The sequence below is a fragment of the Triticum dicoccoides genome, chromosome 5B (genome assembly GCF_002162155.2).
Source record: "Triticum dicoccoides isolate Atlit2015 ecotype Zavitan chromosome 5B, WEW_v2.0, whole genome shotgun sequence".
NCBI classification, from domain to species: domain Eukaryota; kingdom Viridiplantae; phylum Streptophyta; class Magnoliopsida; order Poales; family Poaceae; genus Triticum; species Triticum dicoccoides.
In genome coordinates this window covers 157,737,055-157,809,143 of record NC_041389.1, presented here as the reverse complement: position 1 = coordinate 157,809,143, position 72,089 = coordinate 157,737,055, and the positions used below count along the sequence as shown (strand labels likewise).

Sequence of the window (72,089 nt, the reverse complement as noted above, 5' to 3'; positions counted from 1 at the left end):
ACAACTCGGTGGGTCTGAGATGAATTCGGCACAAACCTAACCCTAAATTTTCAATCCAAGTATAATCTACAGAGTAGTTTCGCTGGATAGGAAGATTTCAAACGTGGCAAGATTCATGGCAATGCAATGTGCTAGGAATCGAAGTGTAGAATAGCACAAAGTTCAAATCCATACCCTAATGCGGTGATGGATTTGCTACGACAGCAATGGTGGAGTTGAATCCCGTTGATGGTGGTAGAGACCAGCAGCAGGAGCTCGCTGGCGACGAGGAGGGCGATCCGGATACCCGAAGAGGCAAAGCAGTCTGTGCACGGGCGAAGGGTGTCGGAAATTTTTCCAAATTTTGGCCCGGGGGTATATATAGCCTGACCCTGTCGGCGTGACCGAGTTGAACAACTCGGTGGCACCGAGATGCATAACTGCAAGCAGTTACTGCAACTCGGTGTGACCAAAAAGTTCAAATCAGTTGCACCAAGATTGAAAACCTAGATCAACTTAGTGATCTCGGTATGACTGAAAAGGTTGAATCGGTCAGACCGAAACATAGAAAGTGGTTCTGGAAGTTTAAGTCTATGACGAATCGGGGACTCCGAGTGCTCCTCACACAGAGTGGTTCGAATCTAACTTGATCAAACTTTGTGATGTAGCATGAATAGAGTTTGAGACAAGAAAAACATAGATAGCTAGAGAAGATTCTTAGTCATTCTTGTCCATCCACTTGGCAAAATAAAGAGAAACCAGACAATCAAAACTACAAGTGGATGTCCTCGAATGAGTAAAATATGCAACCAACATGCTCACACAATAAAATGGCAAATGAAATATGTGACAAAGCATGCACACACAATTCTAGCATCTATCAAGCAATTGGCGATGACTAGGTCATCTATATATGAGTATATTGACTTAGGAGTCAAATGAGAACATTTGATCATAGGTCATACTCATCGTTTAAGCACAAGCGGGGTTACCACTTTTACATAAAGCATTGTTGTGTTCACACCATTAGAGTTGCTTTAGCTCAATTCTTAGAGTAAAGCTCCCACTAGATGTGAGATCCCCCCTAAGAGGGATGAACTAACCTTGGGTTTTGTCGATGATGACTTCATGTAGGTGTTGAAGATGTGGAAGCTCAATGTTGATGTAGATCATTTGGAGCAATCCTTTGGAGTGAGTTGCACTTTCAATATCTACACGGGTTAGTCCCACAAGGAACAAACAAGGATATCCATAGACATAGAGTGATGCACACACTAGATGATGTCCATGAAAGCATTAGGTTACCTTGTCCCTTGTCATACCAACAAGAGGGTTTGTGACTCCTTGAACTAGTGCAAGATGTGGAAGTTGATTGCACTTGTCCTCGCCAAAATGATAAGAGTGAAATATGTTGGCGGAGTCACCCTCAAGAACTCTCTAGTTCTTCTTCTTCGGGATCCACATCATCTTGATGGGAATCCTTGGAGTTGTAGTTGTACTTGATGAAGTAGAACTTGATGTAGTCTTGGAAACCCACTTGACCAAGGCCTTAGGAGCTTCTTCAATGCATCAATCTCCTCTTGAAGCTTGTCCTTGCCTTTTTCCTTGTGGTCTTGTGGTGGAAGATCATCTTGAGCTTGTGTCCCTTTGAAAGAAGTAGGATCATACTTCTCTTGTTGATGAACAAACTTTGTCTTGGGGTATTGATCTTCTTCCCACTCAACTTCATTGGCATTGAACTTTCGTTCAAAACCAACACCTTGGTTCTTCCGGTGCCTTCCTTGCTCGCGTACAATTTCCTCGAATTGCTTACTCCCGGCAAGGCTCTTGTAAACACCTTTCTCTATAATTCCCTCCAATAAGCTATTTTCTTGCTCAAGTGTAACTTGGCTAAGAGAATCATTAGTGGAATCAAGAGAACTACTAGAAGCAACAACATTGGATTTAGCATGATTATTGTTACTACTAGAGGAAGAATCTTTCTTGTTCTTGTTACTAGACTTGACTTGAGGCATGTAAGTAGATAAGAGTAAACGCTTGGCAATGTAAGAACTTTTCTTGTGAAGATCATCATTGATTGCCTTTAAGAACTCATGCTCTTGCTCAGGTTGAGCTTTTCAAAGCGTAACTTCTCATGGGTCCTTAAAAGTTCTCGATGATCTCCTAAGATAGTTTCATGAGCTAACTTAAGAGTGTTTAGTTCTTTGTTAGGAGCTCAATCTTCGCCTTATCATTGTCATTCGTTTTATCTTGATTATCATGATTAATTGATGTTTCATCATAGTATTCATCACTAGAGTTGTCAACAAGTAAATCATCATCACCTAACAAGTCATCTTCATCACTATTGAAATCAACATACTCGGGGTGTGATACCTTTGGGCCTTTAGCCATGAAGAATCTTCCAAGTCCTTCATTTGGTGAATCAAATATGTCGTAGGAGTTGGTAGACACAAGTGCTAGACCGGTAACACCTTAATCTTGAGTATATTCGGAGTCGGAGTGATAGCTTCTCTCGGAGTGATTGTCGGGGTCGGAGCCGGATACCCATTCACCAACATGAGCTTGATGTCTCCGTTTTGTGTAGCTCCTTGATGACTTGTCCTTCCTTTCCGAATCCTTGCTTCTCCGGGATGTTCTTCGTTCATAACGATCATATCTACTCCTTCTTTCTGTTGATGGTTATTCTTCTCTTCTACTTCTTCTTTTTGGAGAGTCTTCTCTTCTTTTGTAGGGTGTCGTACACTCATTGGAATAGTGTCCGGGTCTTCCACAATTGTAGCAATTAGGCTCTCGACTAGAAGATCTATTGTCATTGTAGGACCTTAACTTGGAACTACTTTCCTTGCTTCTACTCTTGTAGAACTTGTTGAAGTTCTTCACCATTAGGGTCAATTCTTCATTGAAGATTTGTTTCTCACTTGATGATGTGGGAGCTTCACATGAGGCTTTGTAAGCACCACTTGACTTGTTATGGAGCTCCTCCTTATCCTTGAGTGACATCTGATGAGCAACAATTCTTCCAATGACTTCCGTTGGCTTGAGATCTTTGTAATTGGGCATCATTTGGATCAATGTGCACACGGTATCATATTTTCCGTCCAAAGCTCTTAGGATCTTCTTGATGATGAATTTGTCGGTCATCTCTTCACTTCCTAAGCCGGCAATCTCATTTGTGATCAGAGCTAGCCTAGAGTACATTTCAGCGACACCTTCACCATCCTTCATTTTGAACTTGTCAAGTTGACTTTGCAGCACATCCAATTTGGATTCCTTAACGGAGTCGGTACCTTCATGCATATCAATCAAAGTATCCCAAATTTCCTTTGCATTCTCAAGATGGCCGATTTTGTTGAATTCTTTGGGGCATAATCCGTTGAAGAGGACATCACAAGCTTGAGCATTGTATTGCAACATCTTCAACTCTTCCGCGGTAGCTTCACGGTTCGGTTCTCTCCCATCAAAGAATTCACCTTGCAAGACAATACACACAATAGCCCAAACGGCGGGGTTATGTCCAAGAATATGCATTTTCATCTTATGCTTCCAACTAGCAAAATTAGTACCATCAAAGTAAGGACCTCTATGGTGGTAATTTCCCTCGCTAGACGCCATACTCTCCTAGGTTGTGAAACCAAGGCTATGACCACCAAAGGCTATGGAGATCAAAGCAAATGGAGACCAAAGCTCTGATACCACTTGTAGGATCGGAAGTATGTCTAGAGGGGGGATTAGACTACTTGACCAAATAAAAATCTAGCCTTTTTCCAATTTTAGTTCTTGGCAGATTTTAGCAACTTAGCACAATTCAAGCAATCTTAACACAATTCAAGCAAGCATGTAAAGAGTATATGAGCAGCGGAAAGTAAAGCATGCAACTTGCAAGAATGTAAAGGGAAGGGTTTGGAGAGTGCAAACGCAATAGGAGACGTGGATGTTTTTGTCATGGTTTCGGTAGGTGGTGCTATCGTACATCCACGTTGATGGAGACTTCAACCCACGAAGGGTAACGGCTGCACGAGTCCACGGAGGGCTCCACCCACGAAGGGTCCATGAAGAAGCAACCATTTCTATCCCACCGTGGCCATTGCCCACGAAGTACTTGCCTCACTAGGGTATATCTTCACGAAGTAGGTGATCTCCTTGCCCTTACAAACTCCTTGGTTCAACTCCACAATCTTGTCGGAGGCTCCCAAGTGACACCTAGCCAATCTAGGAGACACCACTCTCCAAGAAGTAACAAATGGTGTGTTGATGATGAACTCCTTGCTCTTTTGCTTCAAATGATAGTCTCCCCAACACTCAACTCTCTCTCACAGGATTTGGATTTGGTGGAAAGAAGGTTTGAGTGGAAAGCAACTTGGGGAAGGCTAGAGATCAAGATTCATATGGTAGGAATGGAATATCTTGGCCTCAACACAAGTGTAGGTGGTTCTCTCTCAGAAAATGTAGGTTGGAAGTATAGGCATGTTCGGATGGCTCTCTCCACGAATGAAGAGTGGGTGGAGGGATATATATATAGCCTCCACACGAAATCTAACCGTTACACACAACTTTCCAGTCTCGGTGGGACCGAATCGTCAAACTCGGTCAGACCGATTTAGCAAATAATGTGACCGTTAGGGTTTTCGGTGGGACTGACATGCAACTCGGTGGGACCGATATGGTTATGGTTAGGGCATAACATAATCTCGGTGAGACCGATTACACAAACTCGGTGAGACCAATTGTGGTAATGGACACATAGAGAGTTGGTCAGGCAAACTCGGTGGGACCGATTCGCTCATCTTGGTTAGACCGAAATATTACGAAAGGGAAACAGAGAGTTTGCATTGCAATCTCGGTGCGACCGATCGCTCATCTCGGTTGGACCGAAACGTTACAAAGGGAAACAGAGAGATTACAATCCCATCTCTGTGAGACCGAGATCCCTATCGGTGAGACCGATTTGCCTAGGGTTTGTGGCAATGGCTATGACATCTGCACTCGGTGGCACCGGATAGAAAGAACCGGTGGGGCTGAGTTTGAATTTTTGTTTGGGTCATATGTGGATGTGAGAAAGTAGTTGAGGGCTTTTGAGCATATCACTAAGCATTTTGAGCAAGAAAGCCATTAAGCAACACCTCATCCCTTCTTGATAGTATTGGCTTTTCCTATAGACTCAATGTGATCTTGGATCACTAAAATAGAAAATATAGAGTCTTGAGCTTTGAGCTTGAGCCAATCCTTTTGTTCTTAGCATTTTGAGGGATCCACTTTTCTCATCCATGCCATGCCAATCATTGAGGTTTCCTGAAATATTTATCTTGAAATGGCATTAGCTCAATGAGCTATATGTTGTTAGGAATTACCAAAACCACCCAGGGATAGTTGCACTTTCACATATATAATTTTACAACCCATTTTGGTGCACCGAAGCACGTGCATGTAATTTAATTTTGAATTGTGCACCTGAAATGCCTAGAAAACCAAGTTAATGTATAAAAATGTCCAAACGAACCCTGAATAATTCCAATTTTTTTGATGAGTAGTTCTATGTTCACTGAAGATAAAAGTTCTAGCAATTCAAACACCAGCCTTTGCAGCTCTGACCCCATTATGTAATTCAAATCAAGACAAAAAATCAAGTAGATCACACACAGTTTATTATAACCAACCGTGTGAGATGCAACACAAAATAACTTGGAGCACCGTCGGAGTACAGTATGCATTGGGCTTACGGGAGAAGGTGCGTCGGCTACAGTGCACAACCGACATGTCAAGCACACTAGCTTTCTCCCCCAATATCATTGAGTGTTCAATCGTTGTCGATGAAACATGGGGACGTTGTCGGTGGAAACGACACCTATGGGATCATGGGAATCCCTACTACAGTTGCGGGGCACAGGGTCGTGAGAAGAGCGGGATCAGCAATCAGCACAAGCACACGGGTCGTTTACCTAGGTTCGGGCCGCGAGGATGCGTAATACCCTAGTCCTGCTTTGGTGTGTATATCGGTGTTCTTGGAGTTCTTGATCTAGCTATGATGAGTGTAACTTGTCCCAGGGTCCGAATCCTTCTCCTGGATGCCTCGGGCCTCCTTTTATAGTCAAGGGGATCGCCACAGTGGCACACAGGAGGTGGCATCGGTGTACGGTGCCTAAGCTTATCGCTTAGCCACTACGGGACAAGACACATTTAATGCGCCTCTTAGGTGTCCCCCTCACTTTACCGCCGCCTCGCCCTGTTTCGACACACGCCCGGGCCAGCGAGGCGGTCAGCTCCATGTAGGCTGGCAGGCTGCTGAGGTGGCGCGATGGTAGGGACTTCACGAATATTTGCATGCCACCACGTAGGCACGCGCTGATTTGGCATGGAAGCGTCACGTTGACACGCAGGTGCCTGCCTAGCTGGTGGGCTGGCAGCTGCATGGGAGTGGCGATGGAACCTTGGTGGGTGTGGGCCTGGCTGTGGCTCCGCGGATGTCCTTGGCAAGGGCCTTGCCGGAGCCCCGACAATGGCCTTGTCGTGGCACCGTGGTCGTCCCCGGCAAGGATCTTGCCAGAGGTCTCGTGGATGCCCTCGACAAGGGTTTTGCCGGGGCTAGTCGTCTTCTGATCCTCATCCAACTCTGTGTGCTTCTTGCTTCACAAAGATCTGCATGCCATCATCAAGTTGCCTCCCGAGCCTTGGTTCCAATGTGGGTTTCGGAAACCTTGGGCTTCAGGGTGGCGCGTTCCGTTGGGGTTGGGCAAACTGCCCAGGCAAGGTCCTTGCCGGGGCCGTGGAGGCTGCCCCGGCAAAGGTCTTGCCAGGGGAACCCACCTCGCTCTCTTGCTCTTCGTGTCTTTGTCTCGGCGTTGCTTTGATCGTCTTGTGGCTTTGATTCCCTGCCCCTGCCCTGCTTAAGTGTGGCCACAGGCGCGGCTCTAGCTGCCCGTGCACAGGTAAAGGGGTACAAAGCAGTGCCCTTACTTCTGTACACCGACAGGAGGCCCCAGGTCTGGGCCACACATAAGTGAAACACGTTGTTGGGCCAAGCCCAAAACAGTGCGCGGGCTGGCGGGGTTGATTTTATTGAGGTGATTTTTCCGCCCGCTGTGCTTCCCCTTGATCCATGTTGAACGCGTGACGTGGGGATCGGGCGTGGGGGTGATCGAAGCATGCTTGCGTCATCTTGCGGTGAACGGTAAAGAGGCGGCTTGCGTGTCTCTTCGAGACCGCAGGGCCGCTGCTCATTTACTCTCCCCGCCTGGGAATCGTCGTTCCACGCGTTACACTATGCATGCCCCTTGCGCCACGTACACCGCGTGCACGGCGTAGGGCAGGTGACAGGCGCGCGGAATATGGGAAGACGTGCCCGCGTGGGTCGATACCCACGTGCCTTCAATTGGGCGGGGAGGGCGGTCGATGGCCTTGCCCGCTGTCATCTTAATGAGCTGGGTTGGCTGAGAGAGGCGGCCGAGCCCTGACCCCTCCCCTTTATAAGGAGGGGAGCGGGAGGGATGGCACCCTTCAGTCTTTCGCCATCAGCCTCCTCCCATCTTTGCTTCTTCCTCCCCTCTGCCATGGCGAGAGGGCGTGCTGATGCTTCGATGGTGGCGGCGAGGGTTTCCGCTCGACAACGCGCCCCTCCTCCCTAAGAGCCTGTGGCCGCGGAGCCGGCCGTGAGGGGAAGAGGGAGGGGGCGAGGCCAAGGTCGCCATGGTGCTCGGGGAAGAGGAGGACGGGGCAGCGCATCGGCCTCGCCTCTGCCGGCGGTCCCTCCTCTAATGGAGGGCCACGTCGGGGACCAGCCCCACGAGTTCTTCATCAGGCTGCACCAGCCGGCGCGTCATCGTCTTCGTCTTCCTACTCCATTTGCTCGGGAGATGGAGCTTGACCCGTCGCAGGCGCTAAGGCTGCACATGAGGGGCTGCAGGAACATCGGCACATGGGCCGATGTTGATTTCCCAGCCCCTCATGTCATTTACCTTAGCCGCGGATGGAAAACCTTTGCTCGCATCCACAACTTGACGGCGGGGATCATCCTCTACTTCAAACTAATGGAGAATGGCCTCCTCTCCGTCAAGGTCTTTAGCGACTTCGGGACTCGCCTGAAGTGTTGCGTGGAGAGCTCCTCCAATGATGAAGATTCTTCCTCGAGCGAGAGCGACGAGGAGCACAACGACAGTGGTGACGAGGGTAGCAGGCAGGAGGATGACGGGTCCGACTAGGCGTCGGACCCGCCGTCCTCGGGCGGTGCCGGCAGAAACAGCATCTGCATCGGGCCCCTTGTCCCGGTGGAGCCGGCTCCTTGAACTTCTCGGGGTTGCCTCCTTGGGCGGCTGGCGTGGAAAGGCCGGAGAAGGCGAAGAAGGCGGGTGGCGGGCCGTCAAGTCGGAGTACGATGGTGCCGACACCTTCGTAGCGTATTGACGGACCGCTGCCTCATCTTCCAGCTCTCCTCCTGGCACCATTATCACCAGCCCTCCCCTAGGCGGCCGCCGGCATGTTCTCTTGGCGCCTTCTGCTGCTCGTACCATGCCTAGGCACTCCTCTTGCCCTCTTGCCTTCTTGTTCCGTTTCCTGAGGAGAGGGACAAGAAAGGGATTACGGGCACCTTATCTTTTTTTAGCTTGTAAGCCTACGAGCCTTAGTTAGATTTAAAACTTGTAATCCCCTTGCTCATGTTTACATTCCGTATGAACTGTACCTGTATGGAACATATTAATGAAAAAGGGTGCTTCCCAGGTCTTGTGTGCATGAGCAAAGCCCATACCAAGGAACGAATCCTTGTCATTTTTAACATGAACATCGTTGCCCGGCAGCAGGCCTTGCCGCTCCCCTACTCCATTCGACCACACTCACCCTTTGGCGGAGGTAGGGGCGAAGTAGGGGTGGGCCCTACGCTTGCTTCCTTGCCGCCGCGGCTACAACCAAATTCCAAACCAGGAAGAGGTTCTCAGGTGGAGGAAATGAAGGGAGCACGGCAGCCTTGGAATAAAACGAGGCCTCATACGTCCCAATTTTATACGGAAATGCATAACAGGGGGTAAGAAAACTCATTTGAATCCGCAGCCCCCGGCAACCCTAGCTTGCCATTGGTGGACCTTCGTGTCTTCAGCCCTCGGCAAGCTTGGCTTGCTGGGGCCGGAGAGCCGGCTTGTTCTCTTTCTCCCATACAGCTCGGCAGAAATATTCGTGTACCCTGCGGACCAAAGAGGACGGAAAGGAATAGAGAGATGCAAACTCGACCTCTATGCTAGGGGTTAGTCGCTGCTAAGCACTATCAACCCTAACCGAGGGAGAGACTCAACCTAGCATGCATGCTATGACTTAGGGCGCCAGCGCTTCGTTTATTTATGCTTAGGTTCTGCGCCTGGCTTTGTACAAAGGGTTACATGCCTTGCCGGCAAGGCTTGTACAAAAGATGGCTTGCCGGGGGGGGCGGCGGCCGTGCCTTATGGGTAAAACTTAGGAAGATGCTCGATGTTCCAGGAGTTGCTCACTGGAATGGCATCTTCAGTCTCCAGGCAGACTGCGCCGGGCCTGGTTACTCGTATTACCCGAGAAGGGCCTTCCCACTTCGGCGTCAACTTGTTGGAATTCTTGGCCGACTGAACGCGCCAAAGAACAAGGTCGCCTTCCTCAAAGCTTCGGCCATGAACCTTGCGGCTATGGTAGCGGCGCAAGGCTTGCTGGTAGCATGCTGCTCTCACAGCCTCCCAAAGACGATCTTCCTCGAGGAGCGTCGCGTCATCTTGCCGCAATCGCTCTTGCTCAAGCTCATCATAAGCGAGCACTCGAGGTGACCCATATATGAGTTCCATGGGGAGAACTGATTCTGCCCCGTATACCAGGGCAAAGGTTGTCTGCCGGTGGCTTAATTTGGCGTTGTTCTGATCGACCAAAGAACTGCCAGCAACTCAAAAATTCAGCGCCTTCCGCTCTTGTGCAGCCTATCAAAATTCTTCATCCTCAGGCCACGCAACAATTTAGCATTTGCTCTCTCCGCTTGGCCGTTGCTTTGTGGGTGTGCCACGGAAGCAAACCAGACCTTGCTGCCGAGGTCTCCAATGTATTGCATGAAGGTGTGGCTTGTGAACTTTATGATGTTGTTAGTGATGACTCTGTTCAGCACACCAAAGCGGCAAACTAGCCCCTTAAAGAATTTGACGACTGATTGTGCGGTCACCTTCCTCGCTGCTTCCACCTCTGGCCACTTTGTGAACTTGTAGATTGCAACGTAGAAGTACTCAAAGCCCCCGACGGCGCAGGGTAAAGGGCCCAGTATGTCGAGCCCCCAGACCAAGAATGGCCAGGAGAGAGGGATTGTCTGCAAGGCTTGAGCTGGCTGATGAAGCTTCTTTGAATGGAACTGGCACGCTTCACACTTGGTTACTAGTGTTGTCACATCCTGGAGGGCAGTGGGCCAGAAGAAACATTGCCGGCAAGGGCCCTCGACCCTATGTGGGAGCCACATATGCCTCCATGTATCTCTGCCAACAGCTCCAGTCCTTCCTCGCGGGGGATGCACTTCAATTTCACTATATTTGGTCTTTTTCTGTACAGAACATTGTCAACGAACTGGTACAGGGCAGACCGGCGGGCTACTTTCTCTGCTTCTTCCTGCTCCTCAGGAAGCTCCCCTGTTTGGAGAAATCGGACGGTATGTTGTGCCCATGCTGGAGCCTGTGGCTCGATGGCAAGGACCAAAGGCATTTCCTCTGCCGCGGGAAAGGTCTCCTCCATGGCAAGGGCTTGGCGCCCCGCCGGAGTCAGTTGTCCCATGGCAGGCTTGGCGTCCACGGCAACATCTTCGCCGGTGGCTCCAGGGAGCTTGGTGGGTAAGTACTTGCCGGGGCCTGACTTCCTATGCTTGTTATGCTCTGTTGATGGTTCAACGGATGGTTGAGTTAACCGAAGCACAAAAGTACCTGGTTCCACAGGTAGCTTGAGGGCGGCGCGCTTCGACAGGTAGTCGGCAATGTTGTTCTCCATTCGGGGGACATGCTCTGCCTGTATACCGTCAAAACACTCCTCCAGTTTCCTCATTCCATCTACGTAAGCTTCCATCAACGGGCTTTAATAATCCGTGTTGATCTACCGGACGACAAGCTGTGAATCGCCTCTGACGATGAGCTTTTTGACCCCGAGGTCTGCCGCGATCCTGAGACCGGCAAGCAATCCCTCGTACTCAGCAGTGTTGTTCGTCGACATCTCCCAGGGAAAGTGCATCTTGATCATGTACTTGAGGTGCTCTCTGATGGGTCCGATGAGCAGCACACCAGCACCGGCGCCTTGTAGCGAAAAAGCCCCGTCAAAGTACATAATCCAGTTACGACTCGTATCCTTGCCGGGGAGAGTGGTCTCCTAGATCTCTTAGTCAGGCGTCGAGGTCCATTCGGCAATGAACTCCGCCTAGACTCCGCTCTGAATCATCAAGGTGCTTTCGAACTTCAAAACAAAACTAGACAGCTCCAGGGCCCATTCCATAATCCTCCCCGTTGCATCTGGGTTATGCAGTATCCGTTGCAGCGGGAGGCGGGTGACAATGGTGATCTCGTGTGCTTGGAAGTAATGACGCAGCTTCCTCGAGGCCATAAGGAGGCCGAAGAGCAATTTCTGCACACCGAAGTACCTTGACCTAGCCCCCTGCAAGAGGGAGCTGACGAAGTAAACCGAGTGTTGCACCATCTTCTTCTTTTTCACCACTTCACCGGGTTGCATGGGTCCTGTCGCACTGGTGCCAGATCTTGCCGAGGGCCCAGCCTTGCCGGGACCAGGCCCTGCCGGGGAGAGTTCTGGCTCGCCATCTGTCAAGTCTGCCGTTGCCACTGCCACTTCGTCGTCCTCCCTCTGCGCCGCCAGTGCGGCGCTAACCACTTGAATCGTTGCCACTAGATACAGCAACAACGGTTCTTGTGGTTTGGGCGCAACCAACACTGGGGTGGAGGAGAGGTATTTCTTCAAATCCTGCAGCGCTGCCTCGGCCTCCGGGGTCCACTCCATTGGGCCCACCTTCTTCAAGATCTTGAAAAAGGGAAGGGCACGCTCAGTGGACTTGGAGATAAATCTGTTCATGGCGGCGACGCAGCCGGTGAGCCGGCGCACATCCTTGATCCGCTTAGGTGCCTCAATCTGCTCGATGGCCTTGATATTGTTCGGGTTCGCCTCAATCCCATGCTGCGACACAAAGAACCCGAGAAGCTTGCCGGACGGGACACCGAAGACACACTTCTCAGGGTTCAGCTTGAGGTTGATCTTGCGCAGGTTTGCAAACGTTTCCTCCAGATCTTGCACAAGTGTTGCCTTGTCCTTGGTTTTGACCACTATGTCATCCATATAAACTTCCATATTTCTATGTAGCTGAGGCTCAAGACCAATTTGGACTGCTCTTGCAAAGGTCGAGCCAGCATTCTTCAACCCGAAAGGCATCCGTAAAAAGCAATACGTACCACATGGGGTGATGAATGTTGTCTTCTCCTCATCTTCTCTTGTCATGAAAATTTGGTGGTAGCCTGAGTAGGCGTCAATGAATGATAACAGGTCGCACTCGGCGCGGATTCAACAATCTGGTCGATGCGCAGCAACGGGAAAGGATCTTTCGGACAAGCCTTATTGATATATGTGTAATCAATACACAGCCTCCACTTCCCGTTTGCCTTGCGCACCACCACTGGATTGGCCAACCACGTCGGGTGGAGTACTCCTCTTACCAAGCCTGCCGCCTCTAGCTTCCTGACCTCTTCTGTGATGAACTCCTGCCTCTCTAGAGCTTGCTTCCTGACCTTCTGCTTGACGGGCCGCGCATGAGGACAGACAACAAGATGGTGCTCAATCACTTCCCTGGGAACGCCGGGAATGTCAGATGCTTGCCACACAAAAACATCAACATTTGCCCATAGGAAAGTGACGAGCTCACATTCCTATTTGTTGTCAAGGGTGGAGCTTATGGTGAAAATTCCTCCCATGTCGTCCTCTTTGACAGACACCTTCCTGATCTCTGGTGGTGCAGCTCTGGATTTCTTGCTCTTGCCAGTGGAGCTCTCTGGCACGTCGTCGACGGGAGCACAACACTCTGGAGAGGTGCGCTTGCCGGAGTGTGTGCGAGAGGCCTTGCCGGTGGGATCACGGGAAACCCTACTACGGTTGCGGGGCGCGGGGTCGTGATAAGAGCAGGAGCAGCAATCGGCACAAGCACACGGGTCGTTTACCCAGGTTCAAGCCGCGAGGATGCATAATACCCTAGTCCTGCTTTGGTGTGTACATCAGTGTTCCTGGAGTTCTTGAGCTAGCTATGATGAGTGTAACTTGTCCCAGGGTCCGAATCCTTCTTCGGGATGCCTCGGGACTCCTTTTATAGTCAAGGGGATCGCCATGGTGGCACACAGGAGGTGGCATCGGTGTACAGTGGCTAAGCTTATCGCTTAGCCATTACGGGACAAGAGGCATTTAATGCGCCTCTTAGGTGTCCCCCTCACTTTACCGCCGCCTCGCCCTATTTCGACACGCGCCTGGGCCAGCGAGGCGGTCAGCACCATGTAGGCTGGCAGGCTACTGAGGTGGCGCGGTGGCAGGGCCTTCACGAAGATTTGCATGGCACCACGTAGGCACACGCTGAGTTGGCCTGGAAGCCTCATGTTGACACGCAGGTGCGTGCCAAGCTGGTGGGCTGGCAACTTCATGGGAGTGGCGGTGGAACCTTTGCGGGTGTAGGCCTGGTTGTGGCTCCGCGGATGTCCTTGGCAAGGGCCTTGCCGGGGCGCCGGCAAGGGCCTTGTTGCGGCACCGTGGTCATCCCCGGCAAGGATCTTGCCGGAGGTCTCGTGGATGCCCTCGACAAGGGTTTTGCCGAGGCTCGTCATCTTCTGATCCTCATCCAACTCTGTGTGCTTCTTGTCTTCACAAAGATCTGCATGCCATCATGGAGGTGCCTCCTGAGCCTTGGTTCCAATGTGGTTGTCGGAAACCTTGGGCTCGAGGGTGGCGCGTTCTGTTGGGCTTGGGCAAACTGCCCCGGCAAGGTCCTTGCCGGGGCCGTGGAGGCTGCCCCGGCAAAGGTCTTGCTAGGGGAACCCACCTCGCTCTCTTGCTTTTCGTGTCTCTTTCTCGATGTTGCTTTGACCATCTTGTGGCTTTGATTCCCTGCCCTTGCCCCGCTTAAGTGTGGCCGTAGGCGTGGCTCTGACTACCCGTGCACAGGTAAAGGGGTACAAAGTAGTGCCCTTACTTCTGTACACTAACAGACGTGGACCCGCCTCGTGAGGGCAACTTCGGCGGCCCACTATGGCGAGAGCACGGACGCAACCGCCTGGCGCATGCTAACAAGCTTCGTGAGCTCGGCCGCAATCTGCGACCGAGCAGCCAAGGCAGCCCAAACGGCCGCTGTTGCTTCCTAGGTGGCGGTAGCAACATCTGCCTCGCGGATAGCAACTTGCGAGAGTGGCAAAACAGCTGTTCGTTCCGCAGCGGTGGCCTTAGCTCTGATGGAGGCCGCACAGGACTATGTCGAGGCCACCCACGCCCAGCTCATGGCAGTCACCGCACAAATCGAACGAAGCTTCTCCGACAATGGTCGGCAACCCACGGCCGAAGATTTGGCAATCGCAGAGAGCGTTCGAGCAGCCATCCATTCCTGCGCGACATACCTTGCCACGACGGACCCCGCCCAATCCCAGATCGCGGCCGCCCATGCCCAGCTCGTGGCGGCCTATTCCAAAGATATGGCGGATGCGGATGGCGAGATGCTTGTCGAGTATGGTGCGATGGATGCCATGGAGCCCCTTCCCCAGGAGATCGTCGGGCGCAAGCTGGACATGGAGGAGGAGGCGGAGATTGACGAGCACCAGTCGTAGTAGTACTTTTTGTTTTGTTTAATTAAGAGCGCCAGTCTTTAATTTGTCAGAGTAATGTTTAGGTCAACTATCTCTGTTTAATTGCTGAAATTGCTCAATTAAGAAGTGAGGGTGTGCTATAGTCTCCTTTGTGTACCCAAATTACGAAATGACGTGGATGACCACTATAATAGGGAAGTTCAAACCAAAAAAATTCACGTTCAAACTCATCACACACGGGTTAAGCTATATGAATCGTTTGTGATGTTCACATATCATACACCATGCTGAATAAGGGACCGTGTCTGATGACACTTTGCGTGCTAGTTTTTTCGCTGAACTGATTAAAAAATTTTGGCTTCCGCGGAAATATCTACCTCCCCGCCCCCTCCCCCTTACCAAAAGCCACATTTTCCCTGTTTATGCCTTCCTTTCCAAGTTGAAACCTTAACTCCTTGCTTGTAGCGCCGCCTCCTTGCCGGCGACCCTCCTTCATGCTGCTCGGCCTCGTCTATCCAGGCAGTTAATCCACACCCGACCCCGTCCTCCTCCTTCCACATCCGACATGCCCCGACCGCCGACGTGATAGCTTCCACCCAAATCACCGACCCCTCCACCAAATAAGCGCCGCCCTAAGCCATGGTGCATGCAGTATAGCCAGGAGCTCAAGGAGCATTTGGCAGTGGAGAAGCAAATCATGGCCGCACGCGTGGATGAGGTCACGATGGCTGCCATTCGTGTCGACACCCAGATCTTGGAGGAGCACCTCACCGTCGAGGCCACCATCAACTCCTAGCGCGCCGACTGTTGGAAATATGCCCTAGAGGCAATAATAAAAGATTATTATTATATTTCCTTGTTCATGATAATTGTCTTTATTCATGCTATAATTGTATTATCCGGAAATCGTAATACACATGTGAATACATAGACCATAATATGTCCCTAGTAAGCCTCTAGTTGACTAGCTCGTTGATCAACAGATAGTCATGGTTTCCTGACTATGGACATGAGATGTCGTTGATAACGGGATCACATCATTAGGAGAATGATGTGATGGACAAGACCCAATCCTAAGCATAACACAAGATCGTGTAGTTCGTTTTGCTAGAGCTTTTCCAATGTCAAGTATCTTTTCCTTAGACCATGAGCTCGTGTAACTCTCGGATACCGTAGGAGTGCTTTGGGTCTACCAAACGTCACAACGTAACTGGGTGACTATAAAGGTGCACTACAGGTATCTCCAAAAGTGTCTGTTGAGTTGACACGGATCGAGACTGGGATTTGTCACTCCGTATGACGGAGAGGTATCTCTGAGCCCACTCGGTAATGCATCATCATAATGAGCTCAAAGTGACCAAGTGTTTGGTCACGAGATCATGCATTACGGTACGAGTAAAGTGACTTGTCGGTAACGAGACTGAACGAGGTATTGGGATACCGATGATCGAGTCTCGGGCAAGTAACGTACCGATTGACAAAGGGAATTGTATACGGGGTTGATTGAATCCTCAACATCGTGGTTCATCCGATGAAATCATCGTGGAACATGTGGGAGCCAACATGGGTATCCAGATCCCGCTGTTGGGTATTGGCCGGAGAGCTGTCTCAGTCATGTTTGCATGATTCTCGAAGCCGTAGGGTCTACACACTTAAGGTTCGGTGACGCTAGGGTTATTAGGAAGACTTGTATGTGATTACCGAATGTTGTTCGGAGTCCCATATGAGATCCCGGACGTCGCGAGGAGTTCCGGAATAGTCCGGAGGTGAAGATTTATATATAGGAAGTGCTGTTTCGGCCATCGGGAAAGTTTCGGGGTCACCCAGTATTGTACCGGGACCACCGGAAGGGTCCCGGGGGTCCACCGGGTGGGGCCACCTATCCCGGAGGGCCCCGTGGGCTGAAGTGGGAGGGGAACCAGCCCCTAGTGGGCTGGTGCGCCCCCCCTTGGGCCCCCCCTGCGCCTAGGGTTGGAAACCCTGGGGTGGGGGGCGCACCACTTGCCTTGGGGGGCACTCCACCCCCCTGGCCGCCGCCCCTTGGGAGTTTCCCATCTCCAGGGACGGCGCCCCCTTGGGGGCCTATATAAAGGAGGGGGGAGGGAGGGCAGCTGCACCCTGAATCTTGGCGCCTCCCTCCCCCTGCTACACCTCTTCCTCCTCCCGCAGTTGCTTGGTGAAGCCCTGCCGGAGTACTGCATCCCCACCACCACCACGCCGTCGTGCTTCTGCTGGAGCCTTCTTCCTCAACCTCTCCTTCCCCCTTTCTGGATCAAGAAGGAGGAGACGTCATCCGCTCCATACGTGTGTTGGACGCGGAGGTGCTGTCCGTTCAGCACTTGGTCATCGGTGATTTGGATCACGGCGAGTACGACTCCATCATCCCCGTTCTCTTGAACGCTTCCGCTCACGATCTACAAGGGTATGTAGATGCACTCCTATCACTCGTTGCTTAGATGAACTCATAGATGGATCTTGGTGAAACCGTAGGAAAAATTTTAATTTTCTGCAACGTTCCCCAACAGTGGCATCATGAGCTAGGTCTATGTGTAGTTCTCTATTGCACGAGTAGAACACAATTTTGTCGTGGGCGTAGATGTTGTCAACTTTCTTGCCGCTACTAGTCTTATTTTGCTTCAGCGGTATTGTCGGATGAAGCGGCCCGGACCGACCTTACACGTACGCTTACGTGAGACAGGTTCCACCGACTGACATGCACTAGTTGCATAAGGTGGCTAGCGGGTGTCTGTCTCTCCCACTTTAGTTGGAGCGGATTCGACAAAAAAGGTCCTTATGAAGGGTAAATAGAAGTTGACAAATCACGTTGTGGCTTTTTCGTAGGTAAGAAAACGTTCTTGCTAGAACCCTATTGCAGCCACGTGAAAGATGCAACAGCAATTAGAGGACGTCTAGCTTGTTTTTGCAGCAATTGCCTTGTGATATGATATGGCCAAAAGTTGTGATGAATGATGAATGATATATTGTGATGTATGAGATCATGTTCTTGTAATAGGAATCACGACTTGCATGTCGATGAGTATGACAACCGGCAGGAGCCATAGGAGTTGTCTTTATTTTTTGTATGACATGCGTGTCATTAAAGAACGCCATGTAAATTACCTTACTTTATTGCTAAACGCGTTAGCCATAGAAGTAGAAGTAGTCGTTGGCGTGACAACTTCATGAAGACACGATGATGGAGATCATGGCGTCATGCCGGTGACGAAGATGATCATGGAGCCCCGAAGATGGAGATCAAAGGAGCTATATGATATTGGCCATATCATGTCACTATTATATAATTGCATGTGATGTTTATTATGTTTATGCATCTTGTTTACTTAGAACGACGGTAGTAAATAAGATGATCCCTTATAACAATTTCAAGAAAGTGTTCTCCCCTAACTGTGCGCCGTTGCTAAAGTTCGTCGTTTTGAAGCACCACGTGATGATCGGGTGTGATAGATTCTTACGTTCACATACAACGGGTGTAAGACAGTTTTACACATGCAAAAACACTTAGGGTTAACTTGACGAGCCTAGCATGTACAGACATGGCCTCGGAACACAGAGACCGAAAGGTCGAACATGAGTCGTATGGAAGATACGATCAACATGGAGATGTTCACCGATGATGACTAGTCCGTCTCACATGATGATCGGACACGGCCTAGTCGACTCAGATCGTGTAACACTTAGATGACCGGAGGGATGTCTAATCTGAGTGGGAGTTCATTGAAATAATTTGATTAGATGAACTTAATTATCATGAACTTAGTCTAAAACCTTTGCAAATATGTCTTGTAGATCAAATGGCCAATGCTCATGTCAACATGAACTTCAACGCGTTCCTAGAGAAAACCAAGCTGAAAGATGATGGCAGCAACTATACGGACTGGGTCCGGAACCTGAGGATCATCCTCATAGCTGCCAAGAAAGCATATGTCCTAGATGGACCGCTAGGTGAAGCACCCATCCCACAGAACCAAGACGTTATGAACGCTTGGCAGTCACGTGCTGATGATTACTCCCTCGTTCAGTGCGGCATGCTTTACAGCCTAGAACCGGGGCTCCAAAAGCGTTTTGAGCAACACGGAGCATATGAGATGTTCGAGGAGCTGAAAATGGTTTTCCAAGCTCATGCCCGGGTCGAGAGATATGAAGTCTCCGACAAGTTCTATAGTTGTAAGATGGAGGAAAATAGTTCTGTCAGTGAGCACATACTCAAAATGTCTGGGTTGCACAACCACCTGTCCCAGCTGGACATTAACCTCCCGGACGAGGCGGTCATTGACAGAATCCTTCAGTCGCTCCCACCGAGCTACAAGAGCTTTGTGATGAACTACAATATGCAGGGGATGGTGAAAACTATTGCTGAAGTATTTTCAATGCTGAAGTCGGCATAGGTAGAAATCAAGAAAGAACATCAAGTGTTGATGGTCAATAAAACCACCAAGTTCAAGAAGGGCAAGGGTAAGAAGAACTTCAAGAAGGACGGCAAGGATGTTGCCGCGCCCGGTAAACCAGTTGCCCGGAAGAAGTCAAAGAATGGACCCAAGCCTGAGACTGAGTGCTTTTATTGCAAGGGGAAGGGTCACTGGAAGCGGAACTGCCCCAAATACTTAGCAGACAAGAAGGCCGGCAACACTAAAGGTATATTTGATATACATGTAATTGATGTGTACCTTACCAGTACTCGTAGTAACTCTTGGGTATTTGATACCGGTGCCGTTGCTCATATTTGTAACTCACAGCAGGAGCTGCGGAATAAGCGGAGACTGGCGAAGGACGAGGTGACGATGCGCGTCGGGAATGGTTCCAAGGTCGATGTGATCACCGTCGGCACGCTACCTCTGCATTTACCTACGGGATTAGTTTTAAACCTTAATAATTGTTATTTAGTGCCAAGTTTGAGCATGAACATTGTATCTGGATCTCGTTTGATACGAGATGGCTACTCATTTAAATCCGAGAATAATGGTTGTTCTATTTATATGAGAGATATGTTTTATGGTCATGCCCCGATGGTCAATGGTTTATTCTTAATGAATCTCGAGCGTAATGTTACACATATTCATAGTGTGAATACCAAAAGATGTAAAGTTGATAACGATAGTCCCACATACTTGTGGCACTGCCGCCTTGGTCACATTGGTGTCAAGCGCATGAAGAAGCTCCATGCTGATGGACTTTTAGAGTCTCTAGATTATGAATCGTTTGACACATGCGAACCATGCCTCATGGGCAAAATGACCAAGACTCCATTCTCCGGAACAATGGAGCGAGCAACCAACTTATTGGAAATCATACATACCGATGTGTGCGGTCCAATGAGCGTTGAGGCTCGCGGAGGATATCGTTATGTTCTCACTCTCACTGATGACATGAGTAGATATGGATATGTCTACTTATTGAAACATAAGTCTGAGACCTTTGAAAAGTTCAAGGAATTTCAGAATGAGGTAGAGAATCAACATGACCGAAAGATAAAGTTCCTACGATCAGATCGTGGAGGAGAATATTTAAGTCACGAATTTGGTACGCACTTAAGGAAATGTGGAATCGTTTCACAACTCACGCCGCCTGGAACACCTCAGCGTAACGGTGTGTCCGAACGTCGTAATCACACTCTATTGGATATGGTGCGGTCTATGATGTCTCTTACCGATTTACCGCTATCATTTTGGGGATTCGCTCTAGAGACAACTACATTCACTTTAAATAGGGCACCATCTAAATCCGTTGAGACGACACCATATGAATTATAGTTTGGGAAGAAACCTAAGCTGTCGTTTCTAAAAGTTTGGGGATGCGATGCTTATGTCAAGAAACTTCAACCTGAAAAGCTCGAACCCAAGTCGGAAAAATGCGTCTTCATAGGATACCCTAAGGAAACCATTGGGTATACCTTCTACTTAAGATCCTAGGGCAAGATCTTTGTTGCCAAGAACGGATCCTTTCTGGAAAAAGAGTTTCTCTTGAAAGAAGTAAGTGGGAGGAAAGTAGAACTCGATGAAGTACTACCTCTTGAACAGGAAAATAGTGCAACTCAGGAAAATGTTCCTGTGATGCCTACACCAACTAGAGAGGAAAATAATGATGATGATCAAGGTACTTCGGATCAAGTTGCTACTGAACTTCGTAGGTCCACAAGGACACGTTCCGCACCAGAGTGGTACGGCAACCCTGTCTTGGAAATCATGTTGTTAGACAACAGTGAACCTTCAAACTATGAAGAAGTGATGGCGGGCCCAGATTCCAACAAATGGCTTGAAGCCATGCGATCCGAGATAGAATCCATGTATGAAAACAAAGTATGGACTTTGACAGACTTGCCCGATGATCGGCGAGCGATAGAAAACAAATGGATCTTTAAGAAAAAGACAAACGCGGATGGTAATGTTACCATCTATAAAGCTCGACTTGTCGCTAAGGGTTATCGGCAAGTTCAAGGGGTTGACTACGATGAGACATTCTCTCCCGTAGCGAAGCTGAAGTCCGTCTGAATCATGTTAGCAATTGTCGTATACTATGATTATGAGATATGGCAGATGGATGTCAAAACGGCATTCCTTAATGGACATCTTAAGGAAGAACTGTATATGATGCAGCCGGAAGGTTTTGTCGATCCTAAGAATGCTAACAAAGTATGCAAGCTCCAGCAATCCATTTATGGGCTGGTGCAAGCATCTCAGAGTTGGAACATTCGCTTTGATGAGATGATCAAAGCGTTTGGGTTTATGCAGACTTATGGAGAAGCCTGCGTTTACAAGAAAGTGAGTGGGAGCTCTGTAGCATTTCTCATATTATATGTATATGACATACTTTTGATGGGAAATGATATAGAACTATTGGACAGCATTAAGGCCTACTTGAATAACTGTTTTTTCAATGAAGGACCTTGGAGAAGCTGCTTACATATTAGGCATCAAGATCTATAGGGATAGATCGAGACGCCTCATAGGTCTTTCACAAAGCACATACCTTGATAAGATTCTGAACAAGTTCAAAATGGATCAGTCCAAGAAAGGGTTCTTGCCTGTATTGCAAGGTGTGAGATTGAGCTCGGCTCAATGCCCGACCACGGCAAAAGATAAAGAAGAGATGAGTGTCATCCCCTATGCTTCAGCCATAGGATCTATTATGTATGCCATGCTGTGTACCAGACCTGATGTAAACCTTGCCGTAAGTTTGGTAGGAAGGTACCAAAGTAATCCCGGCAAGGAACACTAGACAGCGGTCAAGAATATCCTGAAGTACCTGAAAAGGACAAATGACATGTTTCTCGTTTATGGAGGTGACGAAGAGCTCGTCGTAAAGGGTTACATCGACGCTAGCTTCGACAGATCTGGATGACTTTAAGTCTCAAACCGGATACGTGTATATGTTGAATGGTGGAGCAGTAAGCTGGTGCAGCTATAAGCAGAGCGTCGTGGCGGGATCTACATGTGAAGCGGAGTACATGGCAGCCTCGGAGGCAGCGCATGAAGCAATTTGGGTGAAGGAGTTCATCACCGACCTAGGAGTCATACCCAATGCGTCGGGGCCGATCAAACTCTTCTGTGACAACACTGGAGCTATTGCCCTTGCCAAGGAGCCCAGGTTTCACAAGAAGACCAGGCACATCAAGCGTCGTTTCAACTCCATCCGTGAAAATGTTCAAGATGGAGACATAGATATTTGCAAAGTACATACGGATCTGAATGTCGCAGATCCGTTGACTAAACCTCTTTCGCGAGCAAAACATGATCAACACCAGAATTATATGGGTGTTCGATTCATCACATTGTAACAAGATTATTGACTCTAGTGCAAGTGGGAGACTGTTGGAAATATGCCCTAGAGGCAATAATAAAAGATTATTATTATATTTACTTGTTCATGATAATTGTCTTTATTCATGCTATAACTGTATTATCCGAAAATCGTAATACACGTGTGAATACATAGACCATAATATGTCCCTAGTAAGCCTCTAGTTGACTAGCTCGTTGATCAACAGATAGTCATGGTTTCCTGACTATGGACATGAGATGTCGTTGATAACGGGATCACATCATTAGGAGAATGATGTGATGGACAAGACCCAATCCTAAGCATAGCACAAGATCGTGTAGTTCGTTTTGCTAGAGCTTTTCCAGTGTCAAGTATCTTTTCCTTAGACCATGAGATCGTGTAACTCCCAGATACCGTAGGAGTGCTTTGGGTGTACCAAACGTCACAACATAACTGGGTGACTATAAAGGTGCACTATAGGTATCTCCGAAAGTGCCTGTTGGGTTGACACAGATCGAGACTGGGATTTGTCACTCCGTATGACGGAGAGGTATCTCTGGGCCCACTCGGTAATGCATCATCATAATGAGCTCAAAGTGACCAAGTGTTTGGTCATGGGATCATGCATTACGGTACGAGTAAAGTGACTTGCCGGTAACGAGACTGAACGAGGTATTGGGATACCGACGATCGAGTCTCGGGCAAGTAACGTACCGATTGACAAAGGGAATTGTATACGGGGTTGATTGAATCCTCGACATCGTGGTTCATCCGATGAAATCATCGTGGAACATGTGGGAGCCAACATGGGTATCCAGATCCCGCTGTTGGTTATTGGCCGGAGAGCTGTCTCGGTCATGTCTGCATGATTCCCGAACCCGTAGGGTCTACACACTTAAGGTTCGGTGATGCTAGGGTTATTAGGAAGACTTGTATGTGATTACCGAATGTTGTTCGGAGTCCCGGATGAGATCCCGGACATCACGAGGAGTTCCGGAATAGTCCGGAGGTGAAGATTTATATATAGGAAGTGTTGTTTCGGCCATCGGGAAAGTTTCGGGGTCACCCAGTATTGTACCGGGACCACCGGAAGGGTCCCGGGGGTCCACCGGGTGGGGCCACCTATCCCGGAGGGCCCCGTGGGCTGAAGTGGGAGGGGAACCATCCCCTAGTGGGCTGGTGCTCCCCTCCTTGGCCCCCCCTGGGCCTAGGGTTGGAAACCCTAGGGTGGGGCGCACCACTTGCCTTGGGGGGCACTCCACCCCCCTGGCCGCTGCCCCTTGGGAGTTTCCCATCTCCAGGGCCAGCGCCCCCCTTGGGGGCCTATATAAAGGAGGGGGGAGGGAGGGCAGCTGCACCCTGAATCTTGGCGCCTCCCTCCTCCTGCTACACCTCTTCCTCCTCCTGCGGTTGCTTGGCAAAGCCCTGCCGGAGTACTGCATCCCCACCACCGCCACGCCGTCGTGCTGCTGCTGGAGCCTTCTTCCTCAACCTCTCCTTCCCCCTTGCTGGATCAAGAAGGAGGAGACGTCATCCGCTCCGTACGTGTGTTGGACGCGGAGGTGCTGTCCGTTCAGCACTTGGTCATCGGTGATTTGGATCACGGCGAGTACGACTCCATCATGCCCATTCTCTTGAACGCTTCCGCTCACAATCTACAAGGGTATGTAGATGCACTCCTATCACTCGTTGCTTAGATGAACTCATAGATGGATCTTGGTGAAACCGTAGGAAAATTTTTAATTTTCTACAACGTTCCCCAACACCGACGCTGCGACGCGGTTGGCTGCTTTAAACGACAGTTCGTGGCATTTTCTTGAGGCCACCCTTGGTGCCTTCGACAATGACTACGAGGTGTTTTCTCAGCGTGCGCGTGCTTACCTCAACTCGAGAGCCAGCAGGTTGGTGCCCGGAGCGGCTTAGGCAACTCACCACTACGATGAGGGCACCCACGATGTGGAGGCCTCACCCTCTTCCATGCCCAAGGAGCCAATCATCATTGATATCTCCAACGATGAGCAGTAGCTTGTCTTATAAGCTCACTATAAGGACCCATGTTCGGTTTAATAGCTACGTCGGTTAAGAATGCTCGGTTTACCCATTGCATGTGCTGCTCCTGCCTTTCCTTAATAAATTTTAGTGAATTGTGCTATCTACTTTTACAATGCAATCTGTTGCTCTAGTGTATATGTTCTATATGTCATGCAATGTGGTGCTCACTTATTAACTATTTGGTTAATTAGTTGTCATGTTCAGTTAACTGTTTGGTTTAATTCTGCAAATGTGATGTTCAATTCTTCAGGGTGCAATTTTGTATTGTCTTCCATGTGAGAGATATAAATTGAATTTATCTTTACAAAATACATGAGAAACAAATACAATTGCTGTATTTCCAAGTTGTCAAGCATGCTTGGTTTGGTTAATTGTCTGATCTTCTAGTATGTTATTGTGCAATGTGGTGCTCAGTTAACATTTAGTTCATTTGTTGTGGTGTTTAGTTAACTGTTTGGTTTAATTCTGCAATGCGATGTTCAATTTTTGTGGGTGCATTCTGTTATTGTATACCATGTGAGAAATAAATCAAATTTGGTTGTACTAAATACATGAGAAACAAATGCAATTGCTATATTTCTAAGTTGTTAAGCATGCTTGGTTTGGTTAACTGTCTGATTTTCTATTAGGAGTATGTTATATTGTGCAATGTGATGCTCAGTTAATGTTTGGTTCATTTGTTCTGGTGTTTAGTTAACTGCTTGGTTCAATTCTGCAATGCGATGTCCACTTGTCGTGGGTAGAATTTTGTATTGTTGTGCATGTGAGGAATAAATCAAATTTGGTGCACTTAATACATGAGAAACATATACAATTGCGATATTTCCTAGTTCTTAATCATTCTTGGTTTGGATAAATGGGTTTTCCATGTGGCTTGAATTAATTTGATGAATCTGCAATGTGCTTATTTTTCATCAACATATTTTACTAATAGCATGTAAACCCTCACTTAACGTGGTCACTAACTACCTTATATGTGTTGCAGGGAAACAATGGGAAGCACTAAGGTTTACAATCGAGGTTTGCACATGCATGGTCCTTTGTCTAATAGCACATTACTGTGCAATTGCAGGAACCATTCTAATATTTAGGTTTTTAACAATTTGGTCTGGCACATGTAGGTCCTCCTGTTAGAGGTTTTGACCCACTATTCGACCCTTTTTGCATATGGGGAAATGAGTTGTCCATGAATATCAATCAAGTCAAGAAACTCTGATAGATTGTTAGGATAAAGAAATTAGCGAAAAACAACAACAATGTCTTTGTCTGCACAATGAAGAAGACATCAGTTCACTACAGGATGGTACAAACTATTATACCTTGCCTTTTTTATTCCTTTGCCCCATTTCCAATATAAAGAAGATGTTTATACGCATCCTTGTTTTCAAGCCTTTCCAAAGCAGATCACTGATGATTACCTCTCAAACCACCTGTATGGTCAGGAGGCAAGGAAGGTTTTCATACAACACCCATGGTTCAATATGAAGTGTTCCTGAAGAGGACGAAGGATGGACGGTCAATCATCCACAGGCACTAGCCTAAAATTGCAAAGACCCTCAATATGAATGAAGGCTCAATATTTGCCTTCCTCTTCAACAGTTTTCCAAATGAGATGCATCTTTCTATGTACCGTCTATGATGCCAATTTTGCAAGGTTCTAGATTTTGCATGTGAAACTTGGCGCTGGTGCGGTTGTGTAAAGGGGTAGCTGAGTGCTGAAGCTACATCATGTTGTACTCTGATGTATTTCAATTATGAAATCATGCTTCCTTAATATGGAAATGAAATATATTATGTACTTAATATGAATGTCAATTAGATTAATAAATGGATCATAATAATAGGGCAATGAGCCTGCTAATGGCCAATTAGCAGGGCCAATTAGCCTGCTAATTGGATTTTTCTATTGCAAATGGTTATTCAGAAAACACCGTGGGTGATGACCTCAGGCAACGCACACAGTTTCTAGGAATAACCATCTTGGATCAATGAACAATCACACACGACATTCTCTTCAAAACTGTTTGCGTTAGGCCATCTTGCACAAACGTTTACCACATAAAAACCGTGTGTGATGGACAACCTTTGCCACACAGTTTCTTCTATGCACCGTGTGTGATTCACTCAATAACGCAAATGATAAAATTGTTAATATCATGTGCAATGGCAATGCTATCACAAACGATTTAACGGGGAAAATTGTGTGTGATGTACCTGCGAACGGAAACGTTTTCCTTGGAGCGACTGTGTGGGATGTATGTATGAACGGAAACGTTTAGGGGGGACTGACTGTGTGGGATATACTTATGACCGGAAACGATTTCGCCTGTATAATTGTATTTTTTAGCACTACTATATGTTTAACCGTATTTGATCGCTCGTCGATCGCACACGACCTCATTTTGCCGAGCGTGTGTGCTAGGAGGGCATATCCTCGACGATTTCTGGGTTGTGTGGGAAGGACCCCCCTATCGCCCACACTCACTTGGCGACGGTTCCAAATGCCGTCGCGGAATGAGGTTAAAACCATTTGTATAGTGACGGTATCCTGGACCAGGGGGTACTCACCACGTCATCTCCCGACCAGTGGGTCGGGCCGAGGACCCCTATGATGATTCACTAACGGGCCACTTCGGGCAGCCCATGCCGAATACAAGGAGAATTCCACGAGACTTGGTGCACAAGACAAGGACTCCTCTAAACCCTAGGCCTACGGTGGATATATAAACCGAGGCCAGGCTAGTCAATAGACAATCTCTTATTCATTACTACAATGTCGTGGTAGATACCTGTACTATGTAATATCCTCATATCAATACAATCAAAAGCAGGACATAGGGTATTATCTCCTTGAGAGAGCCCGAACCTGGGTAAAATCATGTGTCCATGTTACCATCGCTCTAAGACGCCGAGCTTAGGACCCCTCCTACGAGATTCGCCGGTTTTGACACCGACATTGGTGCTTTCATTGAGAGCCTGCTTAGCAAATCTTCGCGGATCGATGGATGATTAGGTGATATTTTTCAGTTGAATTCGTACTAAATAAATCTTCTTTGTAAATTGTATCTACTTCCCTACGCTTTGCTAGTTGCAGATTGCTTTTGCTTCAAGGGCAGCCGACGATCCGCACTGTGCACACTCCGGCGAAGGCGGTCCGAGGAGTTTATTAGATAATACTGGCAACCATCACGTACACATGCATAAAGTCGAAACTGGACGCTGCCCCAGCCTTTTTTTATTTCACATGGGATCAAGAGAATCAATCTCCACATCAGTTGAATATTGATTCATCTGCATACACGCGGCTCAAGAAAAGATCCTTTTTCTCGTCGGATGATTATCCTGGAGGAAACAACATATCAGAGGGATCTCCTACTTCCACTTCACGTGATTAGGAAAGTGAATTGATATGTCTAACTAGTAGTACTACTATTCCAAGTACACGCACGCTTTTCAAGGCTTAATCAATGAATAATGCATCTTTCTTGACCACGTGAAGACTGAATCTAATGTATTTGATTTTTGCTCTTTTACATCAATTGGAGTACCAACTTATCATGGAGGCTCTTCGGTTCACCGCAACCACGCATGATAATCACAGAGATATTCTACCGACGCTTGTACGTGTTGTCGGTCTGGCCAGCCTCTTGCAGTGACCTAGGCCAGGCTGACCTGTGTCGACATCGCCATGCCACAACACCGTTACGCCATCAAGTAGACCTCGACACTCATGCCATATTTACCAGATTATTCACTTTTGCATAAATTAACTATGCACCCCCTTTTTTCCAAAAAAAATCTGGCTTGCACTCTTTTATATCTGCACAGGTACTCGACTTCGTCGAACCACACCCTTACCTCTGCGGGTCCATGTCGTTGTCTCGCTAGCATGGACGAAACCGCGTTGTCAGTTCGGTGAGCCGCCCTATGCTGTCATGTCCACATCATCACTTCTTCAAGCTGACTTATACCGCGCCGACCTGCTCCATCATGTCGGCCAGGCCAAGAACACTTCAGCACAAGCAGCGGTCATCCAGGGAATTCTTTCCTTTTTTCTTTATGCTCTTTTCTTTTTAAATTTGGTGCATATGGTCGCTATCGTCCACTAGTGGTTTTCTCTATCGTATGCATATATGGAAGTACTAACCCGAAAGTGCTAGTTTTTGCAGCATGGTTTTTAATGTGTAACAAACAGTGCAAACTAGCATTTCACCAATGCCCACATGTGTCTCTTGGATTGCTACAACAAATAAACCAGGTGCTATTAATCCTAGTAATTTTTGCTTGCATGTGTTTATTTTTCCAAAGGAATTATTACTATGGGTTGCTCCATCATCTGTACACAGGTCTGTCAAATGATGGCCGCGTTAACGATGGTTGCGTGATCGTTCGGTCAGTTTCCCGCCCGCAGTTCGGCAAATGTCGCACCGGGGAATCGGACCGCCCTGCGAATTCAGGCTTTGTCATGCTGACACCCCGCATTGAAATTGGCTTCGACGCCAGGCCACATCTCTTAAAAAAATATTTTGCGTAAATTTATTTTACAAGGATTATTTATATATTTATATTATTATGTTTGGGACTGCACTATTTTACATGTGTAGGTAATCGACTTTGATTGCGTCACGCGATCACTTCGGCAAGCCGACGTCGTCGTCCTAATCGGTATAAATCTGCTCGCGTGATCACCTTGTTGGTCGAATTGCCATACCGACATGTTCAGTTGCCTTGGGGACTTCAACATCGCTGAAAGGCTCTACATCATTGGGTGTTCGGCACACGACTCCTATTTCTTTTATTACTCACTTTGCATAAATTATTAGTTATGCAATGAATTTTTTTAATTTATTGTTATTACTATTATCTCTGGTTTGCACTATGTTCTGTGCACAGGTAAATGATCCGGGTCGGGCAGTGTTGTCACCTCGACGTACCGACATACCACATCACCTCGGCTGGACCGGGGGCTTCGTCATCACTTCATTAACCCACGCCGGGGATTTCGGTGTCACACTGCCGACCTGCATTGGCCGTGCTATGTCGCCACTTTGGAGTGTCGAGATCTTTGCTTCGCCACCTCGGGACCGGCTTGGGGGTTGGGACCTCGCCCCCCCGTAAAATCGGCGCACGTCACACTGAACACATTAACCAGCAAAGTCGCTTTCATGCTCAAAACTTTCAGTTTTGAATTTTGTTCGGTTCGACCAATTATTATAGTTTTTTGACAAAAAAGTTGTTTGTGAAAAACTTTTCTTTGTCAAAATGTTGTTTGTTATAAACAAATTCAAATACCCCGTTTACTTGGGGGCTTCCTTTATGAAACTTTTCTCTTTGCATGTGATTATTATTTTACAACTTCTTTCCTTGTTCGTGTATTATGCCAAAATACGTATCATGTTGACTTAAGTGTTCCGCAAAGCTGGGTTGCTTGGCTCCTATGGTTACCCCTACGTTCCCGATTTTTCGGCTAGGGAGTAAAGGGAGCGCCTCTGCGATTGTTATGACCGGGTCATCCGAACTCGTACCTTAGACGGTTGAAGCCGAAAGCTAGCACTCTTATTGTTTTCAACTATGGTCGGCACACGACGAAACTCAATTTTCTTTAAAGATGCTTCTTACATTACATAAGTAATATAGCACAAGATCCATGCGCACGCTTTATCTGTTACAGCCTCATGGCCTGATTGCCTAGTTATCCAAAACACCGCCGATATTCTCGGTAGGTGAAGTAGATAACACTTTTCAGCCCTTAGCCGAAGAGGGAGAAGCCGACGGTCGGTTAAGACGCATTGAAAGTTTGGGCGAACGCAAATATTATATAAGTACTTCGGTACATACAATCATTATACATAAAATTCTTTTACCCAAGTCACTTGGGGGCCCTTAAATTAATATGAGTCGTTTTATAATAGATGTTTTCTTCTTAGTCGCTGCAAAGTCTTTTTCTACCACTCCTTTCTCAACTCAGGTGTATGATCAATAGCCGGTAGCCTGGTTTCTCTCTAAAGCCGCTTGTGTTTAGTTGCCTAAAATGGCCTAAGAAACACTCCGCCTTCGAGATAGGGAGGTTGAAGCTGAAGGCTGACCCACTTGAAGTCCGGAGATCGGATGTGTCATGTCAAAACACGACGAAAGTGCAATTTTAATACCAATTTCGTATTGGCACCAAAATAGGTTATTCAATCTAGACTGGGACATTCTATTGGTTGAGGTGTTCGGTGTGAAACTCTTTCCTAAAACTACATTTCGGCATCTTTCCTGCTGAACTCCATCTCGGTATTGTCAAAACATACAAGACAGATGAACTAGTTCTCGAGGAGGTGCGATCCTAGGGTCGGCCATGTTGCCCAACCCAAATTTCTGAGGGCTACTGCATTGACAATCCAATGCAGACAATTTAAGTGCAATATAGTTTCCGATGAGATTATGATCCTCTGGCTGGTCAGTTGCACCCAACCTAAGTCTCGAGGACTGTGCACATCGCTTTTTGTGTCCCAAAGTATTCTCCCGAGCTAGGAGTTGATCCGCAGGCCAATTTTGTGAATCAACCTGAGTCTCAGGGGCTACTTGGATTAGCGGTCTTATGTCATCCTTCAGGTGCATCTCGGGTTTTAGACCGACACACACCTTGAGAGCTACTGGCTACATATCTCGGCAGGGAATAAATTGCACCAATCAAAAATATTCACAAAAAATCAGCCTACATTCATGGTGGTGCACCACCTCGGAAGTAGTCCGGCATAAAGCGCGAGCGCCAGTGGCTGGCTCCATAGAGGGCATTTCCGGCATTAAGCTCGGCTGAATTCGTTCATTCTTTTAAAGACATGGGTAGTTTATGACACCTCGGACGCTAACCATTGTTAGAGCTCGAATGCAGTCTGGCGTTGAAGCTTGGAAGCGGCCTGGCATAAAGCTCGGATTCGAATGGCTCGTTCCATAGAAGACTACTCCGACATTTAAGCTCGGGTGAACTCATTCAAATTTTCAGAGGCCAAGGTAATCTATGATCCGTCAGATGCCGACCATTGTCGAAGCTCGACTGTGAAAAGACGCCTCGGATTTAGTTCAGTGTTGGAGCTCGGACGCAAGAGGATACCTTGAATGCCGAAGAGTGTTGGAGCTCGGCTGTGAAAATACGCCTCGGATTTAGTTTGACATTAGAGCTCGGACACAAGAGGACGCCGTCGCACGGGAAACACTTCAAACCCCTGGTGTGGCGTAAAAAACTTACAAGGCATTGATAAAGGCTGATCACTTTTTTTTACGGGGCTGATAACTTAAAGGGGCTCCTCGGAAGCCCGACATGTAAACTCTTCGGATTCAGCTCGGTGATCATCAAGATCGGACATGGGAAGATTCGTTGAACCAATTTTCAAGACCGACGACCGAAGACAAAGAATTATTCAGAAGAACCGAGGAGCGTCTTCAACTTGAAGACCGGTTCAGGGGGCTACTAACGGTGTCCTGGACTAGGGGTTAGTCACCATGTCGTCTGCCGACCAGTGGGTCGATTGGGCGGAAGCCCCCCATGATGATTCACTAATGGGCCACTTCGGGCAACCCATGCCGAATACAAGGAGAATTCCACAAGACTTTGTGCACAAGACAAGGACTCCTCTAAACCCTAGGCCTACGGTGCATATATAAACCGAGGCCAGGCTAGTCAATAGACAATCTCATATTCATTACTACAATGTCATGGTAGATACCTGTACTATGTACTATCCTCATATCAATACAATCAAAAGCAGGATGTAGGGTATTATCTCCTTGAGAGAGCCAGAACCTGGGTAAAATCATGTGTCCATGTTACCATCGCTCCAAGACGCCTAGCTTAGGACCCTTACTACGAGATTCGCCAGTTTTGACACCGACATATAGCACCTCGCTGTACCAGTGATACTACTACTTTGTAATATTCTAATCTTCACTCTTCTAATGCTGCAAGATGATTCAAGATGCTAGTCTTTGATAGGCTAGGCTTTCCCTTCTCTTCTAGCATTTCTGTAGTTCAGTCCAAAGATATAGCCCCATTCCTTTGATACTGGTGCATACTTAGTATAGTTCTGATGTAAGTCTTGCGAGTACTTTGGATTAGTACTCATGGTTTCTTTGCTAATTTTTTACCCTATACCCGAGTGTTGTGATCAGATGTCGGAGTCCAGGAGCCAGATGCCACCACTGAGGACTACTACTACCCCAAGGGTGCCTACTACTACGTGACAACCGCCGACGACCAAGAGTAGTTAGGAGGCTCCCAGGTAGGAGGCCTTCCCTTTTCGATCGTTGTTGCTTCCGTACTAGCCTTCTTAAGGCAAACATGTTTAACTTATGTCTGTACTCAGATATTGTTGCTTCCGCCATTTCGTTGGTATTCGAGCTGATGTATTCGAGCCCTCGACTCTCCTAGCTTGTAATATAAAGCTTGTATGACTTAATTTGTGTTCAGAGTTGTGTTATAATATCTTTCCGTGAGTCCCTGATCTTGATCATACACATTTGCGTGTATGATTAGTGTAAGATTGAATCGGGGGCGTCACAAGAAGTGTATTGTGGTATTTAACAATAATGAGGCTAGCCAATTCGCATGGAGAAGGCTCCCCCGATCGGTTCCTTCGATGGCCGTTAGATCGTGGTCAACTCGGTCCTCTGGTTTGTTTTGTCCGTTCGATCTTCACCTTACAGTAATTTCCTTTTTACCCCACGGTTCTTTTGTTTGTCCAATGACTGGTGGGTTCGTCTCGCAAGTGCATTGGCTGGGTGAGGTGCGCCCATGTGCGATTGGGATTTTTCCAGTCTGCTCCTCGCGTGCGACGTGCGTCCTAGGACCGCCCAATTCCCGAGCCCGCACCCCTCCTTCCTCCTCTCTCCCTTGTCAGCCGCCACAGCAAGAACCGTAGCCCCCTTCCATAGATCCCCATTGCCGCCGCCCCTCCCGCATCTGTTCTCTCCTTCCTCTCTCCGTTGTAAGCCGCCGCTACAACTCCTCCCTTCCCCGTCTTTGTCCGTGCAGCCGACCAACTTAGCTCCGCCCGAAGATCGCTGCCTCCCCAGTTCATCATCCCTCCCTTGCTGCTCTGCTTTCACCAGGGATGGACGAATCCATGCACCCCCTCGCCTAGAACCGCTAGGTGAAGAACATGGACGAGCGTGAGGGTCGGAGGCAGCCACCAGGCGACGGATCTGGCGCGGGGTTACGGGTTTCAAGACCCTCGTGGTTGACATCCTCTTCGCTTCTTCCTCGTGCTGCTGCATCCCCTCGGTTCTTCCCCTGTATAATGTGATGCAGGTGCTCCTCGCCTCCCCATCTCATTTTCTCTCCACTCTCTCTCTTTCCACATATACTCTTGGTTTTAGATCTTTCTCGGCCATGGTACTGCAAGTTATGTTTTCTCATTATCAGTTGATTCAGTTTACTATTTTTACGACTGCAGATTACTTGTGATTTTCGGCATAATCAACTTGTCAAGGAGTGGTGTCAATGGAAGCCGTGACAGTCATTCTGGTGACATATGCACATCAGGTTCTAGAATTAAGTTGTCCTACTAGGAAATTTTCTACAAAAGGTTACATTTCTTTTAAACATAATACACTTATTGTGTCGCTTACCTACTTCCAAAGAGAGTTTATATCAGAGGAAATGTTCATTGTTTCTACTCTGTTTATATTTCAGGTTTGCATGTTCAGTCAATGGGAAATTGGTAGCAACTTTCCTGCACTTTTTGGATGCATAGCTTTGATAGTTTTGCTTGCGGTGCCTAAATTACAGCCTGCCAATGGCGTGGAGTTTAGGTAGCTAGCCCATGCATTGGGAAGAGTTTGGGCGGGTCGCGGTTGATATCGGACCTGTAAATGAAGAAATTTTCATTGCAATGGGCATAATTAATGTTGTGGTGGGGCTTAGTTGCACGCTCGTTGGTCTGCCCAGGGCGAAGGAGTTCACCGTGGTGGACACGCCACTCCTGGAGCGGCTCTTCTTGTTCCTGCCGCCTAATGGTGTGGTGGGGCTTAGGATCGCTTGTGCTCCCAACCTGCGGGTGCTCGCCTACTAGACACAAGAGCTTGCATGCTACAGATTGGTGTCAGCATCATTGGGGCACATCTCTTCGGTCTACATCTCTCTTGCAACTTGAAATTATTCCATTGACATTGATCCAACCACCATGTTCTTCTTTGTGATTAGAAAACTATCAATGACTTGTGATAATAATGTTGCTTTAGCTGTATCTCATTGCAGTCTCTAAAAATTATTCCAGTAATCCCTCTTCTTCTCTTCTCTTCCAGTAACTATCAATACCTAGTGGTGAGTTCAGCGGTTGCCGCCTCCTCTTCTCTTCGAATCCAGTAATCCCTCTCGTGAGTGCATCAGGGGATGTCGTGCCCTCGACTACGGTGAAGCACCAGGTCCACTTGAGCTCCTCCTTCAACCTGCGTGTGTGATTTCTTCTTTTTCCATGAATGCACACATTTGAAGCTTTTTTTGGTTCCCTCATCTAGATTTCTTCTGAAGTGTGCAGATTGTTATTCCATATCAGGGAGGAGAATATTCGTTTTAGGACTCATTAGGCCCATAATATTTAGCTTGTAATTTCTATGATTCATCCATATGTCTAATTCTAACCTTACAGATCAACCTATCTCTCCACCCTTCTAAATCTGGCGCTGCTACATTTCAAAATCTCGTATGTATGAGATTTATTCTTTTAGGTATATTTCTACTTGAAAGAAGTTCACATTTATTTTCTTATTAGATGAGCCTGCTTCCGTTTGCTGGCTATACGTAGGTTGCAGAAATGAGAATACTTATGATATCACATGAATGAGATGTTGATGCCCTGTATGCTCCAAAATTGTATCATTAATCCCACACAATGGTTAGAAACCCAGTCGTTGACTCACAATAGACAAGACCATATTTCACATTTTGTGTAGTCCAACAAATAATACAGATGGACCCTGGTGATGGTTTTCCATATACTGTGATAGTAGTTTCCTGCATTGATTATTTATTGAGCCACCCTTCCGTTTTCAACTCGAATCGGTGCAATAGTTAAATAGATGTATTCTTGTCATTTAGCCCCAAAATTCAGTTCAGTTTGGATCTACATCTTTTGCCGACCCCTTTTCTTGGTACTGATTGACCTTTTTGTGTTAATATTTTTATTTGACTGCATTTTTTTCTTTAGTCCTTCCTCTTAGTGTATAATCCTGATTGTGCAGGTTTCTTTCCTGGCAGCGAATTTATGATTCAGACCATTCCATAACAAAATGCATATATGGCCTCACAGTCGGAGTTTAGCTTCAGACTGTCATCAAGTTTGTGTCAAATTTATTGTTCCATTTTTGGAACAGTGTACTTTCATGAGTATTTTTCTAACGAGTACATATAATACTTTCACAGATCATCTTACAAAATGTAAGTATAGAGGAATTAATATATAGAGGTTATGACCATCATGTAGAGTGATCTCTGAAGATGGATTGCAGATAAGTAGATTAACAATTTAGTACTGACCCTATTTCTGTTGATACTTTATTTTACTAGATCTTTCGTATTAACCATAAGCATAAAGGATATCATGTTGGGTTGCATTGCCATGTAAGGAATGGATATCCTAAACCTGAGAAAGTACCAACGCAGATTATAGTTTCTTAGGAATATCATCGTGTAGTTACAGCAAAGATGGCAAGCTGTAGCACCTTCTATAGTTCAGTTTACTATTAGGGATATCATTCAATCTTTGAACTATGTATTACTGTTATAAATTTGGCTAGGGAATCTGTCTCATTTTAATATTTCAATGAAGTGGTTGGGATGGAGAGGGTTTTTTACTTGACTACTTTCTGACTATATACCTTTCTGTTTTGTGCAAGTACAAAGTATTAGTAATTTTGGTCTGTCCAATTTTTGCAGGGATAATTGTGTGAGTCTGGTCCAAACTTTAAGACAATCACTTAATACATTTATGGGATCACCAACTTCTGGCGTTTGTTGAGACTAGCTAGGTGGGACCATGAATTCCAAGAAGATTGTGGTAATTATCCTACTTTGTTTGCAAGATTGGTTTCTAAAAATATCATGGTAGTTATAATTTCAGATTGCTGCTGATTTGACTGAATATGTTTTGATGGTTTTTAAGCTTTCATTCTTTACTGTGTGTAAAAGTAACTAATTCATTCCTAATTGAATCTTTCAATGGTTGATGGGAACACTACAGATCTTGCTTCTCTGCTTTTTAATGTTTCATATGTTTTCATGTACAAACCGAGGCGTGCGGGCACCATGTGTTTCTATCCCAGGTGCTAAAATCTTATGTGCCAAGGGCATTGTGATGGCGCGATGCATATCTCATGCAAGTGCTAGACATCCCATAGCCCCAAAGAGGAGGGCTCCAAGGTACTTTTGATTGAATGACTTGATTTGTTTCTCCTATGTTGTGCTAGAGGATTAACTAAAACTATGGCTCTGCTATGTATCAGGTTGGACAGCAAGCTTCACTGGATGAAAGCATTTCCCTTCTAAAACAGAGTGTTGCTGACATGAATGCACAAGTTAGTCTTGATACTAAGATGGTCATGGAATTGCTTGATCTATGCTAGGTCAACATGTTAGCCAACCACTTAAAAATAATCAATTGCATTTCTTCCTCTGAAATGTGAAACCTGATGAGTGATGACGCATCAGCAATTTAGCAATAGAAGATGTCAGTGAACACGAGTGCCCAGTCAAAAGCAATGAAACGCTAGATACTTTAGAGTGTAATTTTATATAAGAATAAATAAATGACACTCAAGTAATTAAGCAATTGTTGTTGAGGTATTGTCTCACCCTTTATCTGCTCTCTTTTAAACTGTGGAATGCTATGGGTTGGAGCTACAGGGGAGGAGGGAGGTAAGCGTGGATGCAAAGAATATTACTTACTTACGAAGCCTTTGATCCCAAACAAGTTGGGGTAGGCTAGATATGAAACCCTTTCACGAGGACTTCCCAGGAGGTCACCCATCCTAGTACTACTCTCGCCCAAATGGGTTTCATACCCAAAAGACTGGCTAGTTTTTACGTTGGCTCGCCAAGCCTATCACAACCCTTAGATATGAAACCCTTTCACGAGGACTTCCCAGGAGGTCACCCATCCTAGTACTACTCTCGCTCAAATCGGTTCCATACCTATGGGACTGGCTAGTTTTTACGTTGGCTCGCCAAGCCTATCACAACCCTCCTCCTTTACCCGGGCTTGGGACCGGCTATGCCTAGAAGACATAGGCGGAGTTGGATGCAAAGAATATTGTTCGGATAAAAAATTGGGTGCAAACTGAGTACTGATGGTGAGACTTATTCATTTGTTTATCCTTTTGCCCTTTTAATCAAGAACAATGTTCAGAGCTTGCATGGTTGCTGAAATTTAATTCTGTGAAATAGAAATATTAATACCATGCAATGATCAGTGCAGAGTAGGATAGTTATTGAGTTCTTCCTCAGTTTTCATTGACAAAAGGATTGAACTGTGTGATTTGTTCTAAACTTCTAATACAAAGTAAAGATGGTGTGCATGGGAGGAGCTTGAAGTGGCATTCCCATCTAGGGATGGCTGATGGCAAGGCAAGTTTCTCTCAATCCTTCTCCCCCCTTCACTCTTGAAGTCTATCAGAATAGATTCACCTTTGTTCTGATTTTTCTTTATATGTCCCAGGTGCTAAAATCTTTTGTGCCAAGGGCATTGTGATGGCACGATCCATGTCTCCCGCGAGTGCTCAGCATCCCGAAGCCCCAAAGAGGAGGGCTTCAAGGTCCTTTTGATTGAATGACTTGATTTGTTTCTCCTATGTTGTGCTGGAGGCTAACTAAAACTATGGCTCTGCTATGTATCAGGCTGGACAACAAGCTTCACTAGACGAAAGCATTTCCCTTCTAAAACAGAGTGCTACTGACATCAATGCACAAGTTAGTCTTGATACTAAGATTGTCATGGAATTGCTTGATCTATGCTAGGTCAATATGTCAGCCAACCACTTACAAATAATCAATTGCATTTCTTCCTCTGAACTGTGAAACCGACGAGTGATGACGCATCAGCAATTTAGCAATAGAAGATGTCAGTGAACACGAGTACTCAGTTAAGAGCAATGAAGCCTAGATACTTTAGAGTGTAATTTTATATAAGAATAACTAAATGACACTTAACTCGTTGAGCAATTGTTGTTGAGGTATTGTCTCACCCTTTATCTGCTCTGTTTTAAACTGTGGAATGCTATGGGCTGGAGCTACAGGGGAAGAGGGAGGTAAGCGTGGATGCAATGAATATTGTTCGGATAAAATATTGTCTTCAGCCATCTGTATCGCTCTGGTTTTCCTGTAGTGTGGAGTTTCAACTCTCGATGTGGTCTGCGTGTTATTGATTCAGCTGCCTCACCATTGCAGGAAATTATTGTGTGCTTTCGATTGGGATGCTGAACCAGATGAAAAATGCCACTTCAGCTTTGAGTGCAGTCATAGGTTTGAATTGTAAATTGTAGCTGCTTAAAACTTTGGTATAAAATAAAGCCCTTACTAGTAGATGAGGCACGTTATTAGCAATGTTTCACGTTTTCTTACTTGCAATACTATGCTTGCCTGTTCAGGTCTTCCAAGACCTAAATCATCAGAAATCTAGCACATACAACACCTTTTTTTAAAATTAGGTTACCCTGATATAAGCCTCCGTTCAATTTTCTTATACAGAGGGGTTAGAAATAGTAACCTTGCTTGCTCAAAACTAAATCTACTGATAAATGGATTTTTTTTCAAACCACACATGGTGTTTAGTGGGTCTCATGGATGGATTGGGTTGTGGCAGTAGTTCTTGCGTGTAGTATCTATTTTGACAAAGCGATCGATCAGGGCGCATTGGAGGTAGAAGAAGAGAAAATGTTTGGGGCTTCTGTGGTGTTGAACATTCAGTGTTTATGTGCTTTGTACATGCACGGCCAGTTCAGTAACTAGATGGCCTTTTCTACTGTACTGGTGCTGCTACTTTTCACATGCTAGCTTATTTGAAAAGCCTCAACAGTGTGTGCCACATGTAAACAGTCCATGTTGAAAGAATAGAAGCAGAAGTGTGGAGATAATGTAATTGGTCAGTTAGGAAATTCAGTCTCAATGAGCTCAACTAATGACATGTGTGAGTTGAGCCTGAGGTCATTTTCAAAGTAACAGCAGTATTTTACTTTCCTTTTCATGTCAGTGGTCGATGGTACTTACATGTTGTATCAGGTTATCAAAGGACTGCAATCATGTACATTTTATAAACAAATAAAACACTTTTATGAAGCATATAGTAGACAAATAGTGGTACTGATAAATGGATTTTTATGTCAGAGCACAAATGGTGTTTAGTGGGTCTCTGCGTCATTTTGCGCAATGGGAGATTACTCAAAAACACACATATTTTCAACATTGCATGATCTTCAATGAGATTCTATAATACCAAATTAAAATCTATAGGTACATTCATTGTAGACAACAAACCTCCATTATTTCCTTATTAAAGAGGATTGATTTTATTTGCAAAAAGAAGGGTTAAATTTGTTACCTTGTCCACAACTAAAATAACTAAAGGTTTTTTTTTTCCAATGTGAATATGAATTTAATGGTTCTCTGTGTCATTTGGCGCAACAGAAATAACTAAAAGGATTTATTTGCATACGTATACATGCATATATGTTTTAGGAGAGAATTACAACACATGATCTACGATGCCTAAAAAAAGATACGAGAAAAGTAAAAATCGCCACATAAAGAGGAGAAATGCAAGATCTGGATAAATGAGAACTAAATCCATGCATGCAGAGAAATTTGAAATTGAAGGAAAGGAGAAATTTCATCAGTTGAGTACACCTCTCCAGGAATGTCGCTTACTGACAGGCCACACATAGCTTTGTTCGTGGACTGGGCTAGGTAGCATATGGGCATTTCAAATACCTATGCCTTCATATGCAGAACACAAAGAGGTTTTTTCATGCACATGAAAAATAAAAGTTTGGTACAAACATCGCTAAAAAAATACTCCCTCCGTTCCATTATTTAAGGTGTATTATTTTTGGCACGGTGACCAAGGCACGTAATTATAGATGTGTTAGGACTAAATTACCCTTGGCAAATTTATTAATTAGTGTCAAGTAAATCAATTAGTCCTGGAAAGTAAGAGATATATGCAATCGACATAGAGATAGTTTCCTTCTTTTGCTACAAAGAGAGATACAAACAATTAGGAGAGAGATACTTTCCTTTTCCTGGAGGGCTAACAGGGGAATTATGAGGAATTCGAAGAAATGCATCTTACATTCTGGAATTTTATCCAAAAACAAATACACCTTACATAAAGGAATGGAGGAAGTACATCCTTAACTGGCTATACATTGTATACAAATATGTTTTTTAATCAGATTTCTCATCTTGATAATCATATTTTCTACTAATAAAAAGCTTCCTTAGCTAGTCTACACATGTCATACACTTTTTCTTCAAACTCGGAGTACACAACATGCTATATTCAATATAGCATGGTTTAACACATGTAAACATGTTTAAAAAATAGCATGATTTAGTTGAAGGTTCTTGTAGCATGAAACTATTTTCATTGACAGCATGTCTTCAGCAGGTCTCTGCGTCATTTGGCACAACGGGTCAACTAGTATAATTGAAGAATAAGTTCTTCATTCCAGTCGCATGCGTCAGTGCAAAAGTTGAGTAGACGAGCATCATGAAGAACAACCAAAATAGGCCGAAAGCAGGGAATTGACTCCATATTGATACGTCTCCAACGTGTTTATAATTTATGAAGTATTCATGCCATGTTTACAACAATTCCATGTGGTTTTGGTATGATTTGAATGGAACTAACCTAGACTGACACTATTTTCAGCAGAACTATTGTGGTGTTATTTTTGTGCGGAAATAAAAGTTCTCGGAATGAGTTAAAACTTTTTGATGATTTTTTGGAACGAAAGAGAACCAAGAAGCTTCGGGGGAACACCGGAAGACCCACAGGGGCCCCACAAGCCACCTGGGCGGGCCCTGGTGCTTCGTGGGCTCACTATGGCACCTCTTTGTGTGAGACTGACGCAAAAAATTCCTATATATTCAGAAACCCCCAAAAGTCAACGTAAATGAGAAGTTCCACCGCTGCAAGCCTTTGTACCTTCAAAACACCATCTGGAGCCCTCTTCCGGCACCCTACCAGAGGGGGAAATCATCATCGGAGGCCATCTTCATAATCCTAGTGGTCTCCATGACGAGGAGGGAGTAGTTCACCCTCGAGGGTATGTACAAGTAGCTATATGTTAAATCTCTCTCTCGTGTTCTTGATTTGGCACGATCTTGATGTACCGCTAGCTTTGTTAATATAGTTGGATCATATGGCGTTTCTCCCTCTCTATCTTGTTGTGATGAATTGAGTATTTTACCTTTGAGGTTTCAATATTATCAAATTGAATACTTTTATGAATTTGAGAACACTTGATGTATGTCTTGCATATGAATACCCTTGGTGACAATCGGGTACTATATTGATTCACTTGATGTATGTTTTGGCACATAACTCATGGATTCCCGAGGTGACATTGGGGTAATATATGCATGGGGGTTGATGCCCATTTTTGTCCTACTTTCTCTGGTCGAAATCTTGGGGCACTCTTTGAAGTTCTTTGTGTTGGATTGAATATTATGAATCTGAAGTTGTTTGATGCATATCAAATAATCAACTCACGGATACTTGTGGTGACATTAGAGTATCTAGGTGACATCAGAGTTGTTTGATGTGTATCATATGGTGTTATTTTAGTATGAACTCTAGGGTTGTTTGTGACACTTATAGGAATGGCTCAATAGATTGATCAAAAAAGATAACTTTGAGGTTGTTTCGTACCCTACAAACAATTTCATCTTATGTTCGGAACTTTGGAGTGATTCTTTGACTCACGTTGAGGGATTCTTATATGATTCAATTATGTTAGCACTGTTGAGAGATTGCACTACTAAAAGTACGAACCCTAGACCTTCTTTTCAAGCATTGCAATACCGTTTGTGCTTCATTTTATCACTTGCTACCTTGCTGTCTTTACATTTTCATATTACAAAAACCTATATCCTATCCATACACTTGTATCACCATCTCTTCGCCGAACTATATAGTGCACCTATACAGTTTACTAACTGGGTGTATTGGGGACCTAAGAGATTTCTTGTATTTGGTTGTAAGGTTGTTTGAGAGATACCATCTTCATCCTACGCCTCCCACGGATTGATAAACCTTAGGTCATCCACTTAAGAGAAAATTGCTACAGTCCTACAAAACTCTATGCTTGGAGCCCCAACAAGAATCTACAATAATAAGTTGTGTAGTAGACATCAAGCTCTTTTCTGGCGCCATTGCCAGTGAGGTGAGTGGTATATCTTTAGATCTTCCAATCGTATCTGTTATTTTATTGTTATTATTAATTTGATTTATAAAATAAAACTACAAAAAAATGGAAGTGAGGTTACCTCATATTATTCGTCTTCATCATCTATTTCTTGAAAATGATGGAGCAGACAAATTGTGCTCAATTGATAGAAGAAGAATTCAATAAAATGTTTGACATAAAATATTTCAATGATAAGCATGATTGCAATGTTGTTTGTATGAATTCTTTGAATATCCATGATACTAATGATATGCAAGGTCGTAAGCTTGGGGATGCTATGTTTGATGAAGATGATATTTTTATTCCCCCAAGTTTTGATGTGAAATTTATTATGATGATAGCTTGCCTCCTCTTTATGATGATTATATTGATGAAACAGGGTTCCTAAGAGTGTCAACTCTAGGAAGTAATGATCCCACTATTTTGGAGGGTGTTGAATCTTATTATAATAATTATGAAAGTGGATTTGGAGAGGTCATGACTTTATTTAATGATGATTCCACTATTTCGGAGGTTTCAATTGATTATGACAACAAAGTTGCTATCTATGATGATTATGGTGATGGCATGTATGCTATAAATAACAATGATAACCATGAAAATTGTCATCATGATTTTAATGTTCAAATTGATTATGTCAATCAATTATCTCATGATAGTTATTTTGTTGAATTTGCTCCCACTATTATTGATGAGAAGTAATTTGCATGTGCAGAGAGAAATAAAATTTCTATGCTTATGAATCATGAAAAGAATGCTTTATGTGATAGCTATATTGTTGAATTTATTCATGATGCAACTGAAAAGTTCTATGAGAGAGGAACATATGCTATTACGTATCTCAATAATATCAAGTTTCCTCTCTTTATGTTGGAAGCTTTGAAGTTATTCTTGCTTTGCCTTCCTATGCTCGTTGATTCTTGCTCCCAAAAATTGCTTGCTCACAAAATCCCTATGCATAGGAAGTCGTTTAGTCTTAAATGTTCTAGTCATATTCTTCATGTTGCTCCCGTTATGTTTCAATTCTTTTCTTTTATGTGAGCATCATTGAAATCATCATGACTAGCTAAAAGGCATTAAAGAAAAGCGCTTGTTGGGAGACAACCCAATATTTATACCTACTATTTTTGTGTGTTCACATGATTAAGCTACTGTAGCAATCATGTTTTATAGCTTTTATTTCAATAAAGTGCCAAGTAAAGCCTTTGGGATAGTGTGGATGATATTGACTCGATTTTGTGCAAAAAACAGAAACTTTTGCGCCCAATTCTGGAATTAATGTGATTCACTGAAATGTGATAAAATTCTGAATTTCTTTACACATGATTGATATACAAATTTTCTACATTGTCCTAATTTTTCAGAATTTTTGGAATTACAGATGTATGGTCATTGTTCAAATCATTAGAGACTGTTGTGTTTTTGACATATTCTATTTTCAATGCATAGTTTGCTTGTTTTATAGTTTCTATGGCTTATATTGGTCAATATAAATTGTGGAAATGATAGAGTATAGTAGGCATTATGTGAAAAAAATTATGAATCTTGTCTTTGACAATACCAAAGTGAATGATTTGCTCTTTATCATACTAACCTATCTCACGAAGTTCCGTTAAGTTTTGTGTGATTGAAGTTTTCAAGTTTTGGGTGATATATCGATATGAGGAGAATAAGGAGTGGCAAGACCCTAAGCTTGGCGATTCCCAAGGCACCCGAAGGTAATCTTAAAGGAATACCCAAGAAACTAGGCTTGGGGATACCCCGGAAGGCATCCCCTCTTTCGTCTTCAACATTATCGGTAACCTCACTTGGAGCCATATTTTTATTCATCACATGATATGTGTTTTGCTTGGAGCGTCATTTTCTTTGTTTTGATTTTTTGATGTTATGTAGAATAATGTTTCTTATCTTGTACTTCAATAAAAGTGTCAAGTATAGCCTTTACCATGCTTATTTTGTATGTCTATATGTTGTTGTTGAAAACAGAAAGTTTTCTATTGTTATATGAATTCTTCAGAAAAGTCAGAACGTGATAAAATTTTGAAAGTTTTACACAGTAAGCTATGATAAATTTTCTAGAGTGTGGTAAATTTTCAGAATTTTTGGAGTAATATAAGTATGAATCTTCTTGCATCCTTTACAAATAGTCATGTTTAGACAGATTGCTGTTATGTTTGCATTGTTTGCATATGTTTGCTTGTTTAATGATTCCTGTCGGTGCAACAAACCCCGGGCGTATGTTGCAGGGATTGTACACAGGCTCAAGAGCAAGTTTACAACATCCAAGACAAGGCCAAGCAGAAGAGATAGCTCTTTGAGAAATCAGAGAGCGGATCAAGAAGACCAAGACCAACCAAGTGAGCAAGATATCACTAAGGAAAAACCTCCCTTGCCGAGCAGGCGAGCCTGGCAGGGTCGAGGTTAACCTAAATACAAGTCTCAAGACTCCCCAGGCAGGCTTGCCGAGAATGCCAAGGGCGGCTCACCCTGCCAAGGCTCCACCACTCCACATCACGGCAATGCAAGTCACTTATCGGTGCGGTGGCAAGCCCCAGGTGATTATGTGGCTATTATTTGATACATGGCAGCCATTTCTGAAGGAGATCATCACTAAAGGACACCCGTCCAGGAGACGTGTCACATAGACATGCGAGGAGGTGGCTGCATGACGTGGAAAGGCTTGCCGGGCCACGCCACAATGTGACACTAAATGGTGCATTGAATGCACTCTGCCCTGTCTACAGAGTTAGGTATGATAGCATTGTGGCTATCTAATCAGTGCATAATGTTTGTTTTGCCATTGTGGTGACCCCTTGACCTATAAAAGGAGGGTCGTGGCTACCTTAGAAAGGATTCGGACCCCTGTACTCTCATACGCACGTAGTTGCTCTCGTCCCAAGGCAACATTGTCAGGCAAGAGCGCCGCGTCTCCACCATGGTCCTTCCATGAATCCACCAAAGTAGGAGTAGGGTTTTACGCCTCACGGCGGTCTGACCTTGGTAAAAATTGCTCGTGTCATCGCTGCGATGTTGTGCTATGCTCTCCGCTCTTTGTGCAATGTCCCCTTCCCCCTTGCCGAACCACAAGGGGCCGATGGCCCCATACGTGGCCGTGTGGTACCACAACATCTTTGGCGCGCCAGGTAGGGGTGAAGCGCTTGTGCGAATCTAAGAGTGTAAGCAGCGCACCATCTTCATCATCATTTTCTTCATCGACGGCTTCATCAGCCATGGCACCCAAGAAAAACCCCGGTGCCACGACTCACCTGTCTACCTCGAAGGCCCTTTCACACGCGGCCACTGGTGCCGAGGGGGCTACGGAGTCACACAGAAATGTGGACACTGTGGGGGACGTGGTCGGCGCAGGCGGCGTCATTATCATTCCCCCTACGGCCGAAGTAGGCGCAAGAGGTGCCGGAGAAGGACAACGTCAGCAACATCCCAGCGGACGCGCTCCACAAGATGCGGGTAGGGATATTACTCCCTCTCCACTTCTCCTCCCAGCGGAAGGATGCAGCCGCAACGATGGCATTTGCTTTAGGATGAACCGCGACGCTCCAGCCGCCCCCGTGGCGGGGGCAGCTGCAGGGCACGCTCCACCCCCAAGGCAAACTAGCCAAGACAATGCGCCAAATGGGGTCGCCAATCCCCAAGCACGTCCACCTCATCGCCAAGCCACCTTGGCGACCGACTCACGGTGATGACAACACGACGCCGTCACTACCGACACTATCAGAAGCCAGGCGACGTCGCGATCTATGTTGTCGTCTATGCCGAGCACCGCTTCAGAGGCCATGGCGCGGGCCCAACTCCTGTTGAAATTTCCGCAGGCAGCCGATCAGATGGATGAGTGGAGAGCTACCATTCAGAGCTTGATTGGTTTCGCTGAGGCGAGGATCATAGCGGGGAGGCCCGGCATGGCCTCCATAGGCGACGACAACCACCCGGGATGTTGGCCGTACTGAGGGGGTCACCCGCATGGTGCAATCCCCACCGCAGCAGCTATCTCAGGGGCTGTAGCCAGAGCCGTGCGACCAAGAGCCCGATGACATATTGATGGCTTTGTCTGATCCTCCGACACGTCGAGACCAACGACGAGTCCTAGAAGACAGGCGAAGGGAAGACGCGCGCGTCACCATCGAGCGATGTTGCGAAACCCGCCGCCTGTCTGATAGGCACAATGGCCCCAACGTCGACGAGCCCATGCCCGGTGGAGACGGATACCTTCCTTTCGAGGTTGGGTGCCCCGCCTTCACTCGTGAGCTACGGCAAGTCTGTTAGCCATCTGCACGTATGTTTAAGCCAGAGATACCAGAAAATATGATGGAATATTGAACCTGGCAGAGTTCTTGAGCATCTACACCATCGCTGTTCAAGCTGCCGGAGGAAGATATGAGAAGGTATTCGCCAATTACTTCCCTTTGGCACTCAAGCCAAACATGAGGTCATGTCTGATGCACTTGCCAGAGAACTCCATCTCAAACTGGGCTGACCTGTGCCACGAGTTTGTTGTTGCCTTCACGGGTGGACACCAAGAACAAGGGCGTCCTAGCCACTTGCAGCTCCTCCCTCAGAAGGAAGGAGAGAGTTTGCGGAAGTACATGCAGAGATTCAACTGGGTGCACAGGAACATCCTAGATATCCACCCGGCAGTTGTGATAGCTGCGTTCCAGATCAACGTGCGCCACCGCAGGATACGTTCCAAGATGAATGTCCGGTTTCCCAAGACTGAATGGGCTATACACTCTGGCGGATAAGTGTGCCCGAACAGAGGAGGGGAGGTGACTCCCCGCAAATAGGATGGAGTCAACGTTGACTTAGAGGACGACAATGACGCCACTAATTAGAAGAAGAAGAACAAGAAATGCAACAAGAAGCGTAAGGATAAGGTAGTATGGCTGTTGAAGGATCGAGCACTCCTAGTAATGGCAAGAAGGCCAAGACCGAGGCTCCCGACAAGGAAGTTGCCGCGTGCATGGATTACCGAGAAGCCGCAGTTGCCGACAAAGCAGGGAAGGCAAACATGCCATACTGCAAGATCCATTGGACCAAGGGCCACGATCTTCAAGAGTGTTATCAGGTTGAACAACTCGTCAAGAAGTAGAAGGCTGCATCAAGAAGTGTGACAAAGAGAAAGATCAAGTTGGCGCTGGCAGGAAGGGCCGAGGCGGCAAAGGAGGTCGCCCCCGCTAGGCCCCACGGGATCAAGGGAAACCTGCCAGAGGCCGTGCAAAGAAAGAATGTGATGACGGTAGTGATGAAGGAGATGAAGAGGAAACCAGCGAGCAAGAGTTCCAGAAGGCCATTGACGCCCTATGCATTGACGAAGGTGCATCTTTGCACTCCTCTCACTGCCAGCCTAAACAGTCGGCACATGAGGTCAATTCTGTGGAGCCGGCGGCAGATTCTCGAAAGCCACTCAAATGGTACCGCAAGCCCATCGTCTTTGATGAAGAGGATCACCCTGACGGCACCACTGCAGTAGGGTGTTTGCCATTGTTGGTCTCACCAACGATTCGCAACCGCAAGGTCACAAAGATGTTGGTTGACTGCGGGGCCGGGTTGAATCTAATTTCTCCCAAGGTCATCAACAAGCTCCATATAGAAGATGAAGAACTCAAGACTACTGGTACTTTCCAAGGGATCCATCCCGGCAGGAGTCGTCCTAAGGGAATTTTCCAAATGAGATTCATCTGTCTATGTACCGTCTATGATGCTAATTTCGAAAGGTTATAGATGTTGCATGTGAAACTCGGTGCTGGTGCAGTTGTTTAATGGGGTAGCTGAGTGCTGAAGTTATATGATGTTGTACTCTGATGTATTTCAATTATGAAATCCCGCTTCCTTAATATGAAAATGAAATAAATTGTGTGCTTAATATGAAATGACAATTAGATTAATAAATGGATTATTAATAATAGGACAATTAGCATGCTAATGGTGAATTAGCCTGCTACTCCCTCCGTCTAGCTGAATAAGTCATCTTAGGTTGTGCACCGTGACCAAGGAGGGGAAAACGAGAGCACTTAATGTTTATTTGCTAATTAATAGCATTGCATGGCAATGAACTAACCACTGCATGTCATGTTTGGTAGTTTCAAGTCATTAAAAGCATGCACACCCACATTTCTTATTGGTTGATATGTCAAGAAATAAGAAACGAGGTAGAAGTTAATGCACCGCGCCTAAGTGTTTTGGGATTATTTGGTTTTCGTAGGATGACTTACACACCTAGACGGATGGAGTAATTGGGTTTTTCTATTGCAAACAGTTATTGAGAAAACACCATGGGCGATGACCTCAGGCAATGCACACAGTTTCTAGGAATAAACCGTGTTGGATTAATGAACAGTCACACACGGCATCCTCTTGAACACTGTTTGCGTTAGGCCACCCCGTGCAAATGTTTACCACATAAAAAGTGTGTGTGGTGGACAACCTTTGCCACATAGTTTCTTCTACACACCGTGTGTGATGCATTCAATAACGCAAACAATAAAATTGTTAATATCGTACGCAATGGCAACGCTATCACAAACAATTTAATGGGGAAAACTGTGTGTGATGTACCTGCGAACGGAAATGTTTTCCTTGGAGCGACTGTGTGGAATGTATATATGAACGAAAATGTATTTCTTGGATTAAATGTGTGGGATGTACATACAAACGGAAATGTATTCCTTGGATTGACTGTGTGGAATGTACATACGAACGGAAACGTTTAGCGGAGACTGACTGTGTGGGATGTACTTACGACCAGAAATGATTTTGCCTGTATAATTGTACTTTTTAGCACTACAGTACGTATAACCATATTTGATTGCTCATCGGTCGCACACGACCTCATTTTGCCGAGCGTGTGTGCTAGGAGGGCATATCCCCGACGGTTTTTGGGTCGTGTGGGCAGGATCCCCCTATCGCAATCACTCTCTAGGAGATGGTTCAGAACATCGTCGCAGAAAGGGGTTAAAAACCGTTTGTATAGCACATCGTTGTACCAGTGTTCTTCCATGCATATGCATATCATTTTCGTGGTTTAGCAAATATTGTTCTGGTGGATCAGTAGGAGGTGCGCCAATATAAGAAAGACCAATTATTTCATGTTTACTAGGAAATTCTTTCCTGTGAATTTGTCTATTAAACTTGGAGAAATTAAATTCATGAGACTCATCACTAAAGCTAACACTAACAGTTTGTTTATGACAATCTATGGTGGCATTAATAGTGTTCAAGAAAGTTCAATGAAAGATAATGGGACAAAAATCATCTTGTGGGGAACCAAGGACTAGAAAATCAGTAGGGTATTTTATTTTCCCACACAAGGCTTCAACATCTCTAACAGTCCCAAGTGGTGAGATGGTGTCTCTATTAGCAAGTTTAATAGTAACATCTATGTCCTCTATTTCAGCTAGTGCTATTCATTCATAATTTCTTGATATAAGGTAAAAGGGATAGCACTCACGCTAGCACCTAAGTCACGTAAACCATGATAACAATTATCTCCTATTTTAACTGAGATAACAGGCATGCCAACAACAGGTCTATGTTTATCTTTTTCATCAGGTTTGGCAATTCTAACAGCTTCATCACATAAGTAAATATTATGGCCATCAATATTTTCTACCAGGAGATCTTTAACCATAGCAAAACTAGGTTCTACTTTAATTTGTTCAGTAGGTTTAGGTGCTCTAATATTACTTTTGCAAACCACAGTTGAAACCTTAGCACGTTCCTTTATCCTAATAGGGAAAGGTGGTTTTTCAATATATGAAGTAGGCACAACTGGGTCAACATTGTAAATAATAGTTTCATCTTTAGCTATTACTGGCTCATTAATTTCTTCTCCAATAGGGGGATGTTATTTAAACCACTTCTCCTTAGGGAGATCAACATGAGTAGCAAATGATTCACAGAAAGAGGCTACTATCTCAGAGTCAAGTCCATATTTAGTGCTAAACATTTGAAAAGCATCAATATTCATAAAAGATTTAACACAATCAAACTCAAGATTAATACCTGGCACTTTACCCTTCATCGAGTTCCCAATCTTCAGAGTTGCGTTTAATTCTTTCTAAAAGATCCCACATGAATTCAGTAGTCTTCTTCATAAAAGAACTAGTACAAGAAGTATCAAGCATGGATTGGTCATCACGAGAAAGTTGAGCATAAAAATTCGAAATAATAATTTCTCGCGAGATCTCATGATTGGGGCATGAATATAACATTGACTTAAGCCTCCCCCAAGCTAGAGCAATACTTTCTCCTTCATGAGGCCAAAACTTATATATATAAGTCCGATCACGATGAACTAGATGCATAGGATAATTTTTTTTGGCAAAATTCCAATTTCAATCAATTCCAGTTCCAAGATCCAATATCATCGCATAGCCTATACCATGTCAATGCTTTTCCCTTCAAAGATAAAGGGAAAACCCTTCTTGTTAGCTTCATCTCCGAATAAACCTGCAAGCTTAAATAATCCACAAATTGCATCCACATATATCAAGTGCATATCAGGATGTTCAGTTCCATCTCCTACATAAGGATTAGCTAGCAGTTGTTCTATCATACCCAAAGGAATTTCATAACTAATATTTTCAGTAGGTGCAATAGGTTGAGGGGAAACTAATTGTGGTTTCGAAAGATACCCCAAACAAACCCCTCAAATGATTGTTCTCCACAGTAACAAGTGACAATAAATTTCAGCACGTAGTAATAATTTTTCCTTACCAAGAGCGCTTCACTCCCCGGCAACGGGGCAGAAAAGAGCCTTGATGACCCACAAGTATAGGGGATCAATCATAGTCCTTTCTATAAGTAAGAGTGTCGAACCCAACGATGAGCAGAAGGAAATGACAACTGGTTTTCAGCAAGGTATTTTCTGCAAGCACTGAAATAGTGAGTAACAGGTAGTTTGATAGCAAGATAATTTGTAACGAGCAAGTAATGGTAACGTGCAGCAAAGTGGCCCAATCCTTTTGTGGCAAAGGACAGGCCAAAACGGTCTCTTATGATAAGAAAAGGGTTCTTGAGGGTACACGGGAATTTCACCAGTCATTTTCATCATGTTGGTTTGATTTGTGTTCGCTACTTTGATAATTTGGTATGTGGGTGGACCGGTGCTTAGGAGTTGTTCTTACTTGAAAAGACCTCCTAATTATGATTAACCCCCTCACAAGCATCCGCAACTATGAGAAAAGTATTAAGATAAAATCTAACCATAACAATAAACTTTTGGATCCAAATCAATCCCTTACGAAGTAGCGCATAAACTAGAGTTTAAGCTTCTGTCACTCTAGCAACCCATCATCTAATAACTACTCCACAATGCATTCCCTTAGGCCCTAATAAGTTGAAGTGACATGTACTTGACGTTCACATGACACCACTAACGGAATCACAACATACATATCATCAAAATATCGAACACATATCAAGTTCACATGATTACTTGCAATAAGATTTCTCTCATGACCTCAAGAACAAAAATAACTACTCACAAATGATAATCATGCTCAAGATCAAAGGGGTATTAAATAGCATAATGGATCTGAACATATAATCTTCCACCAAATAAACCATATAGTAATCAACTACAAGATGTAATCAACACTCCTAGTCACCCACAAGCACCAATCTAAGGTTAGATACAAAGATTGAACACAAGAGATGAACTAGGGTTCGAGAGGAGATGGTGTTGTTGAATACATTGATGGAGATTGCTCTCCCAAAGATGGGAGAGTTGTTGGTGATGATGATGACGATGATTTCACCCTTCGGGAGGGAAGTTCCCCCGGTGGAATCGCTCAGCTGAAGGGCAAAAGTGCTCCAGCCCAAGTTCCGCCTTGAGACGGTGGAGCTTTGTCCCGAAAGTCCCCTCCTGATTTTTTTCTAGGTTAAAATGACCTATATACCAGAAGATGGGCATCAGAGGTGGGCCGAGGAGGGCACAACCCACCAGAGCGCGTATGGGCTCCCTGGTGCACCCATGTGTGTTGTGCCCACCTGGTGGGCCCCCTCTGGTAGTTATTTGCTCCAATATTTTTCATATATTGCAAAAGTAATTCTCCATAATTTTTTTAGCTCATTTGGAGATATGCAGAATAGGTAGCTCTGACAGATCTTTTCCAGGTCCAGAATTCCAACTGTCGGCATTCTCCTTCTTTGTGTAAACCTTGCATATTATGACAGAAAAGGCATTAAAAATACTCCAAAAAGCATTATTATGCATAAAAACATTATAAATAATAGTAGGAAAACATGATGCAAAATGGACATATCAATGTGCCACAACAGTTTCAGTTTCATAACCATGGAAAGGATCAGATGGAAAGGATCAGATTCAACCAAAGTAATTAACTCTGGATCAACAAAGAATTCATAATCCTTATCAGCAACAAAGATAGGTGAAGTAGCAAACTTAGGATCACATTTCATCATAGCATTCAAAAAAAATCTTTTAGTTTGCATAATAATTTCTTAAGATCATCTCTATCATTGCAATCAATAAAATCTCTAGCTATCTCCTCATCCATAACATAACCTTCAGGTATCTTAGGCATTTCATATCTAGGAGAGCTAGGTCTAATAGGTGTTTCAAGATTTTCAGTTTCAGCATGTTCAATATCTTTAGCTCTAGCAATTTGTTCATCAAGAAATTCACCTAGTGGCACGTTATCATCAAGCAAGGTACTAGCATCATCATGAGTATCGTTCATAGCAGATGTAGCATTATCAATAACTTACGACATATCAAGATTAATAGCATGTGGGTGTTGCAAGTCTACTCAAAACAGAAGGTGAATCAAGTGCAGAGTGTGATGGCAGTTCCTTACCTCCCCTCGTCCTAGAGGGAACGATCTTGGTTTTGGTAACCTTCAGATTCTTCATAGTGATAAATAGATAATAATCCCAAGTGACTCAACAAATATAGTTATACTCCATGGCAACGGCGCCAAAAAAAGGTCTTGATAACCCACAAGTATAGGGGATCACAACAGTTTTGGAGGGTAGAGTATTCAACCCAGATTTATAGATTCTACACAAGTGGAGCCGAAGAATATTTGTAAGTTTAGCAGGTTAGTTGTCAATTCAACCACACCTGGAGATTAAATATTTGTAGCAAAGTGATTAGTAGCATAGTAATATGATAGTTTTGATAGCAGTGGTAACAACAGTAGTAACAGTAACAGTGATAGTAATGATTTTGTAGCAAGTGTAATAGTAACAGCAGCAGTAGTAACTTAGCAAGAACAATATGTGGAAAATTCATAGGCATTGGATCGTTGAATTCGTTGGATGATATTCATCATATAACAGTCATAACCTAGGGCAATACGGCACTAGCTCCAGTTCATAAATATATTGTAGGCATGTATTCCATAAATAGTAATACGTGCTTATGGAAAGAACTTGCATGACATCTTTTGTCCTACCCTCCCGTGGCAGCTGGATCCATAAGGAAACTAGGGGCTATTAAGGCCTCCTTTTAATAGAGAACTAGAACAAAGCATTAAGGCATAGTGAATACGTGAACTCCTCAAACGACGTAATCACCGGAAAGTATCCAATTACTGTCACCCTGGGGTTTACGGATCATAATACATAATAGATGAATATGACTTGCAAAAACGGATCTAGAAGATAGATATAATGGTGAAAACATAAATGGTTCAGATCTGAAATCATGGCACCCGGGCCCTAAGTGACAACCCTACAAAAAAACACTTCCGTGATGATACCTGTTTATCACAGTAGGTTACGTTTTTTGTCATGCATGTACATCCATGACGATTTTATGACAGGATCAAGTTAGTCAGACCTGTGCTATCGTAGAAGTGTTCCATGACAATACCAAAATTATCATCACGGAAGTGTCCACTCCCATGATTATAAATAGCGCGTCATGGAAGTGCTTTCGTCAAGGGTAACTGACACGTGGCATCCACCATAACGGGTCGTCCTTAAGCTATCGGGTTCCGGTTTGGATCCGATAATCCATTAACAGCCCGGACCAATGGGGATTTTCCATGTGTAAAATCATCATTGGCTAGAGGAAACACGTGTCGGCTCCTCGATGGGCTAGATGTCGTCCATCCAATGGAGGAGATGTGCCTATGGTACATCGACACGTGGCAGGGCCCAACAGAGGACCATATAGGTTAAAGGTAGGCCGAGTCAAAGGCCCGTAGTATTAACTCAGGTACTAGTGGGCCAGCCCACTAACGACCTGTTTTAACATGGCCCATTTTACGGCCTGAAGCCAGATCTGGCCCGTTAATTGTTCAGCAAATATTTGGGCTGAATTACGGCCCATTGACATTTCGGCCTGTTAGAGGCCCGATGTAGACATGGGCCCATTTCAGCCGGTGTGTCTTTTGGCCTGTGAATGGCTTGTGGTGCCCATGGGCCATATATGGTCCAGCGCAACATTCGGCCCTCTAATAGCCTGTGATCAAGGTGGCAACAATTCAGCCCAACTTGACTTTGGGCCTGTTAAAGGTTTGTCGTATAATTTGGCCTGTTGATGCCTCTACTAATCTTTCAGCCTCTTAAAGTCCCCATGATATCAGTGAGCCAACTAAGGCCCGAGATATGTTTCGTCCTGGTAATGGCCCGTCATATAACTGGGCCAATAATGGCCCAGTCTACATTTCAGCCTGTTGAAGGCCCGTCGACGACTTGTGAAAATTGAGGCCCAACATGCATTTCGGCCTACTAAAGGCCCATGGTTTCTTCTGGGCCGTAATAGGCCAGCAGAATATTCAGCCTGTTAATGGTCCAAAGCTACATGGGCCCAACTAGGCGCTGGGTCCACTAAAGGCCTGCTACGTCTTGAGCTTGCATTGGTTTTCCTTGAAGAGGAAAAGGTGATGCAGCAATAGTAGCGTAAGTATTTCCCTTAGTTTTTGAGAACCAAGGTATCAATCCAGTAGGAGGCTCCTCAAAAGTCCCACGCACCTACACAAACAAACAAAGAACTCGCAACCAACGCAATAAAGGGGTTGTCAATCCCTTCACGGCCACTTGCGAAAGTGAGATCCGATAGAGATAGTATGATAATATGAATATATTTTAAGCATTTTATAATATAGATGCAAAAAGTAAAGATGCAAATAAAAGTAGATTGAAAGCTTATATGATAAAAGATAGACCCGGGGGCCATAGGTTTCACTAGTGGCTTCTCTCAAGATAGCATAAGTATTAAGGTGGGTGAACAAATTACTGTCGAGCAATTGATAGAAAAGCGAATAATTATGAGATTATCTAGGCATGATCATGTATATAGGCATCACGTCCGCGACAAGTAGACCGACTCATGCCTGCATATACTACTATTACTCCACACATCGACCGCTATCCAACATGCATCTAGAGTATTAAGTTCATAAGAACAGAGTAACGCATTAAGAAAGATGACATGATGTAGAGGGATAAACTCAAGCAATATGATATAAACCCCATCTTTTTATCCTCGATGGCAACAATACAATACGTGCCTTGCAACCCTTTTTGTCACTGGGTAAGGACACCGCAAGATTGAACCCAAAGCTAAGCACTTCTCCCATGGCAAGAAAGATCAATCTAGTAGGCCAAACCAAACTGATAATTCGAAGAGACTTGCAAAGATAACTCAATCATACATAAAAGAATTCAGAGAAGATTCAAATATTTCTCATAGATAAACTTGATCATAAACTCACAATTCATCGGATCTGGACAAACAAACCACAAAAAGAGTTTACATCGAATAGATCTCCACAAGAGAGGGGGAGAACATTGTATTGAGATCCAAAAAGAGAGAATAAGCCATCTAGCTAATAACTATGGACCCGAAGGTCTGTGGTAAACTACTCACAACTCATCGGAGGGGCTATGGTGTTGATGTAGAAGCCCTCCGTGGTCGATTCCACCTCCAGCGGAGCGCCGACGAAGGCTCCAATATGGGATATCGCGGATACAGAAGGTCACGGCGGAGGAAATTGTTTTTCATTGGCTGCCTGGATGTTTTCGGGGTACGTATGTATATATAGGAGGAAGAAGTACGTCGGTGGCCGCCTGTGGGGCCCAGGAGATAGGGGGCGCGCCCAGGAGGGGTGGGCGCGCCCTCCTTTCTCCTGGCCACCTCGTTTGCTTCTTGACTTGCACTCCAAGTTCTCCGCATCACGTTCGTTCCAAAAATCATGCTCCCGAAGGTTTCATTCCGTTTGGACTCCGTTTGATATTCCTTTTCTTGGAAATACTGAAATAGGAAAAAGACAGCAATACAGCATTGGCCTCCGGTTAGTAGATTAGTCCCAAAAATGATATAAATATGTAAAATAAAGCCCATAAACGTCCAAAAGGGGTAATATAATAGCATGGAACAATAAAAAATTATAGATACGTTGGAGACATATGAAGCATCCCCAAGCTTAATTCCTGCTCGTCCTCGAGTAGGTAAATGATAAAAATAGAATTTTTGATGTGGAATGCTACCTAGAATAATTCTCAATGTAATTTTCTTTATTGTGGCATGAATGTTCAGATCCAAATGATTCAAAATAAAAGTTCATATTGATAAAAGAAATAGTAACACTTCAAGCATACTAATCAAAGCAATCATGTCCTCTCAAAATAACATGGCTAAAGAAAGTTCATCCCTACAAAATCATATAGTTAGGCTATGCTTCAAATTCGTCACACATAATTGTTTCGTACTTAAATAATCTCAAACTTTTTCAACCTTCACGCAATACATGAGCGTGAGCCATGGATATAGCACTATGGGTGGAATAGAATATGATGATGGGGATTGTGTGGAGAAGACAAAAAAGGAGAAAGTCTCACATTGACAAGGATAATCAATGGGCTATGGTGATGCCCATCAATTGATGTCAACATGAGGAGTAGGGATTGCCATGCAACGGATGCACTAGAGCTATAAATGAATGAAAGCTCAACAAAAGAAAACTAGTGGGTGTGCATCCAACTTGCTTGCTCACGAAGACCTAGGGCCTTTGAGGAAGCCCATCGTAGGAATATACAAGCCAAGTTCTATAATGAAAAATTCCCACTAGTATATGAAAGTGACAACCTATGAGACTCACTATATGAAAAACCATGGTGCTACTTTGAAGCACAAGATATGACACTCACTACATGAAGAACAAGGTGCTACTTTGAAGCACAAGTGTGGAAAAAGAGATAGTAACATTGCCCCTTTATTTATTTTCTTTTTCTTTTCTTTTTTTTCTTTTTCTTTTTTTTCTTTGGCCTTTCCTTTTTTTCTTTTGGCCTTTCTTATTTTTTCTTTTTTTTCTTTTTTTGGGCAATGCTCTAATAATGATGATCATCACACTTCTATTGATTACAACACATGAATTACAACTTGAAACTAGAACAAGATATGACTCTATATGAATGCCTCCGGCGGTGTACCGGGATGGTGCAATGAATCAAGAGTGACATGTATGAAAAATTATGCATGATGGCTTTGCCACAAATACGATGTCAACTACATGATCATGCAATGGCAATATGACAAAAGTAAAGTATGCCATGATGATGAACGGAACGGTGGAAAGTTGCATGGCAATATATCTCGTAATGGCTATGGAAATGCCATAATAGGTAGGTATGGTGGCTGTTTTGAGGAAGATATAAGGAGGTTTATGTGTGATAGAGCGTATCATATCACGGGGTTTGGATGCACCGGTGAAGTTTGCACCAACTCTCTAGGTGAGAAAGGGTAATGCACGGTACCGAAGAGGCTAGCAATGGTGGAAAGGTAAAAGTGCGTATAATCCATGGACTCAACATTAGTCAAAAGAACTCATATAATTACTACAGAAATTTAGAAGTCATCAAAAATCAAGCACTACGCGCATGCTCCTAGAGGAATATATTGGTACGAAAAGACCATCGCTCGTCCCCGACCGCCACTCATAAGGATGCACAAGCCAGGTACACTTCATGTTTCAAATTTGTTACACAACTTTAACCATACGTGCATGCTATGGGACTTGCTAACTTCAACGCAAGCATTCTTTAAATTCATAATCACCCAACTAGCATGACTTTAATATCACTACCTCCATATCTCAAAACAATTATCAAGTATCAAATTGATCATAGCATCCAATTCACTTCCTATGATAGTTTTTATTATACCCAACTTGGATGCCTACCATTCTAGGACCAATTTTATAACCATAGAAAATACCATGCTTTTATAAAAGACTCTCAAAATAATATAAGTGAAGCATGAGAGACTAGCAATTTCTACAAAATTAAGCCACCGCCGTGCTCTAAAAGATATAAGTGAAGCACTAGAGCAAAAACTATCAAGCTCAAAAGATATAAGTGAAGCACATAGAGTATTCTAATAAATTCTAATCAAATAGGCTTCTCCCAAAAGGTGTGTACATCAAGGATGATTGTGGAAAAATAAAAAGCAAAGACTAATATAATACATGACGCTCCAAGCAAAACACATAAAAGGGGCAAATAAAAATATAGCTCCAAGTAAAGTTACCAATGAACGAAGACGAAAGAGGGGATGCCTTCCCGGTTCATCCCCAAGCTTAGGATTTTGGCTATCCTTGAATATCTTGGGGTGCCGTGGGCATCCCCAAGCTTAGTCTCTTGCCACTCCTTATTCCATAGTCCATCAAAGCTTTACCCAAAACTTGAAAACTTCACAACACAAAACTCAACAGGAAATCTTATAAGTTCCGTTAGTGAAAGAAAACAAAACCACCACATAAGGTACTGTAATGAACTCATTCTTTATTTATTTTGGTGTTAAACCTACTTTATTCCAACTTCTCTATGGTTTATAAACTATTTTACTAGCCATAGATGCATCAAAATAAGCAAACAACACACGAAAAACAGAATCTGTCAAAAACAGAACTGTATGTAGAAATCTGTAACTAACGCAAACTTCTCGAACTCTAAAAATCCTACCAAAATAGGAAGTCCTGGACAATTTATCTATTGATCAGAAGCAAAAAAGAATCAACGCAAAATCACATTTCTGTGATTTAACAAAACTGATTTCGTGCATGCAAAGTTTCTGTTTTTCAGCAGAATCAAATTAACTATCATCATAGGTTATCCTATAGGTTCTACTTGGCACAAACACTAATTAAAACATAAAAACACCTCTAAACAGAAGGTAGAAGCAAAATTTATTACTAAACAGAAACAAAAACAAAAAACACAAAGAAAATTGGGTTGCCTCCCAACTAGCGCTATCGTTTAACGCCCCTAGCTAGGCATAAAAGCGAAGATAGATCCAAGTAGTGCCATCTTTGGCACTTGGAAAGAAAAGAGCGAATTTCCTTTCTATGGCATTCATCCTTCTATTTTGGGAAACCATATTGCCATTAATGGAGGAAGTAAGATTAAGCACGTTATGGAAATTTGCATCTAAACTAGACTTCATCTCTTTGATAATTTCGTTTTGATAAAAGCATAAGAGGGTGGTAGATTCAACCTTATCATTCATGGGGTGCCCAAATATAGTTTTCATTTTTTTCATAGGTATCTATAGCATCCCCTTTAAGAAAACCTTCTTCAAAAATAGAATCTAGGACTTGCTTGAAAGAAGCGGGTAGGCCAACATAGAAACTTTTTAAGTAAACTTCAATTTGATATTGTCGCACATAGCTAGCCCGAATCCTTAATAACCTATCCCAAGCATCTTTTAAAGACTCATCAAGCGAATAGCGAAAAATTACGGAATCATCTTCATCAAAATTATTCAAGCTCTCATTGGTGACCCCGGTGGGTCTTTCAATAGCATCATTATTTATGAGCCTAGAGAGGATAGAGGGGTTATCCAAGGTACTAGAACCCGGGAGAGAACCCTTAGTTCTTTTTGATTCGGCCATGGAAACGGGAAGGCAAACGAAAAAGAGAGGAGAAGATTGGGAAAGAGAGGGCAAATAAAATGGCAAGGGTGAAGTGGGGGAGAGAAAAACGAGAGGCAAATGGCAAATAATGTAAATGCGAGGAAGATGAGTTTGTGATGGGTACTTGGTATGTCTTGACTTGAGCGAAGACCTCCCCGGCAACGGAGCCAAAAATCCTTCTTGCCACGTCTTTAGATTGCGTTGGTTTTCCTTGAAGAGGAAAGGGTGATGCAACAATAGTAGCGTAAGTATTTCCCTCTGTTTTTGAGAACCAAGGTATCAATCCAGTAGGAGGCTCCTCAAAACTCCCACGCACCTACACAAACAAACAAAGAACTCGCAACCAACGCAATAAAGGGGTTGTCAATCCCTTCACGGCGACTTGCGAAAGTGAGATCTATAGAGATAGTATGATAAGATAAATATATTTTTGGTATTTTATAATATAGATGCAAAAAGTAAAGATGCAAATAAAAGTAGATTGAGAGCTTATATGATAACAGATAGACCCGGCGGCCATAGGTTTCACTAGTGGCTTCTCTCAAGATAGCATAAGTATTATGGTGGGTGAACAAATTACTATCGAGCAATTGATAGAAAAGTGAATAATTATGAGATTATCTAGGGATGATCATGTATATAGGCATCACATACGTGACAAGTAGAACATGCGCTATAGATACTATAGTAGCAGTAGTGCAGGTTGGAGGACAGGCGCTGCTGCTATTTTTTGACCAGGGGATGTGGTGTGTTACACTTAGTAGTAGCGTGGGCCCAGGTAACAAGTGCTGCTACTAACTTATACCAATAGCGCTGTTTGTAGCCAGTGCTACTACTAACTACTAGTAGCCTTGGGTTGCAAACAAACGCTACTGGTAAACTTCTATCTATAGGCATTTTCCTAGTAGTGCGTCCGCGACAAGTAGACCGACTCCTGCCTTCATCTACTACTATTACTACACACATCGACTGCTATCCAGCATGCATCTAGAGTATTAAGTTCATAAGAACAGAGTAACACATTATGAAAGATGACATGATGTAGATGGATAAACTCAAGCAATATGATATAAACCCCATCTTTTTATCCTCGATGGCAACAATACAATACGTGCCTTGCAACCCTTTCTGTCACTGGGTAAGGACACCGCAAGATTGAACCCAAAGCTAAGCACTTCTCCCATGGCAAGAAAGGTCAATCTAGTAGGCCAAACCAAACTGATAATTCGAAGAGACTTGCAAAGATAACTCAATCATACATAAAATAATTCAGAGAAGATTCAAATATTTCTCATAGATAAACTTGATCATAAACCCACAATTCATCGAATCTCGACAAACACACCGCAAAAAGAGTTTACATCGAGTTGATCTCCACAAGAGAGGGGGAGAACATTGTATTGAGATCCAAAAAGAGAGAAGAAGCCATCTAGCTAATAACTATGGACCCAAAGGTCTGTGGTAAACTACTCACAACTCATCGGAGGGGCTATGGAGTTGATGTAGAAGCCCTCCGTGGTCGATTCCCCCTCCGGTGGAGCGCCGGCGAAGGCTCCAAGATGGGATCTCGCGGATACAGAAGGTTGCGGAGGTGGAAATTGTTTTTCGTTGGCTCCCTGGATGTTTTCGGGGTACGTAGGTATATATAGGAGGAAGAAGTACATCGGTGGCCACCTATGGGGCCCAGGAGACAGGGGACGCGCCCAGGAGGGGTGGGCGCGCCCTCCTATCTCCTGGCCGCCTCGTTTGCTTCTTGACTTGCACTCCAAGTTCTCCGGATCACGTTCGTTCCAAAACTCACTCTCCCGAAGGTCTCATTCCGTTTGGACTCCGTTTGATATTCCTTTGTTTGAAATACTGAAATAGGCAAAAAAACAGCAATACGGGCTGGGCCTCCGGTTAGTAGGTTAGTCCCAAAAATGATATAAATATTCAAAATAAAGACATAAACATCCAAAAGGGGTAATATAATAGCATGGAACAATCAAATATTATAGATACGTTGGAGACGTATCAAGGCCCAACTAAACTTTGAGCCGAATATAGGCCCGTGTAAGTTATGGTCCTGGCGCAAAGTGTGAAGGCCCCAATGGCCTTTCAGGCTGAAGAAAGTTGCAAGATGGCCCAATTGTGGCCCACTAAAATGCAAGCCCGTTAGAGGCAAATGTTTTGGCCCATCGACTACATTAGATTTTCGCCTTTTTTTCCAGATAACGAATGATGCCATATACGGTAACTAGTAGGAATTAAGAACAAACCTACTCTATACTCTAAAGAAATTATGGCATAGTAACTTAGAATAAACCTACACTATACAATAAAGGATTTATGGTATATTACATCCACTAGGCATCGAAGTTTGCCACCAGTGATCATAAAGCGCTACGAAGAAGCAGATTACAAAAACTGGGCGCCATTGCAGCGTAATAAAATAATACTGAACCAAGATCACTTCCAAGACAATTCAAGAAAGGTCAGCCTTACGCGGGAACTGCTGCGCAAGCTGGTGAGCAAGGCTGTGAGACCGGCCTAGCATGTCGGTCATAGCTTCCAGGTGTAGCTGTTTACCAATGTGGTTCTCATTGGTGTTCTCTGCAATCTTTCTTAGAGATAGGACTTCAAGTTGAAGTTGAGTTGCAGAATGCCTTTCTGCTAGAACTTGGGATTGAAGAAGTCAAACTGATTAAGGCAACAAATTTTGTGAGCTTGACTGACTGATAGTCTCAAGTAACTTGAACACTGCATCAAGACAAGACTTTGGGGTTGTCTCGCTATCTTCAAGATGTTTTGCCTTCTTTGTTGGAATATATGTTGGGTTTGTCTCACAACCTTCAGCAGACTTGTGCATTCCATCAGACATATCACCCTGAAACAAATACAGAGATGATAGGTTTTGCATGTGTATAAACAAAGATGGTAACTATGCTGTCAATTCCATCCAATTTCAAATTAGAAAATAAAGAGTAAGTTCAAAATATCAATAGCATAATTTGGCATTGTTCATAATACGGGGAGCTTCAACACACTACTAGATTACCATGTCAACAAAACAAGCATAGATTAAGGGCAAAGATAATATTGTATCTATTTTGGTTAATGTGCATGGCATGTTGTTCATATCATCAGCCACATCAGTAAGATAAAAACAGGAGATGACAAGGTGCAAATGTGGGCTGCTTCACCACACACTGGAATATAGATCCACAAAAACAAGCATACATATAGGGAGTATTGAGTAATGTGCATGGTATGAATACGGAATTTGGTTTTACAAGTAAAAATTGGAACTTACAGTTCTTGCGAACATGCATTTTGATAGAAACAGCAAACTAAACAGCAGTTGATGATAGGGTATGAGAAAATTAAATAGCACTTGAGAATAAATGCTTTAGAAGGACTGACTCACACTAACAGTTAACACCGGCTTTATAATGCCCTTCTCCATGTCAAGGGAAGGATAACTCAAGAATTTCAACACATAATTTTCTTGATAAGAATTGCATGTACTCTACATTTTGTAGAGAGTAATTATAGATATGATAATACTGGAAGGGATATAGGATAATGAAGATAAGATGCAGATTGATGCTACATAATCAACTACCAATCCCTGGAAGTACAAGCTGAGGGAGTCTTGGACTAAGGGGTCCTCGGGCGTTCGGTCTATTCAGTACGGGCCAGACTAATGGGCCATCAAGATAGAAGGAAGATGACCACCTCTCGTGTCAGGTTAGGACTCCCATATGCGTGAACAGCAAGTCTAGGTGTCCGGATATACTATTTCCTTTCTGTTAAACCGACTTCGTCCAACCCCAAGCCCCTCCGGTATCTATATAAACCGGAGGGTTTAGACCGAAGGCAGGATCATAACATTGATAGGCTAGCCAAGATAGGGTTTAGCCATTACGATGTCGAGGTAGATCAACTCTTGTAACCCCTATACTCATCGAATATAATCAAGAAGGAGTAGGGTTTTACCTCCATTAAGAGGGCCCAAACCTGGGTAAACATTGTGTCCCTTTGATCATTGTTACCATCGATCCACAGACATACAGCTTGGGACCACCTACCCGAGATCTGCCGATTTTGACACCGACATTGGTGCTTTCATTGAGTGCTCCGCCATATCATCAACAGAAGGATTGATGGTGCGCCTCTTCATCAACGATGATGCTGCGTCCAGGGAAACCTTTCTCCCCGGACAGGTCTTTATGTTCGGCGACTTCATGCTTCATGCCAACTCGACCGGCCGCCTTGAGCAGGTCAACAGTTACGCCCCCGGCCACCAGACCAGGTTTGGAAACCTGAACGACATCGCCGATGTCCGAGGAGATCTGATCTTCGAGGGGTTCGCGGCCTCGGTTGCCGCCCCTTGCCCCCATGAAGGAAGCTCCTCGGATACGCTCTTAGATCCCATCCAGGGGTCGACGCTCACACCCGCCTCGGCCTTCGATCCGGAGTGGGTCGTATCGTCCGAAGACGGGAGGATCAGCCCCGCCGGACTCTTTTCTACCATGAAACTTCCGAACAGAGACCCAGATGCGTTTTTGGACTCGCCTCTGGACGAAAACTCCGAACTGTTGATGTCTGTGTCGATCGGGCCCGATCAGGTGTCTGTCGCTGAACTCAGCCCTACATATCCGTAGACTCCCACCTAGCTTTCACCCTTGGACAAAGCATTGGGTTTAATGCGATCTCTCACCATTACGGAAGCGTTGCCTCCGAACTGCACCCAGCTTGGGCTGGGGGCTGGGAGCGGGGAATTTTATGACCCGCCCACCACCCACTTAATAGCCGTTGTCGAGGATTTAACCGACATGCTAGACTAGGCGTCCAAAGACATCGACGGTAAGGATGACGATGATGACACCGAATCAGGCCAAGTTCCACCCATCACAGGGCGTTGGACGGCCACTTCAACCTATGACGTATACATGGTGGACACTCTTGAGAAGAAGGACGATGATGCCATTCATGATCCAGGGAAGGACAAGCCGTCAACAAACCACCCAAGTGCCGATGTCAGTGGCGCCGCTCACAATCGCGTCCGGCGAAGGATAGCAATACCGGTGCCGGAGATAACGAGACTCTAGATAATGTCGAAGATCCCGAACACCCTGCCGAGCGCACGTCTGAACAGGATGAGAGGGAGGAGGGTAGTATAGCCCCAAACACGCTGATCATAAAGATTCAGAGGATAGAAACTATATGCCAGTCTCCGAAGAGGATGTCAGCCTCGGTGACGAAGATTTTATCGTCCCATAGGAACCTCTCGAACAAGAACGCTTCAGGCGACAACTTATCGCCACCGCGCGGAGCCTGAAAAAGAAGCAGCAGCAGCTCAAAGCTGAACAGGACACGCTCAACGAAAGGTGGACCAAGGTCCTGGCCGCCGAGGAGTATGACCCTGAGTGACCTATAAAAAGTTACCCCAAGCACAAGCTGCTGCCATAATTCTACGATGAAGCCCTTGAGCCAATACCGTCGAAATACAATCAGGCAGATCAACCAGACCGACCACCACATGGACGGGATAAAGCAGCACATCAAGCTGAACACTAGCCCGCACCCCCTCGCCGAAGAGGCAAGGAGACAGCAGCTACGAGCTATATATATGACTTGCACCAGGACCTAGTAAAGCCGGTCAGACCAGATCAATCTATGGATCAAGCGGCCGTGCGCCGGCACGAGATAACGACTATGAAGTCCAGCATGATGAACATTACAATATTCGGGATCAGCACCGAACTCAGATGTCATCCGATCTCCGCCGTGATGTTGCATGGCATAGGGGTGCTGCACACCCTATGTGCTTTACTGATGAGGTAATGCAACACCAGTTTCCGGAAGGGTTCAAACCCATAAACATTGAGCAGTATGATGGAACGACGGATCCGTCCATCTGGATCGAGGATTTTTTTCTCCACATTCATATTGCTAGTGGAGATGACCTTCACACCATTAAATATCTTCCTCTAAAGCTGAAAGGACCAGCACAACACTGGCTGAACAGCCTCCCAGAGAACTCTATTGGAAGCTGGGAAGATTTAGAGGTTGCTTTTCGGGCCAACTTTCAGGGCACTTATGTCCGGCCACCGGATGCTGATGATCTAAGTCACATAATCCAGCAACCTGGCGAATCAGCTCGCAAGCTTTGGAATCAGTTCCTAACTAAAAAGAACCAAATCATGGACTGTCCAGACGTTGAAGCCTTGGCGGCCTCCAAACACAGCGTCCGTGAAGAATGGCTCGCCCGACACCTCGGGTAGGAAAAGCCGAAGACCATGGCAGCCTAAACTGCACTCATGACCCATTTCTGTGCGGGTGAAGATAGTTGGTTGGCTCATAGAAGCAACAGCCCTGGCGACCCCGGCACTTCTGAGGCGAGGGACGGCAATGGTAAACTACGCCGCAATAAAAACAAACATCAAAGCAATAATGACGACGCAGACGATACGGCAGTCAATGCCAGATTTAGTGGTTTTAAACTCGGTCAACGGAAGAAACCTCTTAAAGGCAACAAGGACGGTCCATACAACTTGGACAAAATCCTTGAGAGGCCCTGTCAGATTCATGGCACACCCGACAAGCCTACCAACCACACCAACAGAAACTGTTGGGTTTTCAAACAAGCCGGTAAGATAAATACCAAACACAAGGGAAAGGGACCTCCAAGCGAGGACGATGATGAGCCCCGCCAGCCAAACACCGGGGGCCAAAAGCAGTTTTCCCCCAAGGTAAAAACAGTGAATATGATCTATGTCACCCACATTCTGAAAAGGGAGTGCAAGCGCGCACTAAGGGACGTCTACGCCGTAAAGCCTGTCTCCCCAAAATTCAGTCCATGGGTAGCCTGTCCGATCACCTTTGATCGCAGGGATCACCCAACCAGTACCCGTCATGGGGGCTCGACCACCCTAGTACTCGATCCAATCATTGACGGATGCCATCTCACTAGAGTCCTCATGGATAGCAGCGGCAGTCTCAACCTGATTTATCAAGACACTTGTCGGATATCGGGTTCCCGCAAAACCCTTAAGGTTCGAACACTGGGGTGCGCACGAAGAGCTCTCCCTATCGAAACATGCCCTCAGCCTCACCATGATCTCTAAGCTAGCACGATGAACAACACAGGAGACACAAGATTTATACAGGTTCGGGCCACCGTTGTGGTGTAATACCCTACTCATGTGTGTGGTGTGGTAGATTGCCTCTTGGGCTGATGATGAACAGTACAGAGGAAGAACAACCTCGCGAGGAGAGGTGTTCTTGTGCTTGGTGGTGTGTAGATGAACTAGGTTTGGATCAGACCCCCTCCTACTGTAGTGGCTAGCCCTATTTATAGAGGCCCTGGTCCTCTTCCCAAATATTGAGCGGGAAGGGATCCATCAACGACCATTTTGAAAGGGGAAAACTAGTACAAGCTATCCTGACTAAAGGTGGTCTTCGCCTGCCAAAGGTGCTGGTGATGACGCTGTCTTGGGATCCACGGTGACCTCCGTCCTGCCGTCCTGCTAGATTTGGTCTTGTTGCACCGATATGGAAACCTTTGCTCGATGCCTCAGTACTCCGCGCCTGCGCTTGCCCCCTTTGCACCAAAGAGGAAACAAGGACACTGCGCGGGCTGGTGCCCACCTGGCGCCCGCCTGGTCTCGATCGTCATGGCTTGCGTCATGGGAACCTCGCGAGGTACCCCTTGCCTTGATCTCTCCGCCTCGTCGCGAGCCTTCCTGGTGAGGCCACTCCTGAGGAGGCCGTGCATCGTCCGCCCCGTGAGGCTTAGCCCCTCGCGAGGGTCTTGAGTGTTTGGTTGGTGAAGACGGGCCGTACTGGGCCACTGGTTGAGCCACGCTGCAAGCCGCAGGCAGGCTCTGGGGACCCCCGTTCCCAGAACGCCGACAGTAGCCCCCGGGCCCAAGGCATGCTCGGACTTGGCTTAGCAGTGAAGCCAAAGGGCAAGTGCGGAGCACCGCGGGCCCTCCCAGCCTGCGGCCTTGGTTGACGCATGGCGACTAATTGGACGTGGGCATCTCCGCTTCCCCATGCTGCCTCGGCAACTGCCCGTCTTGACGAGTCCCTGCTACATGCAAAAAGAGACATCATTACCTGCGATCGTGGAGGTCGACGGTTGGCCTCCCTTGGGCTATAAATATAGAGTGGCGAGAGCCCCTGTTGTCCATCTCTTCTTGCTCCGCCTGCTTCTTCTTCCTTGCTCCATATCCATCTTCGACACCAATGGCGCCGATCCGCAGATTCTCAGCCGAAGAGAAGGGTAAGGCTCCCCGGGAGGGACCTGACCCACTCCTACCGAATAAACGGCCGGTCCCATGCAGCCGTGATGAGGTTGCGAGGCCGGAGATGATGAGGCCTTGGTGCGAGCGGCCTCCTCATGGGTTCCCGCTGCCCCTGTATGCCCAGGTCGTGGGCTCCGGAGAAAGGGATGGCGAGCGGCACCGCCCATGCCGCCGACGTGGTTGACGAGCCGCGGCAACTCACACCGTTGCTCCTGCGGTCCATGTCGCGGACTCCTCTTGCGAGCTCGTGCTACACGCGGCGATGCCTCCAAGCACCTGGATCCTCTTCCCTTCGTTCTTCACCACCGATATGCCGCCGAGGGGGCCTCTCGAGCTTTGGCTGCAGCATGCTGACTGCGGTGCTCCGGCGACCGGAGCGGAGGTTGAAGTGGTCGCCCCGGGCAAGGTCTTCATGACACGAGGCTAGGGTGAGGTCGCCCGGGTCTGCCGAATGGGGGGCGCCCTCATGATTCATTTTGAATACGATGGTGCCTCCTTGATGTTCGTCAAGGTCTTCGACGCAGAAGGCCGCCACCTGGAGTGCTACCCTAGAGGAGGCAGTCGGGACATCGACGTGGCAGGGGCCAGGCCTGCCGCTCGCTCCCCCAACGGCTCCTTCGGCAGCAGCAGCGATGCTTGGGAATCCAGTGACTCTCCCGAGCTCTTCATGATTCCGGAGACGAGCGATGACAGCTACTTCCCCCCGAGCTCGCGCCGTGCTCAAAGCAAGGCGGCTGCATTAGGCCGTCGCCGCAGCAGATCTGGGTGGGTTGGCGCCGACTTCACATGGCCCACTGTTAATGATGGCGTCGACCATGGAGGCGCGGGTAGTTAGGACTCCTTAGGAATCTCGTCTTTTGTTCCCTGCGAGGAATCGAGAAAACACCCCGTGGGTCATGTAAAGGGTCAATGATGTGTCTTGCTGATGTGATCCTTATTATGAAACTGTGCGAATGCTTGTCCTATCCCAGCTTGGTTCCACCTTTCTAACCTCGCGACGACTTGGCGCTCTACGCTGACAGGTCCCGGTCCCCAGGCAGGCTTCAGCCGTCGCTGGTATGCCAGGTTGCGATGCCGTGGTCAAGGCCAGGAGGTGAGCGGCCCGAGGTCCAGTAAGAGCCCCTGAGGTACGATGCTCAGGAGGCCCCCTTTAGCGCGCAAGCAGCCGCCAAGAGGCGATAAAGGAAGGCAACATTGCCGTCACAGAGCTGCATGAAGTGAGGATTCCGCACTGCATCGATTAGCTGTTCCAGGCATGAAACTTATCTTGGCCATATGGAGTCGTTCCCTCGCGTTGCGCCGGACTTGTACGTCGGTAGCTGTGGTGCAGCTAGGTTAGGCCCTCGCGAGCTTTCCTGTTCTTCCTCACACTCTCCTTCATGCTCTACGTCCTCAGGTCCTGGCCCTCGAGCAAGCTCAGTCGCCGCTGGTATGACAGGTCGCGATGCCGTGGACAAGGCTAGGGGGTGAGGGTTGGGGAGCCAGTAAGAGCTCCTGAGTCACGATGCTCAGGAGCCCTCCTTTTAACGCGCAAGAGAATCGCGTGGGAAAGAGAGAGAGAGCTCGTAGTACCACCCACTATAGACTTCAGGAGGTTCCTGTAAACTAACACGAGAAAAGCACGGGTTGCCATTGGTTGCTCCGAGAGAGTGGTAAGGGCACTGAGGGCCTGGTGAGGTGACGCGTGTGGGGCTGCCGCGGGCCAGAGCTCTACCACTTAGATTTGTCGATGTTGCAGGGACGGACCCATGCGCAAGCACCGTGCCAGCGCGGAAGGCTCTAGAGGTAGATGTCAATCGAGCAGGCGATAATCACAGGCAGGTTAAGCATGAAAGGCATATCAGCTTAGGCAAATGCAGGAGGGATACATGCCACTGGGTCAGGCCTGAGCGGCTTGGGGATGATGCAGCCCGAGGGGCGCCCCCAGCAAGGTAAACTGAAGGCATAAGCAAAAGGGGATACATGCCGCAGGGACGGATCCATGCGGCCTAGGAATGATGCAGCCCTGAGGGCGCTCCCAGCTGAAATTAACTTGGAAGAAGTCACCTGGTGCCATTGTAGAGGTGGTGTTGGAGTATCTGAAGATGCGCGGTGAAGAGGCCGACCCTCACGAGCCACTGGGGCCCTCAGCCTCGGGAGGCTCTACGGGTCCAGGTGGCTCCCCGAGGACCGTCTCCATCTCCGCCAGGACCGTGTGATGCCTGGCCTCTTGAGCCGCTAGAATGCTCCGCAGGTAACGCTGGAAGGTGGCAGCCGCGTTCGGCAGGCCGAAAGGCATGTGAACGTAGTTGTGCGGCGGACCCTCACAGCGTCCCACACGCGAAGGCCAGAGGCGCTCCTGAGATGCGGCTTGGTTGAGCCCTGGGACATCGATGCAGATGCGCAGCCCACAATCCTCGCCTGGATGGGGAGCCACGCCAGGCAAACGGCGACCGCTGCGTATGACTCTTGCTTCCTGAAGCTCCTGAGTGGTCTTGGTGATGAACTCCTGAGGGTTGGGCTTTCCTCACACTGTGCCTTCCTGAGGGAAACATGCTGCAAAGCACGCCTCCAAGTGGTGCCCGAGCGCCTCCCTCATGATTTTGGCAAAGTTTGAGGCCCTCCAGAAGAGAGCCCTCGAGCCCTGCCCGAGGAGGGCATCGGGCGCGCAGTCCTATGCGATGGAAGGAGGCGCCCCTTGCACGGGTGCAGATCCTGATGCGACACCTCTTGAGATGCCATCCTCTTGAGGCCTTGAGCTGAGCGGTGTCTTCTTCTTCTTGGGGACTGCCTCAGGAGGGTTCTCGCCCTTGCTGTTCGGGTCCTCGATTGATGCAGCTTGGAAGGCGCGCTCGAGGGAGCACACCGCA

At 45.7% G+C, this 72,089-nt stretch overlaps 2 long non-coding RNA genes across 17 annotated transcripts; both read left to right on the top strand.

The window, feature by feature from the left end:
* The first annotated feature begins 33,400 nt into the window (after window positions 1-33,400).
* Window positions 33,401-38,206, top strand: LOC119307964. Of its 14 annotated transcripts, none has more exons than XR_005149651.1 (6): window positions 33,401-33,894; window positions 34,040-34,171; window positions 34,279-35,312; window positions 35,826-37,002; window positions 37,086-37,157; window positions 38,147-38,206. It is a non-coding gene; the product is annotated as an uncharacterized LOC119307964 (long non-coding RNA). The 14 variants fall into 14 exon arrangements; XR_005149647.1 differs by having other exon boundaries at window positions 38,142-38,206; XR_005149654.1 differs by lacking the exon at window positions 38,147-38,206 and having other exon boundaries at window positions 33,401-33,571; window positions 33,696-33,894; window positions 37,086-37,667.
* An 85-nt stretch (window positions 38,207-38,291) lies between these two features.
* Window positions 38,292-41,761, top strand: LOC119307966. 3 transcript variants are annotated; one of them, XR_005149662.1, is made up of 3 exons: window positions 38,292-38,393; window positions 38,476-39,099; window positions 41,243-41,761. It is a non-coding gene; the product is annotated as an uncharacterized LOC119307966 (long non-coding RNA). The 3 variants fall into 3 exon arrangements; XR_005149663.1 differs by lacking the exon at window positions 41,243-41,761 and having other exon boundaries at window positions 38,476-38,885; window positions 39,025-39,825; XR_005149661.1 differs by lacking the exon at window positions 41,243-41,761 and having other exon boundaries at window positions 38,476-39,825.
* Window positions 41,762-72,089: the final 30,328 nt, after the last annotated feature.